At 37.7% G+C, this 72,089-nt stretch overlaps 1 long non-coding RNA gene across 1 annotated transcript; it reads left to right on the top strand.

Annotated features, from left to right (window-relative positions):
• The first annotated feature begins 36,431 nt into the window (after positions 1 to 36,431).
• Positions 36,432 to 45,031, top strand: LOC125689170 (uncharacterized). The gene is made up of 3 exons (XR_007375100.1): positions 36,432 to 36,543; positions 39,441 to 39,500; positions 43,779 to 45,031. It is a non-coding gene; the product is annotated as an uncharacterized LOC125689170 (long non-coding RNA).
• The last annotated feature ends 27,058 nt before the right edge of the window (positions 45,032 to 72,089 follow it).

Raw genomic sequence — 72,089 nt, 5'->3', positions numbered from 1 at the left:
TCACAATTGAAGTTACTTAAGTTACCCTTTGTCCAGTACCCTTTAATATCCTGGAAAACAGGCAATTTTTGGAAATGAATGTCTGTATAGACAAGCCAACTCAGGTTCCTGGACACAAAATCTCTGAGCACTGTTAGATTCTTTTTCTGATCCTGTGCAGCCCTATGGATGCCTATGCATGGTTTGGTGTATGAATCCATTCTGACTGGTATTCCTAGACTGTTCTGTGCTGGGGCCATGTTATGCTGCTCTGCTCCTGACTGGCCCATGTGATTTATGCTGGCACAAAGGAAGAAGAAAGAGGCAGGACTGACAGGGTTAAGTAAAGTTCAAGCTGTATGCTTTCCTCTTTTCCACCTCAGCAAGAACAGCAGTGAGAGGCATGCTATACAGCCATTCAGATTATTCTTATCTGAGTTTTGTTGTTGTTGTTAACACAGGAAATGGAATCAATGTATTTACTTGCTTTTTCAAAAAGCTACTCTATTGGATAGTCACAGGTGAAGTTTGGATAAGTTCACTGTTTAAAATGCTTAATCGCTTCTTGGACTGGAATGAAATGAGCCTGGAGACATCATCACCAGATCTGAGTGGACCACGGAGAAGAGGTGGGTCGCAGACCAAGTGTCTCAGGTCCTAGCTTTGCTGGTTGTGCAGCAAGGAATGACCACATTTTGTGCCAGGACTGAAGCACGTTCCTCAGAGAACACATTAAATCAAATGAAATAGGGATGAGTGGGAAGAGGCTGGGACTTCCTCTGAGTAAAGGGGATATAAACTTTTAATTCAGACTCAAGTCCAATGATTCCAGGAGAATCTCTGGAGCTTTAGTTATAAAAAGCCCAGAGTAGAACAAGGTCCCTTATTCTCCTCAGTGTCAGTTGTCAATTCATAATCCTGTGAACTTGAATGTCTGAAGCACCCTTCTTCATAATAAAGTGAAAGGATATATCAAACTATCATTTCATCTTATATAGAGCTCTATAAGCCTAATTCCCTTTCTGGAAGCTCTTTCACAAAATGCTCTTATTTGAATTGTATTTTTATTTAAATGCCAATGAAAAAGATTTTTCACATTATAACTAGGTTGACTAAAATATTTTAAGAGGTAATATAAAAATAAAGACATTCAAAAGTACTATTAGAACTTTCATCTTTGGTAACTGACATGAAGATCAAATCCCCTGAAGAAAGGACAGGGAAACTGAGGTAAAAATGGGTAATGTTTATGAAAAAAGTATTGTTAAATTTGGTGAGACTGTGTATTTGGGTCAAAATAGGTCAAAAGTCAAGAAGGATTTGAAGAGTAAGGCAAATTTTATGTTATGTCCTTTGTTCCTCAGTACAATTGCAAAATTGAAGTGGTACAGAGTGGAGTAGAGACATGGCTGGGGAATGCTATGGCAAGGAAAGAATAAGATAAGAACAATCATGTTGAGTGAAAACCAGGGTGTCCAAAAAAGGAAGTATTGAAACTTTGGATATTGAAGAAAAAGATAGGAGAATCAGGAGCCCAGACAACAGAAAATGCATTTGTTGTGGGAATATGAGAGCAAAGCATGCGAAAATGTACTGAAACGCTAACTATGATATGCAGAGCACGTGAATGAAAAGAAGGTGAAAGTGGTAAAAGTGAGGAACAGCAGAATAAGTCAAATGAGAAGGAGAGAGAAAACGTTCAGTAACAAAAATGAAATTTTCTTTAGCTAATTTCTCGATGGTCTTTGACAGTAGAGATCTTCCCCAAAACATAAAATCATTAATATAAAAGAGAAGGGAAATAAAGAGGGAAAATACTTACTTATCATGCATAAGGATGAATTCGCTGCTCAGTATTAGGGCTGAGAGGTAAAGCAGAAAATTATCAAGGTAAAAGGGGCTCACACTGACACGATGTTGAACAAACATCTGGTTTTAACTTAAGTCTGATGTAAATGAGAACACAGAGTAATGGGTAATCAAACTGATTTGTTTTCTCGTCGCCCTTGTAAGCAAGACAATGCGCAATACTGTTCTCAGTCTCTCTTTTGATCCACTCTGACGAAATGAAAAGAAGAAAAGTTTGAAATGTGACGGAGACAAAATATTGAAAGCAAATACTCAAAACCTAAACAAAAATCATTATTAAGAGATACAATATCTGTGCATGATGCTGTCTTCTAGAGTCTGGTTAACAAAAACAGATGTTCTTTCACACTTTTGAATTATATTAGAAATGTGAAATAGAAAAGTGAAATACAAAAAATCCCCAAATATGCCTATGAAAAGAGGATCTAAAAAGTGTGCTCAGGCACTTCAATGGAAATTAACATTCCTCATTTGCTCAAGGTAATCCATACAGACCTCTACATGCATTACATTACATGACAGGGGACATATAGTTTGGATAAGGAAGAAGTTTATTACAATAAGGGCAGTGAAGCATTGGCACAGGTTGTCCAGAGATGCAGTGGATGCCCCATCTACAAGAGAGACATTCACAGCTAGGTTGGATAGAGCTCTGAGCAAGCTGATGTAGCTGTAGGTCCCCCTGTTCACTGCAGGGGGATTGGAGCAGATGGCCTCTAAAAGTCCCTTCCAACTCAAACAATTCTATGACTATATGATAATAAACACGTGAATGCTCATATTTGGTGGTTCGCTTACGAGATACCTGGCATGGGGCTACAGGAATTTTTACATATAAAATGGCGTGGCTCCAGCAGAAGAAAAGGCAACAGACTCCAGGTTTGTACTTCCCAGGGCATGATGTGCTGCCTTTCATGAGAAAATGCCCAGACAGTGTACATCAGGCATTCCTCCTTCCCCTGCTGGCACTGAGTTCTGGGCTGCTCCTATCCATAACCATCCTCCCTAGAGATATCCAGCCTGGAAATGGAAATTTCATCATTTTATTCAATTTTATTTTACCAAATTTGCAGATGAAGCCTTTTATTTACTGAAGTGCCAGTATTTCAAGCAAGATAAACTGGCTCATTGACTTCAATAGAGCTTAGCTGATTGATGCAGATTTTGGTATTGTCCCTTTTTGGTCAAATTTCATTCTGGTCATTTCATCAGAATTAATGAATGCTGGAGGAAAGGGCTTAAATGCATGTGTCAAGCAGAATCAGTGAAATAGTCCTGTGTGAGATTCTTTGTGGAACAGCTTCACAAAGGTTAGTGTGGCTCCCAAAATCTGTAGCCTCACAGGGAAATATTTTACTGCAATTTCTATGTAAATTTAGAGGAGGAGTTTCCTGAAAATAGAAAAGCTAGGATCAATCCTATGTTCTTAATTGTATGGCAACTGTTGACACTACCTGAGCCACTGATTGAACATCTGGGGAAAGGACCTGGTCAGCCCTGGGAGCACAGGTGAAGGCAATTCAGCTGTGTGACCAGAAGGGGTGAAGCCTGGCTGCAGCTCTCCTAGACCTCATTTAAGGGCTGACTGCTGCTGGGGAAGGATCTCTGCTTTCTTCTGTGGAGTTTCTACTGTCGGTATAGATCCTCAGACCCCAGTGAGTACTTCTTACTTTTGTAGCCTCTTCCCATGGTGCTGGTCCTTTTGCCACTACGTTTTTTTGTAACATCGTCCCACTGTGCTGGTCCCTCTGCAGTTACACTAATGATAGAATGTACTACATAAATCTCTCTAATGTTGTAGAGATAATTGGGTAGAATAATTCTTGGTATGTCTGATAAAGGCAGGTCTCCCAGGTGTCAGATATGAAATATCACATCCCAGTAAAAATGTAGAAGGGTTGGTTTTTTTTTTTTTTTTTTTTTTTTTTTTTTTTTTTTTTAATTTTCTGCTGATGTTCAGTGTAGAAGGTGATGAAAACTGATAATAAACACCATAGCATCTTGTTTTCTTCAGAAACATCAACTGAAATCTAGTAGATATTAAAATCTGAATTGCATAGGATACTGTATGCTGAGACTAAGTGAGAAGTAGCTCTAGAGCTCTTTTTTTCAGATTACTTTCTGATTTGGGAAGAGGAAAGAGACCTTTTCCACTCAGTTAACCTAGAAATGTTGTTTTAATGGTAAAGGAAAGCAGAACTTGTGTTAAGACTCAGCAATTTAAATATATATAGCTCTGTTGACATTCAATATACTTCAATAATTGAGGAGTGGAAAATCTGTTCCTCACATTTTTCTTTGTAAGTGGAGCCCTAAAACCTAAATAGAAGGAAAAGAACATATTCTGAAGCTTTTGCTGTATTAACCTGGTAAATTCTTTGCCCTGTTACTTATCCAATTAGTAACTTTATGACCAGCTTTAAAATTTAGCAGTATCTGACAGTTTTAAAAACTGCCGGGTCTCTCTCTTGGCATTTAAAATTAAGAAAATCACAAAGTTAAATTTAAAAGTGATACTTAAAAGATGTTATAATCACAATGCTATTGTGATGAACTGATATTCTGTGTTGTCTTAAACATCCCATGGCAGTGATTATCCTATGGCAGTTCAAAATCATTTTGTACGTGTCTGGGTATACCAGTACATCATGATCTGTGGAAAAAGACAGTGTTAGACTACAAAATTCAAGAAAATTAAAGCTATTTTACTTAGTTTCTTAGCTAATTGTTTTTTGTTATTTGTGTTTTTTTTTTCCTGGAGAAAGTCTTGAGTTTTAAAACAAGAGCAGACATATCATTTCTTTAAAATAGAATTAAAATAACAATTCCAGAGTTGAGAGACCTGCATTTTCACTGATATTTCTGATAAAGCATGAATTCTTCTCATTATAATTCTACATATATTTTCCGTTAACTACAAGCTTTTAATCCACCTATGTAAATATTCAATTGTGTATAGTATGTGTAATTATAATGCACCAAGCTTTATTATTTCACATGTGCTTTATGCTCCTTCCTCAGTCCATTCCTCTTAATGTTTTGAGGAAAAAGTTGCATCTGAAAACAAAAAAAAGTATCACTTTTTCCCATCTTCCCTAAATATTGAAAATCAACTGAAAAACACTAAGCCTTCAAGTTTTGGTGAGGAAAATATCCTTTCCTAGTTTATTGATTTGGGTATTTCTTCTACAGTTACAGGGCAGTTATTAGTAGTTTTTTTTAATCTTCATTCTTACATAAACTTGTTAAACATTCTAGAGTTTGTTCAGTTGTAGAAAAGAACTCATATTCCAAAACCAAGAAAGTAGCATGAGTCTCGCCTCCTTTTCATTAGCTTTTCCTAATAGTATTCTTGTATGTGACCTGGAAGGTGGCATAAGTGATTATAAATCTTTTGTAACTCTTACCAACTGGGACAGGATACAACTGCAATGAGGGAGAGAGGTTGTGGAGTCTTCCTCAGCTGGCAGTATGGATAGACGATCTGTGACAAGCTGGATTGCAGGAAACTTACATTCTCTTATTCTTATGTCCTTTCCAATAACATTTCCAGTTACACATTCACATATTTTATTCATAAACATTGAGCAGTGTTGCAGGCATTTTGCACCTTTGCAATGGAAAAAGAACAAATAAAAATTCTTGTTCTCCTAGGATTTGTGTTGGGGTGAGCTGACATAAATAAATACCTTGAACTTGCTTATTTGTCCTCCCTTGGTGCACGAGAACAGGAAAGCAAGGGCAGATCAATACACTAAATAGAGCAGCTGGGTGAGGCAAGAAATATTGATATTTACTGTTTCTTTGGGTCTGCAACAAATAACCATGCCTTTCCTTAAAGCAGGCAAAGACAGAAGGACTCATGGTGTATGTTGTCTCTGCAGATTTCAGCAGAAATGAGGTGGTTTATGCAGTCTTAAAGGCTAGAATCTCCAGAAAATTTTAGCTCATTTTGAGTAATGCTGTCCTCGAGCTGCTCTGGAAATTGTGGTGGATTTATCTAGAGGAAGTCTCTTGAGAGAAATCTCTTTCCTGAAAGTGTTTGTAAGAATCATATGGAGAAGTTTCTTACCTTCTTGCTGTGAGTCAAGAGGCATGTATTACATCGGTGCTTGGCTCCTCTGTGTGAAGTTGCTTGCAGTGCTCTGCCATTGTCTGCTCCAGGGAAGAGTTGGCTGGTGAGAGCTTGGTGCGCAGGTGAAAATTACAACAATCCCGGGGGAGGAGGGAGGGGGAAATAAAAGGCACACGAGATATCACATTTGGAAAATTGTCTTGCTGCTTGTTTTTCTTGTCACAAGAAGGTGGGTGCTTGTTCAAGATATTGGGTAACAGATCTAGGGAGACAAGGATGGAGTTTTGAGTATGTGCACAGGTATCTAAGGTAAAACATGCATGTCCCTCTCTGGACTTCAACAGTTTATCAGCTAACCTTCAAAAGATTGGTTTCCTTGTCTGGAGAAAGGGAAGCAGGTAAACTTCATCTTCTTGTGAATGCAATTGTCCTTAAAATATATATTGACTATTCCAATTGTTTTTACCATATTCACAGAAGTTTGTGTGATTAATAAAAATGTATGAAGCGGAGACTGAAAGTATATGTTATTACACAAAAGTAGCAGTGAATATCAGCAACAGATATGTTTTATACATCTAGGTCTCTGGAAGCTTCTGTAGCCAAACTTTTAGAGGTTAACCCATAATTTCTATGAAAGTTAAGGTAAATCAACCATGATCTAAATCTTGCTCCCATGAAGTCAGTGGGAGTTTTGCCACCAATTTTGAGTGGGAACAAGTCTGAACTGTGTAGTTATTTAATGCCTCTGCCTATAGGAAAACTGAACACATCTATTTTGATTGGAAATGACATTGTATAATAATTTGCCAAAACAGTGAAGTTAGTTGGCAGGTAGGAAATAGAACTCTGGGGGGAAAAATTTGCTCCAACTGCTGTCGCTTGCAATATATTGCAATGTAAATGTTAATTCTACTTAAAGTTAAGGAAAACTGTCTAAAATCATTTAAGATGTAAGGAATTGCATTTAATGGAAGGAAACTTAAGCATAACATTATGATATACCAACGGGCTTATGTTTAAAAAAAATACATGTATGACTTGCCAGGAAATTGTTCATATCAGGTTAAGTCATGCTATGGATAATAACTAAATGAAGACAGTGATGGAAGTACCCAAAACATTGGGGCTTGGCAGGCTTGTCCTCACTGCATGCGGAAGAAGTTTGTGACTCTCTACACAAGCTTTTATTCTTTCCATCAGCATATGACATGGTGGAGAAGAATATATTAGTTTTTCAATTGCTCTCAACCTGGTTGGTCCAGAGAAACCCTCCTGCTATGTTGGAACAGGTTTTGTGGCCTTACTCTGACATCCAGAGCTTGCTTTCTCACACATACATGTAAAATGCGGAAAAATTCATTTTGGAAAAGTTTTCACCTTGATTAAATCCCTAGAGCAAGTACACAATTTCATGGACAAAATGCGTAGCAGGTATTTGCTATAAAGCAATGTGCGTTACATCTTTAGTAGGATGTAAATTATTTATTGAAATCAGTGAAAGCTGTTGTGAAAATACAATTGTGAAAGCAATTGTAAAATATTTTTGTGTTCAGAGGTAAGTGACTGAAAGCCCTCTGTTGGTTTAACTCAGCAGGTAGCTAAACACCACACAGTTGTTTGCTCACTCTTCCACTAAGTAAGAGGGAGAAAACTCATAAGTTGAGCTAAAAACTATTTACTGAGACAGAAAAGGAAAATGAAACAAATATACAATGATAACAATATATTTATATATGCAATGTAATCACTTGCTATGAAGTGTTAGTCTACTGACTTGGAAAACTGGGCAGGTGTAGTACCTCTTGGCTCAGATTGAAGCCACTAGTGTGGAGCACCTTACCCAGCTGGGAGGGTAAGGGAGGATAGGGATGGCAGACCATGCTGTCCCCAGATGACATCTTGTGTCAACAGATAATGAGGAAGGAGGAAACATGTCCCTTGATGACCTCTGCTATCAATCATATAATGTTTCCTCGGTATGAGTATTGTCTTCCTTGTTCACACTTGAGAATAACTGCCATTTATCAACTGATATTTATTGTGTCTGTAAGAGGAATCCTAGATAAATCTATGCTGGGCAAGTTTTGCAGTTCTGCCCTGCCACTGCCATGAAAGCTGTTCAATCAAGGCTATTCTTCCTCAAGGAATAAGACAGTGTCATCTCCAAGGCTTTTCTCTCCTTTCCTTTTAGGCCAGGAATCTTAGCAGGAAAAGTGGATGCTCATGTTCACATATGAATACTTTCATTTGCACACAGATATCAGTACCCCTGGAGGGGAAGGACCTCCTCGGTACCAGTGGGAAACAAATCTCCCTGCATGAATGATGGCAGAAAGATGATCTAGATAGAGAGGTGATCTTGCCAAACTAAAACACAAGGAATAACATACAGAAGTTTGTAATCCTTCCCCTACATAGCCCAGCTGCACAGCATTTTCTGTCATGCTTTTACTTTTTTAAAGGCTATGTAAGGAATTCCACTTTGTGTTATAGTGACTTCTGTAGTCTGACAAATAATTTATAACAGTATAAAAACAGGCCATATTTTAAGAAAGAGGCAAAGGACCAGAGGAAAGGTTGAGTCTTCAGTCTGACTTCTGCATTTCATGACATTTGAGAACTTGATTTATCAACCTTAATGTTACATTAACATAGGAATACAGTTTCCTAGGATCTTCTTGCTGAATTAAAAAAAAAAAAGAAATGCAGAAAGCCTGAGTGTAACAGTGCTTGTTTCTTCTATATTTATATTGTTTCCATGAAGAAGACCAGATTGTGCTTTGCAGCTTTACTATTAAAGGTCAAAAGATCCCATGTTCAGTAAACCAGTTTTTGCCCTTAGACTCAGAGAAGTGTAACTGTTTTCTCCTTAGTGCATTGTGCTTTCTGCAAAGGATGAAAGCAACGTCTGATTGCTATCCCTGCCCCAACTTGTTTCCAGGAGAGGTGGATAGCTATTTAATGCATAAAACTCTGGTTCTACTCTGTGGCAGGTTTAAGATACCAAGGATGACGAACTTTTATCTCAACTGTGCTGATAACCCTGTGCACATTAGTAGCTTCTATACATGCTGCAGTTACTAAAATAATTGAAGTTTACATTTAAAATGTAGATTAATTGTAAGCTTCTCTGATTTTTGTCTTTTTTTACTTCTTCCCTTGGGAATAAAACCAAAAGCACTAAAAATAAACAAATAAAATGAAAAGAACAGAAAAGAAAAAAAATCATAATTCATTCTAAAATTCACTAGATTTTCACTTTTTCATTTAAATTTCTCTTTTGTTTCAAGATTCATTGTGATTGTATTTATAAATTTTAATACTCTAAAGTAAATTAATTATCAAAGTAGCATATTTTCCTTAACCCTAATTAAGTTATTGCAGTTCATAACTAATTTTCATGACAACAAATCTTCCTCTAGAAGCAACTAAACATTTTACTCCCTGAGATCAATGGGATTCACTGAGTTTAAGCAGCTCGCCAGAGACTTCATGTTGAGTTAAAATTTCATTTTGTAAACCTTAAGCAGAAAAACTTTGCTAACTTTTGTGCTGGTACAATTCACTTATCTCCCAGTTACTTCACATCCATCTCCTGCTAGCTTTGTATTGATTCACTGCATGTTTGACTTTTTCTCTTTGCTTTCTTGTAGACATATTCTTAGAGTTTGAATGTTCTGAAAAAGAGAAGTCAGGAATTTCTGATAAGTATTCAGGTACCTGAGTAGACCCTTCCATTTAAATCTGTCTATATTACATTTGCTTTCTGAAATTTGGGTTATGAGTAGCCTACTTCTTTATAGCATGGACTTCTCAATAATTGTAAGGGAACTGTTATGTCATGGCCTGAACTGATGATTGAGCTTCTGCTTAAAGGAGTGAACAGGTGCAAGCAATTCCACCTGACTGGAAAGGTTAGACCCTGGGCTCATTTAAGGGCTAGCCTGCAAAGGCAGAATGTTTTCTAGGTAAAGGCTACTTTCTGAGAAGGAGTGGTCTGTAGCTAGAGTGTCTGTCATCAGTAGGGTGAGTCAACTTTTTCATTTATGTGATCACTGATATTTCCAATGGTGCTTTGTCTGGTATTGTAAAGAACTGATTAGAAGCGATTTTGCTTCCTCTAAAGATCAACAATAATGAGTCAGAGAGAAATGATATTGGATATACAATCCATTTTAACAACCCAGCAAATATAAATACGCAGAGTGTTTCTATATCCTTATCCATGCATTTCATCCCTATATTTTTCTTTTCCAAAATAGTTCCCTTGTGTTTAGGACCACATAATTCATAACAGTTCAAAATGTTGATCATAAATGAGAGAACTTCATGTGCTATCACACACACAAACACAAAGAAAAAAAATCCTCTTCTGTAAATCCCCTTAACTCTTCTGCATTAAGCTGAAGCCAGTTATGCAAGACTACTGTCAAGGTGGCTGTGCATTTCTGTTGGCTTGGAAATGCTGCATTTCTGTTGGCTTGGAAATGGCCGTTTTGCTTGTACACCAACACAGGCCAAGGTAAATATGCTACTGTGAGCACCAAAGTCTGATTAGCTCCCTGTGTTACCTGCTACAGCCAAGGTAGAATATTTGTCTAAGCAGAAGAGGTCTGTTGCTGGCAAGAGGTGCTTTAATTGCAGTGGAAATGTGTTGATTGCCCTACCAAGGCTGATGGGGAATAATTTGCTCCTCAAATTCAAATGTAACTATGAGTATGTGCGCATTTTCACTCTCTTCCAACAGGTTTTATGCCAGTGGTATAATCAGGGGTCTTTAAAATGCTGGAGAACTGCTGTTGTGATTACATGTTCTGGAACGTTTCTAGTCAGTCTTTCTCCATTGTTTAGTAATTGCTTTCTTAAAACCTCCAGTAGACCCCCAAAATATTTCTCACCTAGTCTATACTATTTATACAAAGTTTTCCAAAATGCTGCACTAATTCCTGTGGGGTAAGAGATAATTTCCTTACCATTCATTGGAGAAGGAGCTAGGCACCTTCTCACATGAGGTATATTCTCAATGATATAGGTAAGAAGGGACAATGGCTGCACATGCACCTAAATGAAATGAATATCTATTGTCAATGACACATGCTGAGCTATAATCTGGCCATTGTATTCCTCATGAAAGTTCTGTTGAATCCAATTTTACATAAGACTGGTAAATGCCCATAAATATTTCCACAATCTCTTGCTGTCTGGTTGTTTTAGTACCTTGTATATGAAATGGCAGTGGCAGAAGACAGTACAGTTCTGCAGCACAGTAGAAAGCACAATTAGTGCTAATGAAAATTAACTTCAGAATTAAGGGGCATCTTTGTCTATATTTCACCAGCCACAGAGATTTCTCAAGTTCTTTAGAGCAACACTTTGACTTTGTGTTGCTGAAGTCTCAGTGTGAAGTGCTCTTAACATTTTCTTACTGGGTTAGTAATACTTCTTGGTTATTATTTTTGTGTTGGGGAGATAAATAAGTATTACCATCATCACCCCCATGGTATTATTCTCCCATTTGATATATCACCCTTACAGCTCTTGAAATATAGCTGCTCCCCCATGCATCACCTCTTTGCCTACTGCACTCCACTTTACCAGGGTAAAAAAAAAAAAAAAAAGAAGACTACAACAGCTGCAGATGAAAAGCACAGGCTTGCTGTCATTTTGTTTTCTCTGAGCCTTACTGTAAGGTCTTTGTGGGATGCATGTTGAAGGGTGCAGGAGAAAGGGGTGAGAGGCAGTTCCCACTGCTGCAGTTGCTATGTCTGTAATAATTACAGGGTTAAAAAGTTATGGCTCCCTGATTTCACTGGAGCAGGGTTGGAAAAAATATACAAGTTTCCTGCACTACGAACAAAACGTGAAGTCTGTGTTGTGTTGTTGACACATTTCTTTCAAGAATGGTTCCCAAGGATGCAATGCAAGTGTAAAAGACTGACTTCACAATCAGAAAGTCTACACAATTATTTTTAGCCCTACTTGTTGTCTGCTGTAGCAACTTGCTCCTTTCAAATTTAGCTTGTAAATGCTCTGCTCTATGTTAACGTATATTTTCACATTCATTTTATAAGATAGGTTATAAACTTTTCCTTTCTGGAAAGGAAATCAGGTATTATGAAAATACAAAGGACAGAGTCATTATTGTGGAATTCCTATGAGCTTTTGCACCCCATTTTGGGATGCTCGGCACCTCCAAGCAACTCCTTAATATAGCTAGTAGTAAATTGTGGCCTTCCTAGACTTCCTCTACACTTGCATGTAGAAATACTATTAAGTTATGCAGAAAACAAATATTTATGTCCAAATTGGAGAGTTTTAATATTGGTATGTTTTGCTAGAGGTGAATTGAACTAATTGATTGTTGAAATGAAAGCAGCAGTATTACATAATGCTTATTAATCTTCAAATTTGTGTTGCAAAGAAACATTCATGGGAGCTATCCCACTCTTTCCTGCTCTGACTTATTCTAAGCTTACTGTGTCTAGAATTAGCTGTAAACATGTCCTTGGCAACTACACAGACAAAGGTTGCTGCTGTGATCCAAATTAGAAGAGTCTCTGCTGTTGGAAAGAGACAGAACACCTTCTGCTTCCATTGTCCTCTCTGCAAATCGAGAGCATCGCATCACACATTACATAGCTCATTGGGTGATAGGGTTGGGCTAACAATTAATTCACAGCTTTTTCTTGTGCCTTCATCCACATCACCAGCAAGAAAACTATGCTCAAATGTTAAAGAGTGATAACAACAGCACAGGCTAAATCTTCAGCTTGTGTGAGTCAGCACAGAACAGCTGATTCCAATGATGCTGTATTAGTCTCTTACTGCTGAAGGTCTGCTTTGATTATTTCAGCAACTATCAGTTCAGAAGAAACTTGGATTTATTGCTAAATAATGGTATAGATGCCACAGCAAGAAACACTGTTATGCCATTTATTATTCTATTCAAAAACAATATAGGCCATATGTGAGAAATTAAACCCATCACTCTGGGTAAGAATTCAGGCTGTTAAAATGGTAATAGAAATGAAATGCAATTACCTATTTTCTGTGTTACCAATGGTAATTCCATAGAAAATATTAAAGGAAATTGGAAAGGAGATTATCTTGTAAAGTGTTTTTGTAATATAATTATAGTTTTAATTATTGGAAGAAAAATCTGTATAATTTTGCAGAAAAGCAGCTGAAAGTAATACAAACTGCAGTTGTTTGTCAGATCAAGCTTAGCTGCCACTGACCATGACCACCATCGTTGCTGTGATGACAACCACAAGCTCACTTCTGCAAATTTTCCTGTAGTGATAGTCTGGGAGTTGGAGTGTGGGGTTGGGAGGCTGATGTTTAGATCTCAGTAGCTGTGTAAAAAGGTGGGGAGCCAGTGGGGAAGTTTCTTTAGGTTCTTTTTCTTTCAATAACCTCATTTGGTCAGTCTAACTCTATCAGAAGTATTGAGTCCCATAAACTGGCAAACATTCACTGAGGGTTTAGCAGCCCCAAGATTAGAGCCTTCATTTTCCTATGTGTATTTTCCAGCTGTGTAGATAAAGCCCACAGCCTCTTGGTCTGGTTTCAGAGTACTACAAATAGTGGAGTAAATGAGAGATACATTTTCATACTGCGGCTTCAGAGAACTATAGCTGGCAGATGAATGCTGCAACCAAAGGTCGTGAGGAACTGAACCTCAGTGTCTCTGTTAAGCATTAAGATAATGCATAAGGGTAAAGAGTGGCTCACTATTGGGTGCAGAAGGGATTAAGGGAATATTTCAGATTCATCCCTAGAGTCGTGTATAAATACTCTGTAAGTAAAAGAAAAACTGCATTTATTCTACAGAAAAATTAGTATTCCTCAGAACAGAAATCTTTATAAGTGAATGCTGGTGTCAAGTGTTTGTGTTATGAAAGAAGTTAATTTACTCCAGGTTAAGTTCACAAAAAAGGAAAAAAAAAAAAAGATCCAAGTCATTCAAAAAGAAAAGTATGGTAAAAAGAGACAGTAACATGCTGGTTCTCTCAAAAATGGATTTCTCTTTTTCTAGCAAAACTCAATGTTGTCTTGTAAGGACACACCTGAAAACTAATTATATTCTATGCATTAGGAAAAATATTAAGAAAAAAGAAGGAATGCTCTACTAAGCTTGGGATGAAACAGGCTGCTCTGGCTTTACGGCTACGCATTCAGAGTCTTTTTAATCCACGATGTGACTTTCTGCTCCCTTCCCTGATGCTGAATGGGAACAAAATGGAAGTGGTGGCAGAGATCTTTAAGCAGCACCATGAGTTGCCTGTGGCTTACTTGGAGGACAGTCCGTACTGCTGGCTTTCTGCTGACAGGAGGTAATTTTGAGGGCATTACCTGAAAGGAAGGGTGTAGAGAAGCACAGAGAGTGGCCAAATAGCTCTTGTTCCTCGACCTGATCTGCATTTGAACTGTGGAGCACTACAGCATCTTATCTCTAAGTTAGCCCATGATGAGTGCTTGAAAAGACTCTTTCTGATAGTGGAGCTGAACTGTTTACAACTTTTTTTTGTTAATTTCTCTACTCCACTGAAGGCTGAAGTATGGAAATACTCTGATTAGACTTCTCATCACCATCAAGAGATCTTGGTGGTGCTTAGTATAAATGGATGGTGCTCAGAGAACCAAAGTCCTCATCAAAATGAGCAGTGAATTAGAGGGAGAGTCTATACCATGACATGAAGCCTGATGTACTGTTGATCTAGTAAGAATGGGCTAGCCCTGGTTCCAGGAGCAGCCTAGTCACGGCACAGTGCCCCACCTAACAAGGCTTGCAGACTGATTATGTTAATAAGCTTGAGTATAACTGTAAAGGCTGATTTCAGGTTCACAGCTAGTATCTTTGAGCTCTGCCACACGCTGCTGCATAGATGTATTGTTTGCCTGGGGCTAGCTTGGAGCAACACACTTGAGGCTGCACTGTGCTAGGCAAACATTTCATCTCTCTTTGCACGAGTTGCTGAACTTCGCTGTACCCCATTAGCTTTATGGATGAGATGGAGACTTGGGGAAGAGTCTAGTTTTACTGTCTCCAGGTTCTTTTTCTAAGTGCTGTTTGTATTTGCCTGCTACCTGGTTGTTTGGGAACTTGGACAACCTGATCTGAATGTGTATGTTCGGTGGCCCTGCTAGGCAGGGGGGTTGGAACTACATGATCCTTGAGGTCCCTTCCAACCCGGGTGATTCTGTGATTCTGTGATTGGAGTACAAGAGTCATTTAGGGCTGAGTTTGGGTGGCTAGTCAGGATGAGGAAGCTTATATACTGATAATGCAGCTATAAGGAAATAATTATACAGGGCTAGATCATGCCCTTGAGGCATATACTTGTATTCAGAAGAGTTCTGCTGGCATGATTTGGATGTAGTCTAATACTTGGCATGCATAGTGACAAGGAAAGTGCTACAAAGGCTGCAGCATAATGCCTCTGGCTACAGCCTCCCTCCTTAGGCCACAGTCAGTTCCTAGCAGAGCAATTAGGGAGTAGTGCTTGCATTCTTTCAAGCACCTCAGCTCTGAATCAAACTGACCTGTACAACCGGGGAATTCTCCCTATTTCCTCCCCTTCTACTGTGACCATGTAGGCAAGCTAGAGCAGAACTACCCTGTGTGATCAGCTTAACAGTAGTGTGCTGAGAAGGTCCAGAGAACAGAACAAAGTGTATCAATCTCCTTTCCAAAGGGAATGGCAACCTGAGGATATTACTGCTGTACATCATAATAAGTCAATAAATTCAACTCCTTTGTTGGCTAATCCCTTGTACCGATGAGGAGTTCTGAAATGTTAAACAGGAAGAAAATAAAACAAACCAAAAACCCAACTCAGGTACTACAACCAAGTAAACCTGAGCCAAATCCTTACACCTGTGTTGATGTGGCCCTCCCACTGCAGTAGAAGTGTTTCTGGCTTGGCTATTCAAAAAATATAATTATTTTTGTTGGTTTTTGTTGGTTTTGTTTTGTTTTACACTTCAACAAATAATAGCTGTAACATTCTTTGAAGAGTTCAAGGAAGGTTTTAAGCATAGCTAGGCAATGTGCTCTATGTAATGCTAGACTCAGAAGTACTGCAGACTGTTTCTATCTTATTAATATAAAGCCAGTATGGCTTTAACTTTCCAGCTCCTTAAGAACAAAGCTGAAAGACAGCTACTTAATGGACAAAGACCTATGGGAGAAGGAGTCAGAGAACAGCTTTAGCTATCATAAAGAAAATGAAATGGAGTAATGTATTAATTAGAAGTTAAAGTATGTCTGAGATCATGTTCTGGTTTATACTTCATTATCACATTTTACACAAGATTTTCATTGCTTTCATTTGGGTCTGTTCCTATGGCTTAGGAAGGTCCTTGGAGTTAAACACATTTAAATTGGATTTTTAAAACCTTTTTATTTCACAGACCCTCCAGGATGACGCATTTTAGGTGATATTATGCATTGAACATGCTCTTCATAGTTAGATCTGTGTTATTTGGTTTTGATCATGTTTTATGTGAGGTTTTCTGAATAGAACTGTATTTCTTAAATGCCTATCCCACAGTTACTATTGTTGAAGTGTTATATGGTTTCTCTTTAAGGACATTCTCAAGTAAAGCTTTCACGTGTCTCTTTAAATTTTTATTTTTAAGACATAATTACACTGTGACAGCTGCCAAGCCATTGCAGTATGTTTCATGCAAGCAGAATTCCATGAATTTGGAACAATCACTATGAATTTGGAGAAATCATCTTTACATCTTACACCTGCAAAAGATAAAAACATGCTAATGAAGTGGTATAATGGTCTGCTTTGATAGAACAACAAAAGCAACAAAGTACTTCAGCTTTTTTATATCCTTTGCCACTTTCCTTCTAGCTGATCTCAACTGTCTTCCAATGTTCATGCAAATTGACGAAAAGATCACAAGTACCTGAGAAAACAAGAAAGAAAACATAGCAGTGCAACAAACTCTGTTGCAGGTTGGTGACCTGTAATAGCGCGTCCATTTTCTTTGTTAACAATAGTTCAAGTCATCCTTTCACTAGCACATTTCACTTCTAGAGGAGATTGATACCTTCCAGTCTATAAACTGATTTTATTCTCGGCCATTTCAGTATTCTTGGGTATTCCAACAATCTAAGACCTTTAATAATATGCAACTTCATCAGTCTATATTTTTATTCATCCTGTTAACTGTAACTCTGTAGTTCACAAAAACAAGCATACCCATGAGTTTACAAGAGTAATTCAAGAAGTGAATGTCTTACACTGTGAGGAAATTGTTAAGTCTAATTCCTTAAATTGCAACACATGAGAGGCATATGGACAGAAAAGAGGGAAAATGAAAATTGATAAAAATGAATGGAAGGGAAGAGACCACAATCAAAGATACTAGCAATGTCTTGGGTGGAAAATAGATTTTTGAAGGCAAAGAAAATGGAAAATGCAGCAGAAATAGCAGGCAGGTAAGATCAAAGATGTGATATTTGTAGTGGGAAAAGACAACATTAGTTCCTATGAAATTCTGTCTTGTAATCAAAGAAAAATCTTCTGTTAAAATGCAATATATAGTTTTAGTTGCTTAAATATTCTGATAACCCTGAAGGGTTAGGCTAACACTGAGATTCCAATCAGTTAATAATTTACAGTACATGGGGGGGGGGGGGAGGGAATAAAACAAACCAAAACAATAGAGTAGAATGAGTTAAGTCAGCAAGTAAGATTTGACATCTGCAGTCTAGCCAGACCTTCTACTATCACTTGTCAATCAAACAAAACTGTACAGACAGTTTAAGGAGAACAAAGGCTTCAGTGATATTTATTAAAGCTAAATCTGTGCTTTGTGATTTGTGTTCAACAGAAGTGAGTAGTCAAAACTGAAATTAGAAGATTTTTTTAATTCACATTTAGAGTTGTTAAGTGATATATGCCAAAGTGAGTAATCCGACAGTATTTTTCCTGCTGCCCATGAATTGCCACAAAAACAAGAATTCTTGAAAGCACTTACAATTTGAAACTATTTGTAGATTTAAAGTTTCAACAAATAATTTTTCTCACCATGTCCATAAAAATATAGTGGTAGTACAGGCTGCCATCTGTAAAGAGAACTTCATAGAAATGTATTGGATGATTTTATCTATTTGTTTATTTATTTACACCAGTTTGTTTTTCATAGGGTGTGTTTATAGCTTGATTACTTGTATTGAAAAATACCAAATGCTCTCCATTTAACCTGAAACCAGTTCAGATATTGCTTTGATGGTATGGTTGTCATGGTGCCAATGCTCAAAAAGGCCAACAGCCCAAATGTCTACGGAATGGACAAGGCATGATTGCCAAGCTTCACTACATTGCCCGTGGCAGTGAGGTTAGCTAGGCTAAAGATAGTTCAGACATACAGGGTATATACCCTGTGCTCCAGTTCACATAGCCACTCTGGGCTAGACTGAAGCTCAAGCAAAAATAGAAGAAAAGCCCCAAATTGCACTGCCATAGAAGTAGCTCTGTGTTAAAGCATCAGATCAGCTGAAGACCAGCCTAATCAAGCTTTTAATGTATGCTTGGTTCTTAATCACATTGAAACTGTTACAAAAAATTATAGGCTTCCATGGGGAGGGAGGGGGGAGGGAACAGAAACACAGTTAATATTTTTTGTAGTTAAAATTGTTGCTTACTCTTACACAGAATGGCAAAAGTAGAGTAGCACTGCATCCAGAAGCACCCCTGAGGTAAGTACTCTGAAGTGCCATCTCCTTGAATGCGCTTTCTATACCTCTTGTCTAACTACTTAATATACTCATTTTTAGTCATCAAAGCCACATTGGTTAATAAATTAAAACATTGGCAATATAAAAGACTTATCAACCTTGCACAGGCAGTTATTAGCATATTTAACCTGGCTTAAATTTTTATTGATTTATTTCCAAGTCAAAAACAATTTCAGCAAATAAATCAGCATTCCATCTCAACCAAAAATGTCTTTATTTCCTTCTTAGGCAAAAAGTTTAAATCAAGTTTATAATGTTCTGAATAATACATTAACTATCTATATCCATCCATCCATTCAACCAGAACTCAGTTATCTCTAGGCTGAGCAATGTTTTAGGTTTAAATTTCCCCATTTACATTTCTGAAAAGGTAAGAAAAAGATCTTTACAAAACACCGTGAGTCAAAAGGCTCTATTTTTATTCAGCATTGGGAAGGGAATTCTCATTCCCATAAGTAGGAAAATTTGTATGTTTTAATTTACCACTTAGATCTGGGTCCCTTAAGCTCTTGTTGCATTTACTCCAACATCTATTTCAGTATTAATCACACTATTTGCTTTTTGCCCGCTAGGCTTCCTACCACTTTGATTTTACAGCATTTCCTATTTTTTACATTATCATTAAGAATTTTTACTGCCCCATAGTGCACTCAAGGCTTTGGTTTTTATTTCACTAATGGCCCTTCTTGAAAGGGGAATATTACTCAACCTTCAACTTTCTCTATTGTAGAACGATATGGTACTTTATTTTTCACCAATGTAAAAGAAATTTCGAATTTTTGTTGTTCTTGTTTTTTTTTTTTTTTTTTTTTGGATTATTTATTTATTTATTTATTTTGTACATATATAACTTAGCTAGGCTTTTGGTCAGCCATTACTTCAGAGGCTGCACTTCACCACTGTAAATAAAAAACCTGCGAGAGGGGTTAGGGGCAAAACAGGTGCAAGCTGTACATCCTTGCAAGGAGGGAGTTGCTTTAGCAGCAGCTATGGCTGATCCCTGGATCACTCCAACATTTTCCAACAGAATAAACAGCTCTCACATTAGGAACGCGTTCATCTTGTTCATGTTCAGAGTGGGATCTTTGCTAGTGTTCCCAGAGGCTTTTTTCACATGATTGAATTTAAGTTCATGCTGGCTGTTTTGGGGCTTAAATTCTGCAAGAAGCAGAATTTAAAAATTATTTTTCTTTTCCATTTTGTACACAAGTATGCTTGAAGTTAGGAGAGGGCTGTCTATTATCCATCAGAGCACAGACAGGTGGAGAAATCCAATTTCATCCATGGCAATGAAAGGATGCTACAGTGCAGATAAACACGTATTACAGCTCATATTTTCTGTCTTTTTCCTATCTTTCTCTACCTGGGAGTCTAACTCTTCATACTTCATGTGCTTTTTACTATCCTTCGGGATAAAAAGGAGGTCTGCTGCTAAAGGAGCTTTAAAGTGGTCTCCATCCAGACCATGTTGAAGGATAGCCATGTGAGACTAAAGTGCCTGTGTCTGTAGCTCGGGCAAGAGGTAAGGCTGGGCTTGAGGCTGAACTCTGAGCACTTAGATGGGCAGCACAGGTAAAGACAGAAAGACCAGAGAGCCTGACCAAAGTCACATGGGGATCTGTAGTTAGAAGAGGGGCAGAACTGAGATCTTTCGAGACATACGCAGTTACTTTCTGGGCCATCCTTCCTTACTGCAACAGGAAGTGTGCCGAGGTCTGAGACTCAGGGAAAGTGAGAAAGCAGAATTCAGTACATTCAGAGACTTAAAATATGTGTGTATGTATGCATAGCTATTTCTTTCAAGAATTAAAGTGGTAAGTGGTAAGCATACACATTCCTATGTTCTACTAAGAACTTTTCCTTGCAGGAGAAAGCACATAAATCTGAATCTCCAGATTTTTGTTTGCTGAAGCTAAATGAAAGAAAACTAAAATGTAAGGATGCTGCAACATCAAAGGATTTACATCTCAGGAATGCATTAGTAAGTGAATACTGTTTTCATGTGATTGCAGATATGATGAAGAATAATGCAGTACGATACCATTCTAGCTTATTTCTACAATAGATTATTGTAGCAGGTTTTCAATCTTTCTTCTATTTCCATATTGTTATTTTTTTTTAAATCTTAGGTAACATTGTAGGTAGAGCTGGTAATATGCAATGTATATTGACATTTAGCAATATAACTTTGGAAAGCTTTATTTTTCACCTTTAAAGAATGCTAAATCTGGTCATTTATAGAAATTTAAGAAAATGCACTTCTTGCAGGTTGTATGAGTAGTACTTCTGAGATGCCTGTAAATTATATTGCCATTCTGCCCTAGCTCCACTAAAATTCTTTATTATCTTTCTTCTCTGTGCTGTTCTGCAGATTGTATTCTATATCAAATTTTAAGGGAATAAATTTATATATTTAACACTAGTTTTTACTGTTGTTTATTTTACTGCTGCTCTATATTGAACATTACTGTACTTTTCCAAATATTGCTGAAACTCATTAAAATAATCTAATTCAATTACTTTTCTTATAACAATAGTATTTGATTAAATTAGAGGTCTGACAGTGAGAAGTCAGCCTCCTACCCACATAGTAATTCACACAGTGTTTTCTGCTCTCTGAAGGAAGAGAAAGTATCTATCCAGTGCAGATGGAACAGAAATTTTAGAATTTCAGAACTTCACAAGTTTTAAAGATATATATTTTTTAAAAGTAAAGAAAACAAAAAGGAACCATGATAGACAGGACAAGGGGAAACGGCCGGAAACTGCAGCATAGGAAGTTCCGCACAAACATGCGCAAGAACTTCTTTACAGTGAGAGTGACGGAGCACTGGAACAGGCTGCCCAGGGAGGTGGTGGAGTCTCCTTCTCTGGAGATGTTCAAGACTTGCCTGGATGCCTACCTGTGTGACCTGCTGTAGGGAACCTGCTTTGGCAGGGGGGTTGGACTCGATGATCTCTGGAGGTCCCTTCCAACCCCTGCAATTGTGAATTGTATTAAAATGTGATTCTGTGATAAAATTTCATGTCCTTGTAAGGCTGGTAAACTTACAGTTTAGCCTCTTTAGCTCTGGAGGCAATGTGAAAAATTAGATTTCCAAAGCAAAAGGGAAGTGCCTACATCCTTTCACCTTCTTTAAAAAAAAAAAAAAGTACATGTGATGTATTAAATGAACTCTGCATAGCAAGACTGATGCTGCTTCACTGCAATAATACCCCATAAAATTTGAGGAACTCCTGACTTGTATGGGGCAGTTAAAGCACACATGAGTAGGAAAATAGTTCAAGAGAGGTATTAATCCCAAACAATTTGAAACTATATTCATAATCACAGGTAGGAGCAATTGGTGATTCATCAACTTACCCATTCATTCACTTAAGTTCCTTTGAATATTAAAGCTATGGCTGAATATGTGATATTAAAATGGCAAAATATGACTTTGTAAAAACCTGCAAATTCCTAGTTTGCACCCATCTGTGTGTATAAAGCTAGAAGGTCTTGCACACAAATGTAGGTGCACAATTCTGCAAAACAAGCACCAGCACCCATGATCTGCCATTCATATCAACAAGTACTTCCAGTACTTCTCAGTCCACCCTGAGAAGCCTTTGAAAATTTAGTCTGCCACATTGCTAATAAGTAATAAGGGTGACATTCATTTCTAGGAAAATGCAAAATTGAGCTGTGCTTCATCCTTTTCCAAGAAATGAGAAAAAGACCTTCAGGGCTTTAAAATGTGTATTATGCATGTCAGGGAAACTGGACTGTCGAATATTTTATCCAGTAGAGGTTGTGACTCTTTTAGTCATAAAGAAATAACTGTATGAGTTTGTGTATATTTATAAGGAGAATCTCTTAGAAACTAGCTTTACTAGCTTTTTCATTCTATTCAGATACCTCTTCTGCTTTCTTTATCTTTCTTGTTGATAGCTTTACATCCCAGCTGTCCTTCATCAGGTCTCTCTGCTTACCCAAGAACAATTTATTAACAAAAACTTACTCTTTTATCCTTCACACCTCTGTCTTTGCCCAAGGGCAAATTGCCATTAGCCAAGAGGGGAAAGCACAAAATTCAGCCCAGTGCATTAAATCAGACTGTTGCCTTAAAAATGCTTCCCATTAGTAATCACCATTTTGCTTTTTAAAAATTCAAATAAATAATGTATATTTGTGAAAGATGACATGTATATTTAGTAGGTTTTTTATTTATAATATTTATCTGTTAATTATTTATAATATTTATCTGTTTTATCTCTCCTTGTTAAACATCAATATTGTTTCTTCTCTCTGCTGCCTCATGCATTGAAGAGGCCCTTTGATTTACGACATTTATAAAGCTCTCCACCAGTACAGAAGCCACAAATATTTCAGAAATGAGCTCAGTCTCTCTTCTATGTCTATGGGGAGGAAGGAATGGGTGGTAAGAGGAAGAACAGCTTTAATCATAGCTCTCCATTTTGCTTGATAAAACATCACAGGATATGAGGCTAACAAATGAGTGGCCCTTTTGTTGTATAGTAAGCATACCAGGTTGTGCTAGCAAGATTCATTTGTTGCCCATTTGTCATCCTTTCACCACAGTGTGGGGGCTCTGAATTTTTACACATCTTTAAAGCATGTTTTAGGCATCAAGCTGGGCACATGCACAATGAGAGATCCAAAAACCAGGGTCGTTCCCCTTTCAAGCGCTTTTGCTTGCCCTTTTTTCCTCTTCTTTCAGCAGAAGTCCTGTGTGAGCAAGCAAATCCCCACTACTGCTGTCCCAGAAAACTGCTTGTAGATATGGAGCAGTATTTGCAATGCATCTGCTAGGGAAGCTGCATCTCTTCAGATCTCCTGGCCATTCTGCTGTGATCACCCAGCATGTCTGGGGAGCTGCTTCTGAGTCTCTGTATTCTGACAGCTAGTTCTCACCAATTGCATTACGTCTCGCTGCTAATCTACTGCTTGATCTACTTACTTGTCCATTTGCTGACTCGTCTCTCTTCCCATGGATACCTGACATGCTGAATCACTTAGCTAACTCTTTCGCTGATACCCTCTACTTATCTTCTGAACCACTTTATTGGTGCTTGCATTTTTCTTCCCCTAGGTAGCTGACTTAGATGGTAAATTAATTGATTACCTTCCTTTTAAACAGATGTTGCTTCCTCTGCTTCCTCAGTTGATAATTTCATTGCGTGCACTTCTTCCTTTTGTCAGCTGCTAAACTACCCTTTTGATAACTTGATTTCCAGCCTGCATACTCACTACCAAATAAATTTGTTTTACTGTCATCACCCTTTATCTTTTTATTTCTTTCTCTCCCTTCTGTTTGTTCCTGCCTTTCCCATCCTTTCTTTCATGGCATCTGTCACTCATACTCTCTTTGTTTTCTCCCTTTCACTACCTGTACCAAATCACACCCTTGAATCTACCATTTTGCTAGCAAGATTAAAATAGATTTTTATTTGGTTTTATCACTCCACTGTTAGTCACCATTGTATAGGAAACGCAAGGAAATTATGTAAACCTTGTAATTACGTTTGTATTCTACATAGGACGGAATGTTGGTGGTATGAGCAGCAGTAACTACATAATTATTAAACCTGAATTATGTCGAGCGGGAGAGCTAGAGTACAATAAATCAATAAAAGTATATTAATCCTTAATAAATATACATAGAAAGCAAAACTTAAGAAAATTACCATAGCTGATGAACAGATTATTGTAAACACATCAAAATATCCTTTTACACCCAGGCTGAAAGCAAGAAGATTTTGCTCTTGGACCTCAAATTTAAACAACTTTTTGTCCCTCTTTGTTTTTCTTATTTTCTTTTGTCGTTGATTGTAAATAGCAAAATAATCAAGTTTCTCCCTCCTTTTCCCAGCCTCTGCATAACTTCTTAAAATGCTTGCATGTTTTGAAAATTAACCAAGGGTGTAAGAAAGCTGGCAAAGTTACCACTTTGTGAGTGGTAGAAAACTTTCAAAGATATGAAATCCAAGAGTCTGGGAGATTCTGACAAATACAATATTCTTTGTGAGATTGGATTTGTTTGTTTTAAATGAAAAAAAATGCATTTAAAATGGTAAGGAGTATAAACTAGTTCTAATTAAAGTTTCAACTGTGGAGACTTAAAAAAAAAAAAAAAAAAATTAAAAAAATAGGATTTCCTCTTGTTTAGGGCCAAGCCATTTTAGGAAATTTCAGTAGTCTTTTTGTAATGTATTATTTTCATTGATCTAATGTTCCCTATGCTTTTACGGATCATTTTCTTTGTCTTTCCTTACTCCAATGCAATTTTTTAAAAATCCAAAATAAAAACTATTGCATAAGTAATTCTACTTTTTATTTTTTAGTATTCTATGCAGATCTGAAATTGGTAATTTTCTCTACTTTCTGAAATTTTAATATAGAATAAAAATAGTTGAAAGAAAGTCTTGAGCAAAGATTATGTGCTTTTTGGTTTTATAATGAACATATAAATGTGATAGAACTGCTAAACCTCTGACTGCATTTTAGCATGCTGTCTCTTCTTACTCTCAATCAGTATCCTTTACTTTTGACAACCCATATTTACTACCATAATTATTTTGCTGGGTGTCAGACATTTTGCGAATGGATCCAATTTTTGCTTTCTAATTAGTTTCAATAATGATAAAAGCATCCAAAAACTGAGAAAAGCTGAAGTTCCAAGGGAGTAATACTTTCCTACAGAATCCATATTTCTTTGACAGAGCACTGATATTACTTCTTCACTGATAATACTTAAGCGAAGAATCAGCATTTCTAAATGTCTAGTACTGTCATTCACATATTGTGACTCTGTTGCATTCTTTAAGGAATCTCTTTCTTAAGTAACTAAGAAAATACAGAAACACAGAAAGAAAATACTTTCTTATTTTTCCCCCAGTTTCAGATTCCCTACTGATGGCCTTGGCAAACAAAAAAGAATGTCTGTCTTGGTGTTGATTTTATGTGTGAGAGTAAATTGAAGAAAATCTTATGTAGTGTGAAGACATCCAGCAGAGCAACCATTAATGCAGATAAGAGAATCTATTATTGTGCTAGCGTAAATCAAAGAAATGTGTGATTCAAATATAGATAACAGCATCTGAGTGGTAACTAATGAGATAAAATTCATTCTGACAACAGATATATTGCAACTTGGTCCAAGATGCCTGACTCCAGGATACTAAATCCTGATTCACTTATACTACACCCTCATCAACCAAGTCAGTATCAAAAAAGATTTTCCTGTTTCATTCTCAGGTGGAGAGTCTAAAGACTTCTGCTGTAATCACAGTACACATGAATAACAAGCCAGTATTAAACACATTCCCTACAAGGACAGGCTGAGAAAATTGAGGCTGTCACAGTCTGCCCAGAGAAGCTGTGGATGCCCTGTCCCCTGGAGACAATCAAGGCTGTATTAGATGGGGCCCTGGGCAGTCTGGGCTGGTGGGTGGCAGCCCTGCCTGCGGCAGGGAGGTTGGACCTTCAGGTCCATTCCAACCCAAGCCAGTTTTTGATTCTTTGAAAATGCAAACAAGTGAAGTGAATCCTACCAAGTGCATGCTGGTAATTACAGAGTTTGTTGCAGAGTCTTTGGTTCTTGGAGCCTACTTTGTGATCCTCTTGCTGTTAAATTCATTTCTGCTCCAAGAACCCTGGAATCATACAGCATTCAGTCACTGAGTTTCAAGTTGCTGTGCAGTAATACCTTCCGGTGTCTGTAACAAAAGTACAACTTTTTGTTTTCTTCTATTTTGCCAGGAGGAAGGAGGAAGTCTTACAGGTTGCCAACAATTTTGTCATTTTTTTTCCACTGGGAGCATAGAAAACTAAAGAAAACATTTACACACATGGACACCCCCTCTCTGATGTCATTGATACTCACGCAATGACATATTTATTATGGTTATTTCAAGATAAGTTTATTACTGCAAATAAGATAGGCCTGATTGCTGGCTCATGGAGCAAATAGCCTGGCACAACTCCCACCTACAGCACCTAAACTATTTCTTTTTCTAAAATACTCAAAAAGACTGCATCAGACAGCCCATTGGGTACAGTCCTAATAACTTGTAACTACCTGAACAGTTTCTGGCTGCCATCTGAAAAACAAGCAGAGGCCAGGTTGCAGGGAGCATGTGAGCAACTAAGCAATGTAGACAATAATATTTCAGTATTGAAGCCCAAGTCTTGGGTTATCACAGTAAGGTTGTTATCCTGGAGTCTGTTGAGGTTAGATATGCCTAGAATCTTTCTTGTCTTATGGTCATTTAGAGATAGAAAAAGACTTGCTATGGTCTGACCTGTGCCTTCAAAGCAGGAATGAAATCTGTCCTTTCATCATAAATCTGTGCCAGAAATGCTACAGCAAGCAAATATGAGTTACTTGAGTACAGAATTTGGGCCATGACCACTTCTGAGTTCATTAAAAATTGTCAGTGTTCATTAGACTGCAAATCAGCAGAACTAGCTATCCAGATGTACAGATGAAAAAATCATAATCTGAGGGAAAGAGAATGATACTCTTCTACCTTAATCCTATGGGCTATGTTCACATCAAGAATTCAGCTCACATCGTGTTCAGCTGCTCATTTGTTTCTGTGCTATACAACAGTCACTTGTTTCAGGCTACATAGTCCTACTGCTGGCATTCCAGCTGTCTCTCCTTACTAGCATGGTAACTTACTGCTGAGTGTGCTCCTAAGCAAGGGAACTCCAGTCCTCACAGAATCACAGAACTGTAGGGGTTGGAAGGGACCTCCAGAGATCATCGAGTCCAACCCCCCTGCCAAAGCAGGTTCCCTACAGCAGGTCGCACAGGTAGGCATCCAGGCAAGTCTTGAACATCTCCAGAGAAGGAGACTCCACGAGTGCACCTGATGAGATCTTGATCCCATTTTTTTCACCATGTGCTTTAATTCTTTTGTGTATCTTGGAGGGTTATTTGCCAGAGTAGTGAGTAAAAACTGCTTGGAGGACTGCACAGAGTCTCAGCATTTCTCCCAGGGCAGAATGGCATGGACAGTCAGAGATGTTGTCGCAGCTGCCTTTTCATAAGCTGTAATTTACAATACTTCAAGATCTTCTGAAATACTGTAGAAAAGCTGTAGAAAAGCTTGACATTACTGTTAGTTTTATCTCTGTGAGGAAATGTGCATTGTCAAATTGTGATAGCATGATTGTAACTGCTCTGTATTTTTTAAATACTGGCTCCAGTCAACAAATACCTCCTCTGAATACCTATTTCCTTCTATCTACAGATTTTGTATGCTTGTAAGTAGCTGTGTAACAAAACAGATACCTTATTCTACAAGTACTGTAAATTCTCCCCATTAGAGAAAAAAGAACAAAATTTTTCTTTTTGTTGCTGTCTTTGTATTTTCCTAGAAATGTTGTTATAATCTGAACATTTTTCTTTCTTATCATTACTGGACTATTCATATGCCCATTGTATAAACATGAACATTTTATCTTTTTTACTATTTTGTGGTTTAATTGGGAAAAATCTTCATTTTTTTTTCTCAACTCTTTTCTGCTTTACAGTCCTATATTCAACGTTGTAACTATTTGAAAGATATATTTTCTTAGTCAAAATCTTTGGGATATGATTTTCAAAAACATCAATTTACTTAAGTCTGCAGTCTCTGACATTTACAGAAGAGAAGATGTTGGACACCAGTAAATATTCCTGCCCTTGGACTCTCTTAGACTTCTGGTACCACTGCAGATAAAGCCTTTTTTTCTTTTTCTCTTTCTTCTCCTCCTTTTCCTTTTCCTTTTCCTTTTCCTTTTCCTTTTCCTTTTCCTTTTCCTTTTCCTTTTCCTTTTCCTTTTCCTTTTCCTTTTCCTTTTCCTTTTCCTTTTCCTTTTCCTTTTCCTTTTCCTTTTCCTTTTCCTTTTCCTTTTTTTCAGACTACTTCACCTGAAACAGAAGAGATAACCCAATAATAAAATAATCAAATCCCATGCTCCTATTCACTGTGTCCTCAGTGATAAAGACTATCTGAATGTTTTTGAAGTCCATTGTGTTGGCTGCTTGTAATACAGATCTCGAGATTTTCTTCAGGAGCGGGATAATGTTACTTCAACTCATGTGCCATTCAGGCAAATGTCAACTGCAACTTTACTACACCACCTAGGCTACATGTCTACCTGCACTTACTGTAGAGGGGCATTCAACATTGAAAGCTCATTCTTCTGCCATGTCTTACACTAACAAACAACTACCCCTAGCGCGTCTTTCACAAATGATATATCCAAGGTTACATCTGCAGCATCATTTTTACTAAGCTTCCATGTACAATAGAAGCAGCCTGGTGCCTCCAAAATTGTACATCTAAAATAGATAATAGGATAAAGCACGTGCTAATGCTATGAGATAAATATGAATGCTCAGCACAGGAAGTATGAAGCAAGTATGGTCATTGCTATGAGGATACACATAAGGATACATAGAGGCCATTGGAGTGCAAGTTCCTGTATGTTTTGTAATTTGGATAACCTGAAATAGACCATAAATGGTAGTTTATTGAATGATTGATAACTTTGCAGTTAATCCCATGATCCAGCATAATTTTATAAACCTGCTCAGCAAGGTAGAGGTGGAAGGAAGATGGCAATATTGTATTAGTTCCTAGTAACATAATAAGTCATTCAGTAGAACAGGGAGAAACAATAAAGACACTGACCACAGATTGCAATTGGAAGACTAAGGCTATATAGAAGGAAAAACGTTTTGACAAAATGAAAGGCAGCTTTAGACCAGATCACCAGAGAGGTCATAGACTCTTCGTACATGGGAGTTCTCATACTCAGCTAGGCAAAGCTTACATGACCTGGTCTTTCGCTGGCTTAGAAGTCTTGCTTTAGAAGTCAACAAGCTTCAGAGCTCTCTTTTTATTTTGAAATGGATATGCAAAAGATACCATAAGTCTATCTCATGTAAAATATTATAAGATATTAATTTGCTGCTAATTTGTGTTTCATCTTCATGGACAGCTAATGGAAAACATATATAAGATTAAACAACCCCTAAACTTTTGACTCTGGAGGGAATTCTTTCACTGAAAAAATGTCTAACTGGAATATACAAAACATTTTATTGCAAATGTAGTTGAAGTATAGCTCTTGTTGCTCCATGATCCAGCTTACTGAAAATATTCCATAGCATATGGCTCATCTTTTCTTTCTCTACATCTGTAATTTATTGAAGAATCTGTGGCATTCAGAAAAGAGATAGAAAGCATCATGTCACCTTTCCTTTTGAACAGCTTTGAATTACTTTCCTGTAATCATTACTGCAGATTAATGCCATCAAAGAGCAGTTCTGCAGCAGATAAAATGAACAGCTTCTGATAAATTTATCATTATAGCAAATCACACCGAGCAGGATTTCTCCCCTCAGCTTGCAGAATGTACGAATGAGTTTTTTTTCCTTTAAATTTTAAAGGACTCCCTAGCTGGCAAGGGCAACCTGAATGTCAGTATGAAAGTCCCGAAAGCATGCTATGCCAGCCATGTGGGATTAAAAATAACAAAATACATTTGCTTCAAAGTTGGACATCTGTATTGTATCACTGTGGCGAAATAAAACTCATCATAAGTTTAAAGATCTTCTTTAGAGAAAACCTTAATACTTGAAATATGATAGATCTGGGAGTGAATAACATTAAGAAATTCTGCATCATCTTTTGGTTTTGTTTTATCCTAAGCCATCATCATTTGAATTAAGTAGGATTTTTCAGGTTTCTGGGTTGCATGCTGAAAAAAACAGACACAGTAAGGGTCGTCAAGATCCTCTGCAGTCCAAAATCTGCTGTGTGTGTTCATCTCTCTTTTATCTCTCAGTCATTTCTCTAGCCATTAAACATTAATGACTATTGAGTGACTCAGAAGCAGGGCAGGGGGCACTTCTGGAAGAAGTTCAAGTATTCTGCTGATGAAAACAGTAGTAGCACCTTAACACTGTAGAAGATATGATAAGATACATATTCAGTCATATTTCTCCTTTTATACAGAAATAGGAAATAGAATACTAAATAAAAAAGAAAGAGGGATCATTTAGACCTGAGACAAACAGGTGATGTAATCTATGGTGCATCTATTAAATACTATGAAGCTGGCACATGGCACTGTAAAAACAAAATAAAGGTATTATGGGACTGAAATTTGAATTGAAAGAGAATCCATGAAATAGCTCTCATGTTTGCCTTTGTGCAACCTCAGTTATATGATGTGTTTGTTGATGACTGTGGAGAAGTGGGCCTGAAACTAGAGGGACTTCTTTCAGACCATGCTTCATCTTTCCCATCAGAAACATATAGCAGTTCTCCCCCCCTACCTTCCTGCTGTTCCCCAGTCTCTTAATGACCACTTTTTTTTTTTCCTGATATGATAGACAAGCTCATTACCCACCAAAGTGTTTATTAATCTATGTGGCTGGCAAGAGATAAAGTGATTATTACAATGTGTGCAGAGTTTTACTCTAAGTTGCTGTATGGCAACATTAAAGAGGCAATAATTAAGCAGCATTAAACACTTTGTTATAGTATTATAGTTTTGCATTTTCATTTCAAGCTTCATGTTTCATTCCAATATAAAGAAGAATAATTTTCTCTGAGTTTGTCGTTGTTTTAGTTTTATCCATGTTTATGGCTTAATTGAATTGGACAGTTCAGTCAAAAATATCACAGCCATTTTTGATCTATCCTCAAACATAGTTAATCAAAGCATGCTTCATTGGCTTCAGAGAAATAATCAAATAACTGCAATTTTTGTGATTAGACCACTCAAATTCCTTTCATAGTTGTCAGGTACATTGTCTTCAAAGAGTGTATGTCATCTTTATGTGTTGGAAGACAGCTGATTTTCGAGGAGCTGAAGGAGGAACGTATTTCAAAGGAGTCTTGTAGCATTACTTTGTGTATCTTCAGGAGAGGCTCTGGGAAACAACGGGACAGAAGTATCTTTGTTTTATAAGACTGAGTTTTAAATCCTGGCTGTAGCCAAAATATGTGTACATCCAGGAACAAATTATTTTACCCTTCAGTCTTCATTTTGCCTCTATAAAATGAGGGCAATAGTATTTACAACCCTTTCCTGACTATTTCAGAGGAATCTTGGGGATGCTAATGAAAAAATATATAGCAAGACACTGTACTCTGAACAACTAAGGCATCGTAACTGTGTTATAAAAATCTTTCTGAAAAGAAGCACACCAGTTCCCATAACAATGTATGCTTTTCTAAAGATCCTATTTTGTTATTAACTCAGTTTCTATACATGGACACTCTGAAAACATGGGAGTAAGTAGGTGAAAGCAAACAGGAAATTTTCAGCTACAAGAGTGGTTCCAGCTTTTCTCTCTTTCTCAGATGATCACACAAAATTTTGAAATTTTGCTTCCCAACTTTTTCAATTTGTCCATTGCTCAGCAATACAAGGCAAAAGAAACTTGATGAACAAAAACAGCTTTTGCAATTATTCTGATTCAATCATTTTTATCATTCTCTGCTGCCTTCTACTCCTAGCTAACCCTACACATATGCATGTTTACCTTATTTTCTGTATCAAGTTTCAGTACTGTTGCTGGCTTCTGTTTCACTGCCATGTCCCCCTGCTTTTTATTTTGTTCCCATTTCATTCTGTGCCCTTGAAGATTTCATCTTCCTCTAATTGAGTCCTTGACATTCTGAAAGATAAAGAGATCTTAGGCATGCTGTTAATGTTCTCAAATTTACTTCAGGTAGTTTGGGAAGTTCTGGGATGAGAATTTGAAAATTTGAAAAGGGGTGGCCAGAAGAGACAAGGAGGTGACTGTCCCCCTCTACTCTGCTCTTGTGAGGCCCTATCTAGAGTACTGTGCTCAAGTCTGGAGCCGCCAGTACAGGAAAGACAGGGAGCTGTTGGAGAGGGTCCAGAGGAGAGCCACAAAGATGATCAGGGGACTGGAGCACCTCCCCTACGAAGACAGGCTGAGGGAGCTGGGCTTGTTCAGCCTGGAGAAAGGAAGGTTTCGGAGTGACCTCATTGCAGCATTTCAGTAACTAAGGGAAGCCTACAAACAGGAGTGGAATCAACTGTTGGAAAGGGTTGATAATTGTGGGACAAGGGGTAATGGTTTTAAGTTTTAAGAAGGAGGGAAGATTTCAGTTGGATGTCAGGGGAAAATTATTTACAATGAGAGTGGTGAGGTGCTGGAAGAGGCTACCCAGAGAGGTTGTGGATGCCCTGTCCCTGGAGGTATTCAAGGCCAGGTTGGATGAGGCCCTGGACAGCCTGGTCTAGTATTAAATGAGGAGGTTGGTAGCCGTGCCTGTGGCAGGAGGGTTGGAGATTCATGATCCTTGAGGTCCCTTCCAACCCTGGTCATTCTGTGATTCTGTGAAAACAGAATTTGCAGTTTTGGAGATCTGGAGTGAATGAGGAAAATAATTTTTGTCCAGATGGTGAAATTAATTATTTTTCAAGATTTTGTTTTCCTCTTATGCACTTTTCTCACTCATAGTGTCCCTCATGACATTAAGATAAAGTCACTCTCTGTGACCTGACCTGATCTTCTGTGGAATCTTTTCTTCACTTCCTTTCTTTTTTATTAACATTTTTGTCCATAGTCTTTGTTAAATAGGCAATCAGGGTAAGAAAAACTGAAAACACATCATATTTTTCTGTTAAAGGGAGTGTGAAGTATCTACTAGGATGAATCTAAACTGGCATTTGGAACAGATCGTTGCATAGAAAGATCTTCCTTTGAAAATTTTATCAATATTTTTTCTCTGCCATGAGGCACACCAGGTGAGCCTGGTTCATATGTTTTGGTTCTACCGGTCTTTTTTTAATAACTCATGAAAACTACAGCAGTGTATCTGCAATTAAAAATATAACTTTAGTGATTATACAATGGGCTAAGCATGACATATTTAGTCCATGGCTAATAAGTGCAAATAGAAGGAAGAATGTGAGGGGAAAACTTAAGTGTGTTGCTTCATAAAGTAGGCACTGGTGTGATATAGGGAGAGTATGAAGAATAGGGGTATCAAGTACCTTATAACTCTCTGTGGATAGGAATAAACTAATGATGTTGAATGATCTCTACCATATAAGGCTTCCTGAAGAAACTGAGTCACAGATCTCTGACAGTTTCCCTGTTGTGAGTTGTTTGAGCATCTGCTTCTAAATTTCAGAACAAGACAGATGTCATATTTTATAAATGTCCTCAGAAAATATACATATATATATTAGTCATTTTCAGAAGCTTCAATTTCACGTGTGGGAGTAACTAGTTTTAAGATTGATTTGTGAGAAGTCTTGCTTGTTTTCACACTGTTATTTAGCTACAGACTTAATGGGCTTTGTTCAACAAAGCATAATGTGAGCAGTTTTTGCAGGTTCAATATGAATTGAAACGAAAAAAATAATGCAACTGTCCCTCCTCCATCCACCCACAGGTCACTGACAAGCTATCTCAAAACCAGACTGAGCCTCAGATGAGTTTTGTGGTCGTTTGTCATAGGGTAACAGAATATTTGCTTCATATCTCATTTATAGAAGAGTTTTACTTCTCTCCACATCTGTCTCAGGCAGAAGTTAGAAATACTTCAATTTTCTGTTCTTAAGGGAGACTCTGAAAAGAACATTTAGTTATTTTCCATTGAATTGCTCTCCATAGAACTGAGGCTGAAGGATTTACAGAGAAACACTTGTACAGGGACCATTCCCTGGTGCCTTCTACCCTCACCCTGCCATTCAACGTTTGCCCAACATCATTGGAAGAAAGGAGTATGCTGTTGAAAGCAATTTTATTATTATTATTAATATACCATTATTTTAGAGAACTGCTGTTGGAAACAGCAGTATGAAGCAATGGAATTAGCCCTCTGGTAGCATGCTTCTGGATGGTTTCAGACCACTTATATGATCAGGTTTTGATGCCTGTGGACAAACCACAGGGTGATTTTGATGATGGCAGTCTGAGGGAAGTGAGTGTGAAAGGTGACCCACCAGGTCACCTGAGGAAGTCACTGACTTCCTTAATAGAGGAAAGTCACTGACTTTAGTGGAGTTGTGCTGATTCACTTGGGGATCTAGCCTGTGTTTCCCCGTGCTCACAATACCATCCATATACGTACTATTTTGTTTCTGTGCCTTTGATTCTTATTCTGCTCTCCATTAAGATTTGTCTTTAAGATTGCTGTTTAAATATATGGTTGAATACTAGCAAGAAGTGAGCTCTGTTCTCATTTGGCTTCTTTTCTGTGACCTTACAAACACCTGTAGTTATGCTGTTTATTTCACCATGTTTTACTGTTTCATGCAGGCCAGTGTCAACCAGGAGCTAGACCTGGCAGCCAGCACCTGTCCCACTGGCCCACAGGAGCAGGCAGCTGGGGACACGAGGGCAGCCCCAGACACAGGTGTTGGGAATGTCCCTGGGGATAGGCTGAGTCTGGACCAAGATGTAGTCCTGAACGTAGACCCAGCTCAGCAGGGCCTGTGGCTGGGCAGGGCAGGATTGCAGGTACCTCTATCAAAACTAGAAAGATTGTGGTATCAGATATGCACCAGGGATTATCTGGTGCATTTTTGTTTGGAAGAGAAGTACATTTTTGTTGGACATTGCCAGGACACTGCCACCAAGGCAGAGCAGAGCACTGACTCCAGCCCCATGCACATTCCACATGCAGAACCTGGATGTGTTTTTGGGGTCCTCTGTGGGCTATCCTGGCAAGAGATCTGCTCTTTGCTCCCAGATTCCCAGTATGACTGATGCAGCATTGTTTCCCCAGCAAGAACCAATATTTGGCCAGTCAACCATGAAGTTTCTACTCCTATGTTTATAGATTCTTTTTGCAGAAGCGCTGAAGTCACAGGAATGCTTGCTGTGAACAGTCTGTGTGGATTGATGTGACTAATGCCATGAGCTGTACTTATGGTTAAGTTAGAAAACATTCATTTTATTATTAACACAAAATAGTTGCTGCACTGTTAAGAACGCTTATGTAGAAATTATTTGGACCCAAACAAAGGATTTACCTCCAGCTATTATGAATCAGTCCTCAGAGCTGTAAGCAAAAATAATGCCATGCCATTTAGGTAATTAATTATCAGTCTTTAATTATGAATAACAAATAGCCACTGTGACTGCTTTAAGAACAAATCCCAGCATAAAATTTGTCTTCACAATATATTTGTCAAAAAATAAGAAATAATGAGTATGAAGCAAACTGATTATGCAAGATTGGTAAGTAAAAAGGATGCTTAATGAATGCCATTTGTTTTTATATGATGAAATATGTGAACTGTAATTCACCCTGCTGTGTGTTAGAATTTCCATGGGCCCATGCCACTGAAAAACTGATTCTTCATTCACCATAAAGTTAAGCACAGATGAAAGCTTTGACAGGCTTGGAAAACAACTAAAACCAAGTCACCACATCAAAAAAACTAATAAGTAAACAAGACACAAACTAGCAGTTATTACAATGATGAATTCTAGTGATGTAGTGGAAAAGAAGTAAAAAGGAAATAATTCAAAGAGGACTCATTTGTTAACAATTTCCCCTCTGCAGTTTGGCATCTTGTTTTGTTTCTCTTCCTTCTTTCTTTTCCTCTTTCTTTTTTTTTTTTTTTTTTTCTTGTATGGATGTAAGGAAAAATGTATGTCCCAGCCTGAATTGATGATTGAGCACCAGGTGAAGAGGGTGGCTGGCCCAGGAAGCACAGCGCAAGCAATTCACCTGTGCCTCCCATGTGAACAGAAGCTCATTTAAGGGCTAGCTGAGGGAGAATGTCTTCTGGCTGAAAGCTACTTCTTGAGAAGGTGTGTTCTATAGCTGGAGACTCTACTGCTAGTTGGTGAGTTAATGTTTTTGTATGTATGATTATTGATATTCATATTGATGCTTTACTTGGTGTTGCAAAGGCTTTTTCAGAAGCAGTTTCATTGCTTCTAAGGGCCAACAGTGGATTATAAAGTTTTTCACATCATAGCAAATATACTGAGTAGCTGAATTATTGGTGTGTGTATGATTGGCTTGGTGTGTGTTTGAAGATTCCCAGTGCACAATCCAGTCTGCACAAAGTAAATTTGGGGTTGTAGTGTCTGTTGGACTTCATTCCATCAGGAGGCCACAATAGGCACCAGAATATAGGATTATGCCAGAGGGCTCAGGCTGCTCTGACTCATCACTGGCCATGACCAGATCAGAGATGCCCTAGTCTAGCTTAATATGATCTCTGTGAGGAAGGTACAGCCTACCCATGGAAGAACTAACTTAGAAGACATAATAACTGCTAATGTGAGTTTGACAGTTTAAATTGTCACATTTAACTTAAATTTTTGAAGTACAGATTTTCTTCTATCTCAGAATCCGCATCTGTTTTCTAAAGGTCTAAGAGTCAAGGCATAGGAAGTCTGAACTGTGCTTCAAATTCCTGCTTTTGCAAGTTATCAGATCTTCTTTTGTTCTTATATAATGATTAAGTTTTGCTTCTATTTTTCACTAATATTTTGTATCCTGAGTCTGTTCTTTGTTTGAATTATTTGAATTACTTTTACACTCTTCATTGCTTTTATTATGTCCACAGGTGATGCAAAAAGCTACACCACTGCAGAAGAGAAAAAAAACATAACTATTCAGCAATAATCATATGAATAATTTCTTCTAATCCTAATTATCTTAACCTGGCAGACAAAGGATACTACAGGTCCAACACAACTTTGCTATTAAGTGACTGAACTACTTGGAAGATTCTTATGTGGATATATGTGAAAAATTATGAATTTATTGGCTCTCATGATCAGGAAAATATTGGGAAGGAAATAGACATTTTCTCTTGTTGAAGACTGCAGACATTTTTCTATAACACAGGGACATGGGTAATAGTTTTATAGTTAAGCAGAGCAAGTGTACAATAATAATATTCTATTTGTCCAACCAAAATTAATTATTAGGAAACTATGGTTGCTTTATAATTAGAGAGGTATAGGATAGTTTGGGTTCGAAGGACCCTTAAAGACCACCTAGTTCCAACACCTCTGCCATGGGCGGGGACACCTTCCACTAGGTAAATTTACACCACGGCCCAACCAACCTAGCCTTGAACACTTCCAGGGGTGAGATATCCACAGCTTCTTTGGGCGTCCTATGCCAGTTCCTCATGCCCACTGAAAAAAAAAATTTCTTTACACTACAACTCCACCTAGGGCTCACACAAAAAGGAGCTACAACTAAAAGATTTTGGCAGCTCTAACATTATTTTGGAAGCACCTTTCCAGCCCCACTTGCAAAGCCTCTGCATTTTCTCTTTTTAAATACTAACCCTAGGCAGTGCCCAGGTCCTACAGCCACCCCACTTAGGGCTCCTTGGAAAATGGTGAGGACTGAAAGGTTTTGTCAGCTCTTTTGCAGCCCTACTCACCCTGGAACTCTGCACTTTCATGATTGATATGGGCTGTACAGTGCAATTTGAAATTCCCCTATTTTTTTGTGTTGTGTGGATCTTGAATTTTGGTCTGAAGTACCCAGAACATGAAAACCCCTGAGTAGGATTCATTGTGGTTACAGTTTGTGTTGAAATTTGTGATGCTGAAAAACAGGAGAGAAAAGTAGTATTATGGAAACCGTTATTTCTGTGAGATATGTGCGTGTTCACACAGTCCTACAGTCACTGAAACAAGCCATTCCAGCACCTCCATGAAAGTTTTTATTTCAAGCCCACGTTAGTCTTGGATGTAGTTCTCCATGTTGCTCTGCCAGGAGATTATATTGCTATAAGTTTTGTTTTGTTTTTGAATATATGTTTCTCAAATGAAAACTGAATCTTTTAGAAGGAAACTATAATTATTTGAAGGTGAAGGTAAAGGCCTATATACAAGGCCTTTATTTAAAACAAACAAACAAAACAAATCAAACAAACAAAACAAACAAAAAAACCAAATGTTAGGAATACGAACTTTGGTGCTTTAAATGACATTGTCTTACACTATCCTTTTTCTATAATGCTATTAATGTTAAAACAATCCTTATTCAGTAAAGAAACAGAAAAGTAGCTATTACCATGTACCACAGCTGTTGACCACCTGGCTTCCTGGCCTCTGTATGATGAACAAGATAGCTTAACCAACCACAGTATACTGTCAGCCAAAGTCACAACATTAACTGGCAAAATAATTGATTTCGCCACATAAGGTAAAATTGTATGGTCCTAATTTTTGATCTGGCTCTGCCGGTCAAGATTTTTTTCCCACTCATTTCAATCAGTTTAAACTGTGGGTGATTTGTATATCCCATAAAAACTTGCATGTTGTTTTAACTAGGTAAGCCTAGGTGAAAATGTCATGAAACTATTCTTAAGGGACTGCTAATTTAAAGGGATGAAGTCATCTGTGTTTCTCAAAATGACACCACAAAGCATATAAACCTACAATAAATGTAACTGTCTTTGGTGTGCTTCCTTATTTCTTTTAGTCTGATTCTGCTTGAAAATTTCTTGTTACTTCATGTTTTTGTGGACTTTAGGCCAGATGTAGATTTATAAAAGCAGATTTTTAAATATAAAAAAAAAAAAAAGATTATTTTCTCTGAACCCTAGCTAGACATGCTCAGGATTTCTTTTTATTTTCTCTCAATTATTTATCATTTGTCCTTACTGAATTCTCAGGAGATTCAATGGGAAGGTACTTCAGAGAGAGGATACCATCATACAAAGGCATATTTGCTTCATGCTGGCATCTTTGTTTTTCCTTCCAGAACTCTGTGCTCTAGATAGACTGAGGAAATGGATCAGTGAGGATCAAGCTACTCTACAACGTAAGTCAGTATCCACTTTTTATCCATATAAGGTGGTAGAAAATGACCTTTTCCAATTAGTTTCCATGAGAACTTGCTTGTTTTACTACTCTTTTGAAGAACTATTACAGCTGTTAGTCATGTTAAGAAGAAACTGCCTTTTGGTGTCTTTGCTGAGTCAACAAATGCTATCTGTGGTGCTGTATACTCTTTAATGATTTGTACATTCATGACTCTGTTTGTGATTTTGCTCCTTGTCGTGGCTGTTATTTCTTAAAAAAATTACTGTCCATTCTGTTGCAAAAGCTTAGGCTGCAAGATATTAAACACATACATATGAAATAACTTTGCTACTCCTGCAACACAGGAGTTTCCAAACAAAGCAGCTAAAATACAGATTTGTTGGAATACATACTGTGGTTAGACTTGTGAAGGTGGTGTGTTGTCACTGACTGACAGGGTTGGCAGGGTGCACATAAAGTCCTGAGGCAACAGTTGTGCTGTAGTTGCTGTGAGAGATCAGGGAAAACTGGCTTGTTTAATGCCCTTGTTTGCCATCTTTTAAGTAGAGCTGACTAGGTTAAGTAAAAATGAGTGAAATGTGATATTTGAAAGTTCTTTGACATATAACAGCAAGAAGTTTATTGGAAGCATTTCCCTTTTTTTGTCATCACCTTACTTAAGATGTTATGTTTTTAGCAGTAATTTACATGAAATATGGTTCTTTCTTGAGACCCCTTTTATTTCAATAGGAATTCAAATTTATAGCACTTTTAGCAGAGGCTTTGGGGCAAAATTAGATGTGATTGCTGCTTTGACAGTATATAGTGTATATATATATCAGCATCATAGAATGGCTTGGTTGGAAGGAACCTTGAACTCCACCTAATTCTATTCCCTCTTGTCATATTGTTATCTGTCCACATACGTAGTTGGTCTCCCTCCTGTTCATAAGTTCTGTTTAACTACTTTAAGGCTGCAGTGAGGTTTCTCCTTCTTCCCAATTGCACAAGCTCAGCTCCCTCTGCACTTCTTCATGGGAGGGGTGCTCCAGGCCTCTGATCATCTTTGTGGCCCCTCCTTGGGACCCACTCCAACATCTCCACATCTTTCTTGTGTTGGGGGCCATACTCCAGATGGGGCATCACAAGAGGGGATAATCACCTCCCACACCCTCCTGGCCACCCCTCTTTTGAGGCAGCCCAGGATACTTCTGGCTTTCTGAATTGCAAGCATGCAACATTAGCTTCCATCAAGCTATCCATCCACTAGAATCCCTGTAAGTGTAAACCTGTTTGATAGAGGAAATTCTCACCTACAGAACACTTTTTTTTTTTTTTTTTTTTTTTTTTTTTTTTTTTTTTTACATAATCAACAGCATTAACCATGCATCTCGCTAGCAATGAACAAGAGTCTGCATGCAAAAAAAAAAATCTGCTCCAGTGGAGGTAACTCATTGTTGCTGTCACCACTGCTGAAATGCACCACCCACCATCTCACTGTGCTCACCTCCACCATTTGGCCTCCATAAATGTTCAACAAGCATCGGTGAATGTCATTGGTGCCATTTTTTCCTGCATGGAGGAGTTCAGAGACACTCTGCTTTATCTGCATTTCCATGTCAAATGTAGTTATATCAGATGCCATTTTGTCAAACTGCCTTTCTGCTGGCGTCTGTTACGTGGCAACAAAATGTCATGGAATATTGCTGGGAAGGTTTGGCCTCTGCTGCCACACTGCCAACATCCGACTTCATGGTCCAATATAATAAAATAGTAAGCATTACTTTCAAACCAGCCTTTGTGTGTATAATATATATATATGCACACAGGTTATCTATAGAGAGACAAAAAAAAATACAGTATGTTTTCAAATTTTTCATGTTCTGAGTCTTTCTATAGTTCTTGCCTGATGAGATATTTAGAATATTTTGGAGACTTCTGATTTGCTTGTCAACCCTATAGTTTTCATCCTGCATCGCTTCTGGTTCATAGGATAAAGTGGTTTGTGTACATGTGGGACTGTTTTCATATATAATCTTTTATTGGCTTATTTTCTTCTTTACTTACTATTTCCTTATATTCTACTAAGCAACTTTTACCTGATCTTTTTCTTTTCGTAATGGGATTGTTATTTATATACCCTGCAGCGTAAAATTTGAAATGATGCATGAAGTCAATTGGATTTTGAATACTGCACTGTTCATTATCTATTTCCAACATACAAAAATACTTTGCAATATAATGACTTTTCTGTGAAGCTGTGTAGGATCTCTGGGCATTTGCATAGAACAAAAGCAGAGTCATGGCACTTCATCTAAGTGTTGAATCTTGAAAGACACTTTTCTAGATGTTTGAATTCATACATTTGAATTTGTAATTCAAATGTTTACAAAAAAGGGGGAATAAAAGCACACGAGACTGAATCATTTAATCCCTGCAAAACATCATGTAGAATCTCAATGGGGACTGCCTGAAAGAGAATCAGGAAAGTATTAAAATCTTCCTTTCAAAACTGGTTAAATTTGAGACCATGGTAGAGTCACTCAGCTCCATCCTAATGCATAGATAAACTCAGAAACTTAGAGAACTCTGATCAACTTTAAAAGGTAGTTCAATCTGAACATGATTCTTAAAGCTAGGAAGATTTGGTCTCAATAAGCTTCTTTGTGTAGATCTAGCTATAGCTAGCAGTACTGTGTATTCAAAGACTGCTGAGAGAACCAGACCTCTTATACCATTTGAAGGTCAGGCTTTGTGTTTCTATAAGCATGTCATCCACGTATTAATACATATGGAGATAATATTTTGTCCTATGTAAAATAAGTTAGCTCAGATTAAAAATATGGAAGAACTCAGTTTGGCAGACAAGAATTGCATGGCTACTTCAGAATATATATTTGCACTAACTTTAAGAATACAGTATGCCCTGTCCTGAAAAAAGGCATCATGGATTTATGATTTTTGGTTATTGGTATTCCACATCATAACATCATGTAATACATTAGGAGTTAAAGAGTTACTGCTCCAATTCTGGGTACTTGTCCCAGAAGAGAAGAACAACTACAGTTATCCCAGAGGACTTTGTGTTCGTAGAAGAGACAAAGCCCCTGGCAAGGTCTCCTCCCTGTTGCTCCACCTGACCACACATTTTGCCTCAGCATTAGTGTAAGGCCTTCACTTTTTTGGACACTCTCGCATTATATTTGATTTATTAGCTCCAACTCTAATTATATTGTACTATATTGTATTATGGCGTGTTATCTTGCATTCTGATATCTTATTTAGTATATTAGTTTGTTTCTTCGCAGATCACTGCCACTGTTCTGTTCAGGGCCCATCCCTCTACCCTTTTTCCTTATCCCTTTCCAGGGCGCGGATCTTCAGGTCCCTCCACCCCACTAGTCACAGAACCAGGCCAAATCAGCCCATAAACTGTTGACAAAAGGCGAGGTTGTTAAATATCCAAATGCGTTCTTAAGAAGTTAAATAATGTGTGAATGAAATCATTCTCTACGTTTAGAGTGTTTCACTAAGAAAGATGACTCTCATGTAGACATCTGGGTCCACAAAGGTTTCTACTGATTGCTACAGGCTATTCTAAGCAGAAGAAAACAAGGGAAGTGCTTATAGGCAATGAATCTGGAAACGAATGATTGTCATTTACATGGAGGTAATTTTTCTTCCCATACAGAATACAGGGAAACTGTAGTGTTCTCTTGCACTAGTGATATGAGGAAGCACTATGTGACCACAATAGAGAGGTGCTGCTAAGTGTTTGCTCTGCTTTCATACTCTTCCCCAGGGAGTCACTGCTCCTTTCTGCAGAAGATGAGCTGTTTGGCTGAGAGGACCTTTGATCTAACCAAGCTCAACTTACCTTCTCATTTCTCGTGTTTTTCAAGTCCATAATCCAGGCAAGAGAACTTAGATGCACAAAATATTATTGCTACAGAACTCTTACGCAAAAAGAATCTCAGTTATATACACTGCAACTGAAGCATAAGCCAGAAACTTCAAACTATCGTTAGACCATATCCGAAGGGCCACTGGGACTGCAGGCTTGACAACGCTGCCTGATTGGCCTTGTTTGTTATGTTCATTGTCATTCAGAGCTATTGTCAGTGCAAGATAAATTCTTGCAACAGTGTCTATCATGACAAATTTTGTGGCAGACTCCAGCGCTTTCTTTCCCAGAGTCTTAACACTCTCAGAGGGAATCTTCATTCATCTTTATGGTAAATGATTAATTTAGTAATCTTATGTTGAAACTTTTCTCCTTTTCTTTTTAAACTTTCAGGAATTTTGCATGACTATTTGAAATGTGTCAAAGCAAGGCGAACATAGACTGTTACCCAGTCACATCCTTGCAATTCTGAAGAAAATGCTCTGGCAGCTGGATCTGGTGAATCTTGGGCTGTGCTGTTAACTCAGTCCAGAGGGACAATGTTCTCTAAAGATTTTGCAGGCATTCTCTAGCTGGCATTTTCACCTCTTACTAGTGACTGTGAATTACAATATTAGTAGGCTTTAGAAAAATTTTGATGAAATACGTGTTTTTTTAACTGTAGTTCTGATCTTCTTTATATAACTAGAGAAAGAATAGTTGAGTAGCTGTGGAAAGGGAGATAGCTTCTCTTTAACAGTCCTAGAGAACAAACAACATTATCTGTTTTTTCTTGCCCAGTTGTTACAGCCTGATCAATACAATTTAATATTTTGCTGAATATGTCTAGTTTAAAAAAAAAAAAAAGTAAATAGGTTTCCTTGGGTGAGGATTAGCTGTGTTCCCTTGCTGCATGCATGTTTGCTTCTAGCAGTACACATCTGAACTTGTGGTTAACAAACATGTAGTGCCTGTGCTAGTTCCATTCTGCACTATGTTAAGTGAAAAGTAAATTTTATAGCTGAGAGCTACCAAATACTGCAGTACTAATCCCTAAGACTGTGTGGCTCAATAAAGAAGAGTTTAATGAAAAAGATGCTGCAAGGGACTTATTTTTTGTTCCACATTTGTTATGAGCTGTAAAAATCCAGCAAAACAAAAACCAAGACAGAATAATAAATGTTATAACAACTTTTGCTTTTTATTTTTAAGTGTTCAGTATTTATGACGTTGATTTTTCTATCACCATGGCAATCACTGGACAATATGACAGCATCTGAAAACAATATAAATATTTATTTGCATGTAATGTTTTATCTGGAAGCCACTGCTATCCAGAGGAAAAGATTAAGTACCTATTTATTCCAACTTCTGCAGATGTTCAATTTGTTTGGTTTTATTTATGTATGTATTCTTCTTTTTTGTACTGATAGATGTATTGATATACTACAGGTTCAGATAATTCTTCACTTTTGCCCAGGTAATTGTGCATTATATGATTTATTGTATTGTTAACACCATTTTCCTCTGTCCTAGTTTATTAGGCCATATTTAAGTAATATATGTGCACATCTGATATCAATCCAAGTGAAGTCTGAATCCAGATTTAGATGTGACCTTCTCCCTAGGATATAACTTTTTCTAATAAAAACTGACTGAATTAGAAGCATGAAGAAATGGCTCTCTTGTTTTTTCCTTAACGATTTTTGCCCAGGAGTTTAGGAAAATACTTCAGAAATCAGAACAGTTTTCTAGCTTTCTCATTTTATATCTTGCTGACAAATTCTGTCTTAGAGTTTCTGTATCTCATTGTCCATTCTTCTTTGCTTCAGGGCATCTCATGTGCCGTATCTGTTGAATGATTCCATGAATGAACTGGAAGATGAAATATAGTGCCTGTCAATCATATTTTTAGATGACACAATTCAGGGAGGCACTGTAAATTCATGGGAGAATGAGAATAAAATACAGTGTAATCATCATGCACTGGAAAAGTGGTCTGAAATCAATCAAACGGATTCACTAAGGATACTGGCAAAGTGGCTAACATAGGAAATAACAAAAAGAACAAAATTGACAAGATTAAGTTCAACATGGAAAACTTTAAGTTTAAAAATAAGGAGAAAATAATTCTGAATAATATGTGATGGTTACTTTGGATTTCATTCAGTTGCTGCAAGAAAAATCTCCCCAACATTCTTAGTAGTATTTAAAGTATGAGAGGACTTGCAGTTTTCACATGGACTTTACTCTAGTAAGATTCCAAAACGCTTTATATTGAAAAACTCTAGAAAAAAAGTTGAAAATACGTGAGATTCCATTCCTTCTCATTTTGAATCTTTTTGATATAGCCTTTTACACTGGAAGCCATGTAATTAATAGAATTTAACAAACCTAAAATGTCTGCCTTTAATCCCATAAGACATATTATGGATGGGTAGCACAAAGCATAATTCTGTGCATATTATGAATAACATTTTTCTTTCATTGTTTACAGCTGCACAGGATTCCTTGTCAGTTCTGTAGTATAGCTGTTCTCTCTGTACTTGTATCTGTGAATTAATTACAACAGAGGTCCCAATTAAGGTTTCTTGTACAACAAGTACTAACTAAAGTGGTGTAAACAGAGAATGCTTTAATATGCATCAAGAAAAAATGGCAATTCAAACAGTGAAGTGTCTTCATTTCAAGCTATGGTTGATTCCATCACTCCAACTCTTCCAAGGTTTTGATCACTATACAGTATAAAAGACAGGAAATTGGAAAAAGACAACCATCTATAATCTGAAAACATGCCTTTCTCTCAAAAATTGCCTGGAAAACTAAGCAAGAAATTCTCAATGATAAAATACTAAATTTAAAGTCCTAAAAAATTAATTGAGATAGGTAATTTCTTTAATTACTTATTAGGTTGCCTCAATTATACAGCCAGTTTTTTTCCTATGGCAGAAGACCTCTTGCCAAATCTAGCTGGCAATGTTTGAAAAGTGTGATATAGTGCTATTGAACAGCACCCATTCATTTTTTGGAAGTTTCTGTGTAGCATGTTTACATTTACTACTCATGTGGAAGTATAGCATTCTGCTACTGTAAGGCCTTTGCCACTAACTGTGTCATTTGGGTATAGAAAAGCCAAAGCATCCTTAGGTGGTCTGCTATAAATTTTTTTAAGGGACCCCAAAAGCATGTTGTATAACATGCACAGGAATTAAATATGATTTCTCAACAGCAGTGATTCCAAACTGAACTTTCTACAGTTTCTGCATGAAGATTCCTCAGGGGAGACCTGTAGGGAAGTGGTGATGGTGTCTGAAATTAAAGAGAGCTTAGCATTTAGAAGGTATTGCTGCAAATGTACCAAAACACGTGGTTAACTAAAAGCATTATGCCACTGAGATTAGAACTACACCCAGTTATCTTGACAAGGAAACAAGAGACAGAGGAAAAGCATTATTTCTGTAGGAAATGTCTGCAGGTGAATGTTCTGTATAATGAAACATTTGGCTCATAGCTGGAATTGGTCGCAATCAGGTCTCACTTGTGAAAAATATGGTACTTGCTATGTTTGGTAGGATTCCTCTGTAAGCTACTCTTCAGTTGGCTTTTATACCCTGTTGAAACTGGTCTATCACCTTGTTAGCGGGCATTACTGTTCCCTTAACAGCTGGCAGTGTGCATAGGCATGCTGCAGAACCAGACTATGGATCTATTTTAATTATAATCACAGGACCCCTTCTGTGCAGGGCAGCCATGCATAAGGTTATGAGGATAATATCTCATTATCATTCTATCAAGCTAGATTAATTTGGAAAAAAATCAAAACATTTCTAGAGGTAGGAAAGAAATGGATCAGGTTTCTTCAAAGTAAATTACAATCAACGGCAAAAAGAACAAATTATTTCTTTCAATATGTCACAGTCCAGATAAATGGCTTAGATGGGTGCAGAGAGAAGCTGTGTTGACTAATGTAATTGGCCATGCAATATCAACAAACAGATTTCCCTTGAGGAGAAACTGAGTTTCATGGAGCTGTTTCTTCAGTAAGGTGCTTCTCAGGGTGGCTGATGTTGGTCCTTCATTGTGTTCTCAAGCAGAAGAGGGGAAAAAAGAGAGAAGAGAAAATATTTTAGAAGTGAAGGTATTTAGGGTACTGCGTGTAGTGGATTTACTTTATTTCCTTTGATTTTGTTTAGGAATGAATTTGCTTTGCATGTCCTATTTCCTGGGGTTTTGTTTGCTTTTGTTTGTTTGAAGTATCCCTTAATATGATTTTCTTTTTTGTCTTCTCATTCAGTTTTCAGGTTGTCCTGGTGACACCTTTCTACATGGCCTTTCCTTGGAAGTGTATGTTTCTCTCATTTTTTAGAACATGTGTTACTAAAGTGAAAAAACAGCCTGAAGGCTGAGAGGGTAGATGGGAGGAAGGTTAGTCATTCCTTTAGAAATTTTGTTGAAGATGAAGTCAGGAAAAAAAAAAAGACAACAATTGGCTTGTGAGAGGATTTATGAATGGACCAATCAGAAGTTGAAAATTAAACTTTAAAGCCAGCTTCAAAAGTTACTACCTTTTTTCCTCCTTTGGAATTTTGTATTAGAAAAGAAAATATCTTTCATCTTTACATTTCCTTAAGGGAAGTTTAATTTGTTTAGGGAAAAACCTACAATTTTAGAACAAAATTGCAATTCTCAGCAGAATACTTAGCCAACCTCTGTATGAAATCTACCCTGAGAAGGACAAACGTGATTCAGAATCCTTTTGTGCATATTTCCTTTCTCAAATGCAAGAGGTAATCCAGCTCGAACTGGTGCACAGTACCAGATCAGATCTCTCCATTGCCATCTGCTACCTCTGGAGACACCAAAAAGTACGTGGAAGAGGTGAAGGTCTTTGGGTATGAGAGGCCAGCTAATCAGGTGGAGGGTTTGGGCCCCAGGGTATGTGTAAGCATGCAGCTCTGCCAACTTCTGCCCACCACAATGGCAGCATAGGGCTATGCTCAGTGCTTGGCAGTGACAGAGGTCCTTCTCCAGCCATATCTTTGGTTTCAGACCTGCTTTCCTAAGAGGGAGGGGGAAGACAAGTTCTAAAAGGAAAGCAAAAAGGAGGAGGCTCAGGGAAGACCTCATTGCTCTCTATAAACTTCCTGAAGGGAGGTTGTAGTGAGCTGGGGGTCGGCCTCTTCTCTCGTGTCATTAGTGATAGGACCAGAGGGAATGGCTTCAAGCTACGGCAGGGGAGATTCAGGCTGGACATGAGGAAGTATTACTTTTCAGAAAGGGTGGTCAGGCACTGGAATGGACTGCCCAGAGAGGTGGTGGAGTCACCGAGCCTGGGGGTGTTCAAGGAAAGGCTGGATGTTGTGTTGAGGGACATGGTTTAGTGGGAGCTATTGGGAATAGGTGAATGGTTGGACTGGATGATCTTTTAGGTCTTTTCCAACCTTGGTGATTCTATGATTCAAAGATGAACAAACTGGTGTAAACACAGCTTTAGCAACTAAGTCTAATAAAAAGTACAGCTAAACACCAGAAGGAAAGCAAAAGCATCTTTAAGTGTGCTGCAGTTACAAGACATAAAGGCAATTTAGTGGAACAAATCAAACCCTGGCAACTACTTACCCAACTGTAAAGGCAGTAACAGAATCAGCAACACCTGAAGGATTGCCTTTATTGTTTGAAGAACAGAACATTTCTTGTTAAGAAACATACAGAGCAAGAATACATTAGAGGGAAATGAGTTAGGACAGCCACTGGAGAAAAAGAAATATCCAGTTACTTACAAAAATATTTCACAGTCATTTCCAGACAGGTTACTATTAAAAATTTCTCAGTGGAAGTGAATTTTATGACAGTTATACACAAAATAACTGAATTCTTCAGTATGTGATGGCTTTATGAATATGATATCTGAATTTGAAGGTATGTTCATAACACTATGCAATTACTGAAAGTAGTAAATAGCTTTTAGAAGGCTTATTCTCTACTGAAATGATAAATGCAATGCAAAGTAGAACACTGAAATAAAGAGAAAAGAGCAGACAGGGCTAAAAGATATGCCATTGCAGTCTTAAATCCGTAATTAAAATGGAATAGCTTCTGCAGAATTAACCTTACTTTTAAATTCATATATATTTTCCATTACAGTTCTGTAGTACGTAATGCTTTTAATGCCAAGTTACAGAGCAAAGGTGAATGTTACTGGGAAAGTTTCTTGAAAATCAGGCAATCTGCTTGAGCTATGAAGCAGCAATCTATTTCTGTGCTGTTGAAAGTACTGTGGTCTGGGTTTGCTTTCCCCAGACACAAACGCTGCTTTTATTTTATTTTAAACACTTCAAAGTTTTTGTGCAGTTAATCTTCAGTGAGGATGAGTACATGTGACACATTTGGAAATATCCACAATAGAAATGAGAATGCTAGGCATGTATAATTTTTTTAACCTTTTAAGCTGCATCAGCTCACAGCAATGGATATTATAAATGTGCCAAGTGCTTTTGAAGGTTATAGTACTTGCCAGGTACAGTTGTGTTCTTTGTGCTTATCAGTCCATCTGCTGATTTCTACATCAGTTTTTAGCTATAGACTGAAAGGGTATCATGCAATTTGTCATGTGGTTTAGATATCTTCTACAGGAAATCCCAAGCTGGATTTTTTAATCATACTGAAGTTTTCTCTTTCTGATATTACAAACGTGTAAATTCATGCTTGGGATAAACATGAATCATGGAAAAGCATAGTTCAGCTATCTGCTTTAGAAAAAGTCTCAGAAAGATGTGATTTGGAGCATCAACTGATGAGGTAGGAATGTTTGGGATATGCATTCTCCTATCCATTCAGGATACATATTTTCCTATGAAGAAAGATTTAGGGAACTGGGCTTGTTTAGCTTGGAGAAGAGAAGGCTCTGGGGAGACCACACTGTGGCCTTCCAGAATGTTTATGAGGGTGGATAGCGATAGGACATGGGGGAATGGTTTTAAACTGAGATAGGGGAGATTTAGATTAGATTTTAGAGGAAGCTTTTCACAGAGGGTGGTGCCACGCTGGAAGAGGTTACCCAAGGAGGTTGTGGATGCTCCATCTCTGGAAGCTTTCAAGGTTAGGCTGGATGTGGCTCTGAGCAGCCTAGTCTGGTGGTTGGCAACCCTGCATGTAGCAGGGTGGTTGAAACTAGATAATGGTTGTGGTCCTTTTCAACCCAGGCCATCCTATGATTCTATGATATACCTTTTTGTCTGAAAATGTTGATTCACTGATATTATGCTAGTTGATGTCCAAGGGCTATCTCACATTATAGTGGCCAAAAAAAAAAAAAAAAAGTATTTTCTAAGTGAAATTTTCACTTTTCCAGCTAGGATGGAACAAGAACAATCAAACCCCCAAAAAATCATTTTTGTCTTTAACTGATTTTCTGAAACTTGGACTTAGCTTAATATTGGATGGAGAAAAGCTTCCAAATCACTCTTGCTCTTCTTTTTCTTTTTACCAGTGGGAAACCTATTTTTCATTCTGCTGTATTTACCATATTTTGTTCCTAATGAGGTGTGACATGACAGAGGATTTATCAGATGTTAGGTTCTTGGACTGTAATGGAAGAATAGTAGATGAAACCATATAGATCTATGTAGCTATTCGTAACTGTCTAACGCAGTTTGGAACTCAGAGCAGGAGGTATTTCAATAATGAACCTCTCATTAATAAACTAAAACAGAAATTAAAGGCTATATTGAAAGAAGGCGGTCCTAAAGGTGAAAGACAAACAGCAAGCGATTAAAATTTTTTTTCTTTGTTTTAGTACTTTTCGATTACTTACGATGTTTCAGAACTTCTTCTGAAAGTATGAAGGACAGCATGGTATTAATCTCTGAATAATCTCTGAATTTTGGTGGCCAACCTAATTACCAGCTATGAATCACTGTGAATTTCTCTCTCCACTGAAGTCTTCCTTATAGTACATTAGGTGCAGCTTGCCTGCTTCTGTCCCAGATTTCCAAAGCTTTGTATACCTCTAGACCTACAGTTTCACACCTGATCTTAATATGCTCATGTTCTCCTCAAAATTCACCGCTATTAGAGATTCTAGACTTCTTTGCTTTGATGGTCTGCCCTCAGGCTAGCATGTGGGGCCTGAGGTCTCCCTTTCGTTCCATCACTTTGGATAAAAATGGTGCAGTATGCCAGTCTTTTGCTCACCTGCAAGGTCTTGCCTAAGTTGTCCAAGTCTTCCATCACCAGGAGAGCAATGGAAAGTGTCTCTGTGATACTCTGGTTAAGTCTTACATCTCTTTGCGTTCAATGGAGAGTGTGTTTCAGATGGTAGGGATGGAGATCTTTCGTTTTCTGATACTTGGAGAGCATGGGCCTCTTAAGCAGAATTCTATGTTTTCCACAGAAATCATGGGTTTCCTGGCATGCTCACATTCTGCCCATTGGTAGGCCACATCAGCACTCACTGCCCCATATGTGCTTCCTATTATTTCACTGTTTCTGGGCAAAATTAGGTTTGGAACATTTGTGCATCACCAGTGAAGCCTATCTTCCTCCCTACTGCACAGGAACGGCCTGTGACCAAGGTGTCTGCACAAGCCCTGTCTTGCATATCTGCCCTGCAGCTTTCCTCTGTCCAGGGCAGAGTTGCACAAGTTTGTGTGGATGCAGCTGTTAGAAAAATCTGAAACTCAAGTCTTAGTCTGCAAAGCCTGGGAGCTGCAGGCATCTCATCACTTTTGATCATCCAGCCAGTGTGGTTTTTCATTCCTTTCTTACAAGGGGTTATTTCTACATGCTATTTTTCAAGTAAATGTGAGCCACCTCTGCTCACTGTTCAGTCTGGCTTGCAGTGTTCAGGTTTGGCTGGTGGCGTGCCTGGCTAAAATGAGAAGTAGGGTAATGGTCACCATGAACATGGTCACTACTCCTCATTAGGACATCACTCTCAGACCCTTTCTCTCAGTCTCTCAATTCACCATGTGGCCAGAGGCTCTCTGTTGTCCCTCACCTCAGCTGACTTTCTGCAAAGCAGGCTGGTGGTATCACACACCTCAGGCACACAGCTTGGCTGGAGCACGGCTCCTGCCAGCGGCAGGGTCTCAGTTTGGAATGTTGGTTTCAATCATCCCACTAGGCTCCCTGTGCACCTGGGCTCTGCCTCCATGGCAAAGCCTTCAAAAAGCACAGTGCATTACCCACATCTGGCAGCAATTAATACCACAGTGGATTGGGCATTTCACAGTGGCTTTTAGGAGCCTGAAGTCCCTGTTTTAGCTTTATAAACACAGTCTGGTTCTCTCAGGCTCCTGCAAGCCTAGATTTTGGGCCCTAGCCATCTTCAGATCCAAGCTTCCTCCAAGTTTGGCCAGTTTCTCTTTGCGTTCTTCACATTCATGTGACTGTGGACATGGATAATTTCTGCAGGCATCACAGTTTTCCTTTAGTAAGTAACAAATCTGCAAATATTTTATGCTGAATAATGCCTTCTTTTATGCTATGTTGCTATGATGTTTAAAATTCATTTGAAATTGTTTAAACTTCTGACACATTGTGTTACTCTAGAAAAAGAAGGAAACTGGCAGTTATTCATAATGTAGCCTAATCCTTTTACCTATGTTTTTTTCCCCATTTTACAATTGGATAGCACAGCTGAAAAAAAAAAAAACCAAAGCAAAAAAAAAACACTTTACTAAAATGTTCACTCCTTATAAACCACTTTGCTGTTCCAAGTCATAAAACTCCTGCAAACTGTAATAAATTTCACTTCCTTATGGTAAGAGGCACTGTATGTAGTGTTAAAAAATGCAAAATAAGCAAGTATTCACCCAGCCACTAGTGCAGAAGCTTCAGCTTTAAAAGTGACAGTAGGAGAAGAGCAGTAATCCAGGCACAAGTGATTCATTATTCTTTATTTCTTTTTTTCACCACTCCACTAACCAGCAGCAATTTTCTGATATCCTAAAAGCTCAAAATGTGCTTTCCCTCTTTAATATTATGTAAAGAATATATTTTAAAGGTCAGAATTTATTGTTTTATGGGTAAGAATTCATCCTCTATTTGTCTTGGTAACTACCTGATTTCATAGTTCTGGTATATCAGCATCAGAAAATGACTTCACCTGAGATTTTTAGTTATTTTTTAGTGACATTTTTTAATGAAATCTCAGAACAGATATCTGCTTTCTTTGAAGAGCTCTCCCCATCCCATAAGAAGTCTTCTTGCCACCAAATACCATATAGCAATTGTCTGAACCTACCTTTGTATGTCATGTCAGAATAGTTTAGAGGAGTTTTCTTTCAGAATCTTCTTCTTGTTTTTCTTATTATTAGCTCATTTGTGAGCTGCAGGCCTTGATTGTGTTTAAATGGAGGGCAGCTGCTTTGCATGGCATGCAGTGCAGTCCTGGTGCCCAGCTCCTCTGAGCAGGCAAGCTGCAGCTTCATCCATCCCTACCTGCTGTTTCGGCTTCCTTCTTCCCAGCTACCATAGAGGCAGAGGACTGCAGTGCTGCTGGACATGAAATTTCAGATCACTCCTTTACTGACCATTCAGATACAGTCCTTGAAACTATCTACAACTCTCATCTCATTGTCATATATTTAAAGCAATACCAAAGCCATACACATTAAGATCTCAAATTTAGTTGGTCTATCTCATAAAATCCAGGCAGGCTATTGTAGTTCTTGTATCAGAAGCACTGCTTCTGATTTCTACTGATGTGCCCAGAGAAAACTTAAAATTTACTTTCAAATAAAAGTGTAGATTGGAAAGAAAGCATATGTTAGTATTTGGTTAAAACTAAGTATAGTATATGATCCATATACTATCAGAAATAAATGGTTTTAAAATTTGCTTTCTGTAGAAATTCCAGAAGCACGTTCAACTAAGACAAGCATGAGACTCTTCTCTAATTATCAGAGTAATTAGGGATATGGGACTTATGAAAGTCATATGAACAATAAACAAACAAGAACATTAATTAATACTGAATTAATTGAAATATTGAAAGATTTTTGAATGATACCAATGAAGGGTATTGGGATAACCAGCAGAGATCAACCTCTCTAATCAAAAAAACATAAAAACTGCCAAATGACTTCAGAAGAACCACCCTGCCTTTTCAGATGGTCCAGTTTCAATGACTTTTGTCTCCAGATACCATAATTCTCCAGTAAAACATTTTACATAATGAGTAGGAAGAGGCAAGAAGTGCTCTGTATAGTCTGAAATCCTGCATGGTAGGAGATACATGAATAAAATTGTTAGAACCTTTGCAGACCAGTTCTTTAGTCTGAACATCCAGCTCTGTGTACTCCTTCATCACAATATTATTTGGCATTTAATGAAAATGCACTTATTAATAGGCATAATATAATGTGTGATTCTTCATGAGGAAAAACAAAACAAACAGGAACCAGTCTGAAATAGTTTGCGTACAATTTTATAACACTACTTTCATTCCTGAAGTCTGCTATGCATTTGTTTTCTTTAGGCCAAATATTTGTTTTGGCTGCATAAAGTCTAACTGATCAAATAGCTTCATCTTAAAATAAAAGATAATTCTGCATTTTTACACCATGTGTGATACTGAGAGAGTTGATTCAAGTATGTTCTCTTATCTAACCTCCTTTGACTGCCAACCATAACGCCAGTACAACATGCCTCCCTTAGCCATGCTGTTCCTTATGCTGATTAAAAGGGTTCTTCAATATGTGCTCATCAAAATGACCATTGACTTCTGCTGGTACTATCTGTTAGTACAAAGAATTTGAGGCCATGCCACAAAGTTACAGCATTCTGAAGCACTATTAACGGGGTGCTCTAATTGCTGAGAGATCACATGCTGTTAGACTTTTTGTTAAACAGAATTGGACAAAAGTATTCATTTTTTTAATGGGAAGGTGAGGGCAAGAATTTTTAGTTTGATAATTACAGTTATGTAATTAATTAGAATGGCAAAAGCTCCTCTTTTTTTGTGCAGTGTGCCACTTAGATGTGTTTCTTCTGTTTATTTCTTCCTTTTGTGAGAGAGAGAATGTCATTGAATCTCAAGATTTTACAGCTTCTTAGTACTCAAATAAGGAAAGAAAATAAGGATCCTTCACTTTTGTCTAATTTAGTTTAGAAAATTGATGTACTGATGTAAAGCCAAGAAACATCAAGAGACTGCAGTATTTCTACTATTTCTATTTCTATAGTGGCTTTCAAGTGTATAGTTGTGTAAAAATCTTGCACAACTCCCTAGAAAATATTTGGATGCTAGCTCCTATCAGGTAGGAGCTGGAAAAATGTGAAAATTCTTGAAAGCATGGAAAGTTGACTATTTTATTCAGATGCTTGGCATTAGTTAAGCTTCCTGGCAATATCTATAGAACCTGTGAATTTGTAAAATCTTCACAGTGGTCTGCATAGTTTAGTCAAAAACACCTTAAAAAAAAAAAACAAAAAAAAACAAAAAAAAAAACACAACTGTCTGAAATGAAAATCTGAATCTTGCACATAAAGTACACTAGGGACAAAGACTGAGCATAAGTATCAATGTCATGTATTCTGTAAATAATTCTTGGAAACTCATTTGTTCACTTGTGATATACTTCCTATTAATGAGCTTTGTTCTCAATGCAGAATTAAAGGCAGAGAAAAAAAGAACATTGTATATGTTGCATATATTCTAAAACAAACACCATTAAATGAAAAAGCTACATCTGAGTGCAACCCAGAGAAAGCTGTGGGATCTTATGACTCCAGAGATGAAAAGCAGTTGTGGAGCAATCCCATAATATGAGCAGGACACCCAAACTCTCCTTGCATAGCCCTATATGTGATCAAAATGAAATTGAAAGAATAATTACCTTTCCAATGCGTTTATTTTTCTGGGGGATGATGGAAATGGAAATGCTGCCAAGAAAGGCTGGTTCCTGTGTGACAGCCACGTGGAGTGGGAAGATGGCATCCAGCTGGGCTTGTGCAGAGACTGTGAGCTGTTTTCCTGGCATGAAGCGCTGCCATTTTTACCTTGCTTGTAATAACATTACAGCAGTGTAATTCATATGGGAATGTAGCCCTGAATTATTGTCCCACTTCAGAGCTTTAAGGTCTGTCTCATTCAGTGTGCTTGCACTGCAAGAAATTTAGCAGATGTCTTCATTCCAAAACTTTGTATTCAAATGTAGATGAGCTGAATATGTGTGTGCAATCAAGATTATTCACAGGTTATTAAAGGTTGCAATTTCTTCCTTTAAAAATTTTTAACTTCATTTAATTCTAGGGGGCACTCTCACTAGACAGTAGGTGACCAACTACCTTAATAGTCTCTGGATGGAGCTTCAGAGCGTAGCCTAACTGGAGATGTATTTGTTCATACACTGCATGCAAATCTACAAATCAAGAACACATCTGCAAAATTTGAAGTGAGAGTAATTCACTGTCTGAAAAATGGGCTAAATCCCTTAGCTTATTTAGTCATAACTTACAATTAAATCTGATGTAGATGGTATTCATTTAACATGGATAAAATTGTTGATTTAAATATTGGAGGAAAAGATCAAGCCAAATATACCGCAGAATTGCTCTGGAGGAGAGAAAGGTGAAGCTGAATGTTCTGAAAATGGTTTTCATTTGTAGATGCATTATAACCTGTTCCATGTTCTCTCAGAGTTTTGTCAGTGAAATCAGCTTTACAGATGGTACAGCAAACAGAGGGCTACAAAGCAAGGTGTACCTGAGCTGGGAGCAGCCTGCCCCTGTCATAGGATTGTTGGGGCTGAAAGTCACCGAGCAGTCATTGGCAAGGCACATCTTGGAACAGCTCCACAACCTCTGTCTCTTTATCCATCAGCAAGATCTGTAAGGAACACCCATGATTAAAACTTTTCATAGGCCACCCAGAAAGACAGTATTGGTCACCAGTGACCTGTACTGCCTGACTGCAAGGCTGCTGGGTGTACAGGATGTGTTACTTCATCCGTGTTTTACAAAGGAAGCTGTGATTCAGAGGGCTTTTTCTCTTTGAGATGTTCACACTGCAAAATCAAAGCATCGTGAACAAAAGGTGGCACTTGAAAATGATGGTCTTAAAATCATCCAGAAGTAACTCCTTCAAATGTGTTGTGGAAATCCTTAACTCCACCACTGGTTTTCTTCCTAGCACAATTCTTGCTGACCCTAAAGGCAGTACTTCTGATCAGGAATATCATCAGTCTATAGTCCTTTACTTTTCTAAAATGTTCCTTGTTACGAGCTATCTTTTCATTACAGAGAAACATGGCTAAATCGTAAGTAACTGAATTTTAATCAAAATCTTTTTTTACATTTTTCAGATGTTGCCAGGTTGGCAAAACCCATGACTGGTGGGACAGATGCGTGCCTTGAAAAGAATAAACATGTTTTTGGAGAAACAGCCAAGTAAACCAGGCTTGGCTACAGAATATTCTATAGCACAATCACTCACTTCATGCTGTATAATTTGTAGGGTTTTAAAACAAAATTTAATTTTAGATTGGCACCAATGAATTCCGGTCCCAGACATCATGCAAGCAGTGATCGTGCAGAAAACAAATGAAGCTCTGTGGTTAGATGGAGATTGAGTAATAAATGTAAGAGACAGAAATTTGTACAGACTGCTGTACATATATGCTTCCTTGAGTAGGTGCCTGAGATGTATTAATGGTTGACTGCTAAAGTTGTGGGGTCTGGAAACTTCTCTGATCTTCAAAATGAAAATAACAAAATACAGCAGAAATAGGAAAAAAAAAGAAAAAAGGTAATTCATACATTGAGGAAGGGAAAGGGATAAGTAGTACATTGTTTGTGAATTTCCAGTGCAAATAGGTCAGCGTTTCTTTCTCTCACAGCCCTCCCTTCTCCCTTTCACTTCTCAGTGACTTGAAAGGCCTGTTTACGACCACTGCATTGATTTCCTTTCCTCTGACTCATTGCAATCTGGCTCCAGTCCTCCCCATTCAAACTAACTCACCAAGGTCTCAAATGACCTCTTTCTGGCTAACACGGAGATCTCTGTGTCCTCTTTGACCTTCCTGTCTAATCTGATACCCCAGTCACTCTTCTTGCTAGGCTTTTGTGGCAGTACCCCCTTGTGGCTCATTGCTTACCTTCTTCACTGCTCTTTCAGCATCTTCAAAGGTGCTCCTACCTTCACTGCTCTCTCTCAAAGCCACCACAGACATCCTTTTCTCAGCGGACAATTTTTTTTCTCTTGTTTTCTGCTATTATTCCTAGGCTGAACATTTTCACCTCCCTGCCCTGACCATTTCTATTTTATTTTGTGAGTTGAATTGACAGTTTGATGAATTCAGGATGAATCCTTGTCACCTGAAGCTCAAAAAGATCACAGGTAATTCATTCATTTGAACCTGCCACTCTTCCTTCTCTGCCCATTCCTGTTGACATCTTCACCATTCCCCTTCAGATCTCAAAGTTAGGATCAGTTTCACATTCCCTTGCATGTTTCTGTGCACTGAGATAATCATGGCAGGCTTGCTGCAAAACCTCTGGGAATTAGGAAAATCTGGTAAAGTCATAAAAGTTTAAGCAAAGCTTGAAGTAGTATCTTCCCCCCCCCCCCCCCCCCCATACCCCTTGAATTTTAAAAACCCTACTCAACATTTTCTTACCAAGATCCATGCTTTAGGCACCAATGTGATATTTTTACTTTTTTTAACCTTGGACTATGTCTTAAAGTATTTAACGCTCCTCAGAAGTGCCTTGCTGAAACTGCCTTACCACTGCTCTCCATCAGGGTTGCTTGGGGTTTTCCCTTGCTGCCTGCACCAGTTGTTCACTCACCATAGTGCCATGGACTTGGCAGTTCAAATCAGCTAAGCTACATTTCATATTCTCACCATCCTGTGAAACCTGAGATTATACTTTTTCCTACCTTTTACTCTTTTGCGAGTGGTGGGCAGGATGCCCTGGTCACACCTTTCACAACTTTGCATGGTGTCACATTGACAGGTGTTGTACTCCTTTTAAACAGAAACTTCCTAACCCCCACTAACCCATCATTTTTTTCTCTCAAGATGAATAATCATCAGAGAAGTCTCCAAAATAGTATTCCTGTGAGGATTTCAGCGTAAACCTTTTGTGGCAGGCAACTTCACGTAGCAGATAATCACACAAAATATTGAGTGGCTGAGCTCTGCAGCTCAGGTTTTAATCTAGCTGCAGACCTCAACGATCCTTGTAGTCTGGACCTCCCTGAAGTCAGTGGTCATGTATTTAGTATAGTGACTCTGGCCACAAAGTGTTATAAGTTCTTGTTATCCTTTTGATACAAAAGCCAATACTTCTGATTAAAATCAATACTGTATGTGAAAATTTTAGCACATTCCAGAGTTAAAAAGTACATTTTTCAAAAATATGCCTGCTGTGGGTTTTGTGTGTCAGACCAGTTTTTGAGCAGAGACTCCACCCTAGTGTTACTTTGGAGTATGTGAAAAAACCTTCTGAAGAAAATGCTCTTCAGAGACTTTTGGTTTGCACTTAAGAAACTGGAAGGCAAAATGTAAAGCCTTCTTTCTAACAGTTGGAGACAAAATAAATCAAAACAGCAGGCTGTAGGATCTTTATAATTAGTGCCTTTCTGTAACAGAATTTACTCCACTGCCACTGTCCTCTTGTAGGCATACATCCACTTTTCTGCCTGTGGTAATGCACACCTTAGCGATTTTTGCTTCTAGAAGGTGCCCACTGAATTCCCATGGACAAATTCATCAGCTGAACTATGATCTCATTTCCCTTGGCATGCCACAGAACCAGACACATCGTGTTTTCATTGCTGTAACTTAATTCCCCAAAGTACAGCAACTGGAAGTTGCTGCCAGGAAAAAATGTGACAACCATAGCATAATTTACCAAAAGGCAGTAGTAGGTACCTGAGCGTTGAAACACAACACCCAGGTTAACTGATATCATACAGCCATACAACTCTGTTTTTCTAAGGGAAACTTCTTTGCATATGATTTTTTTTTTTTTTTTTTTTTTTTTTTTTTTTTGTGTGTGTGTGTGTGATTTGCTCTTAAATGTGGTAGTGTGACAGTTTTCAGAAATATGTATGAATATGAAAGAGGTAAAATAAAAAAAAAATCAATGGAGGAAATCACTCAGAGATTCCATGATGTATCTTCATAGAGACGTATTTGCATTACAGGCTTCAGTGACAGAGTTGAAAGAACCAATATATCCCATGATATATACCAATATATCCTTTATTCAAATCAGAAATGATTTTTTATTATTATTATTTTTGTATTTGCACTAACAAAAATCAACAGTTAACAAGCAGGAAAAAAAAAAAGAATTCAATCCTGGATAGGAAGAACTGTAACAATTGCATATATTATATATGGAAAAAAAGAAAAAAGAACAGTAATAGATTTCAGAGACCCAACTTTAAAAATGCCTACCAGGACTGTGTATATTTAAGGTTGGACAACTTATCAGTATTTATAGGATTGGAACTTCATTCTCTTAGAAATAAGCTCTCCACTAAAAATCAAAGGGAGACAAATCTGAAAATGCATGCAGATATCCAGATACTTATTGGAGGAAGCAAGATGCAGGTTTGATCCTCATTTTCATTATTCTACATTTTACTTTGTGTTCCTCTTTTATAGCAGATAGAGACAGAAATTCAGGTACACCCTTCTGGGAAACTGGGAATGGTCTGATTTGGCATTGTTGCTCTCAAACATACCCTTCCAGGAGATAAAAGCAGTGCAGGAGCCCTTCCAGGGCTAAGGAAATTCTCCAACACGTGACAGAAGTTGCTGTGGTTGCTGAGACATTGCTTCCCTCCTTTCTATCAGCTTGCAAGCCTAGAATTGCATTGGACAATTTCCTGTCCTCCAACATAGTCACCATAGTCAGTTCGCAGGGGGAAAGTGGGAATGACTGAGAGAGAGCCTCTGTTGAAAACAGGAGTGGCAATTAACTGGCATCTTAGCAGTTGCCTTTTGTGTTCTGGACAAAAGCAGAATGGCTTTCCAGTTAAAATCAGATTAAACAGCTGCAGGTTGCCACTGCTTCAAAAGGCACTGACAGTGCGGGAAAGAAAAAATATATGCCAGAGTTACTCTGTTTAATGGTATGGTCTACTGGATGCATTTCTTTTTGAATGCCTGATGTATTGTCCTGGACTCCTTTAGGCTTTTCTTATACAAGCACCACAGCTTTTTCACTACAGATGAACAAAAATAATTTATGACAGCATCGGAACTTTAGAGTCTGACTACTTTTAACTAATATATTCAGGCAGAAAAATTACTACATTGAAAAGGTCTAATAAGACTAAGGACATTAATCTCTCTCTGATTCACAGCACAGACTCCTCTCTGTGAAGCTTCTGTCTCCATTGGCTGCCTTTGAACACCTTCTTACATGGATAGCTCACGCACCTGTTTTCATAGTCCTCCCTTTGTTGAGTGTCCAGAGACATATCCAGGGCACCGAATGGATGGATTGATTCTGATCAAGTATGACCTTATCTCTGTGGCCATGGTAACTACCAATTAACAAGGGAGACAGGTATGAACTGAATATCTCGTTTTGTTTATCACTCTCTGAATGGGTGATGCAACACAGCAGCAACTCCTGGGTGGGAATCTGTAAAGACAAAGGTTCAGAAATCATATCTCAAAATCTCTCTTCCTTCTCTGTCCTCTTCCTGTGTGTTTCCTTAGCCATTCTACCTGCCAACAGCTTCTAGCAAGGATGAGTAGCCAAGGAGGCCAGGTTCCTTGGAGAGTGTGCTAAATGAAACTATATATATGGCTGCCTAAGATGAGAGATGTCTGCATTTACACCAAGTGGCTGGAAGGAGTAGAGACTGGTAAAATACAGGGAAAGGTGAAAACCCTCAGAGGGAGTTCTCATGCACTGTGATGCCTTGTTACAACTCTGCTTATCCTTTTCCTGATCTTTCATCTCTCACTTAGAAAGAGGATGAGGGATTAAATCTGTATGAGATATTAAACTCAGAGATGTTGTAAATACAGAAATAAACCTGAAAAGTGAGGGAAAAAAGTTTCTCTACTGAACTTGCAACCTTTGATCTTCTCTGTAAGTAGCAACTGAATAATAGTAACTGTGTAACAGCATCGCATAATAATATCCAGCAGGAGCAAAAGCATCATGATAAAATCACCGTTATTGAATAACAGTTCAAAAAGCTGTCACGAGCAGTCTGCTTACTGCACACAATTCACCAAGGAAATACTGGTTTGCCATAGGCTGAACTATGCATTTCAGAATAGTAAAGTGCCATTCATTGCCCTGTCCTTTCAACAATATTATAGAGACGCACATAGCAGGGAACTCAGATTATGCTATTTTGAAAGGCAGTTGAGAGAGAGTAAAAGGAGAGACCAATGGCATTATAATTTTGCAAGACTTTACTTTTTCCCACACTGAAAAACATCACTAGATGTGTTTGTGTCCACTGAGCATGCAATCATTGCTCTGGAATCACTTTTTGATATTCAGCCTCATTAGAAGTAGATAGGAATTTCCTAACAAACCATTTTTTCATTGCAAAAATGCAGATTGATTGAAGCTCTTTGCACGAATGGGCCATGTTGGATTTATCTTTCATTAGAAAAGAGGCAATCAAGGCAGGGTGCATAACAGGTCCCTGCAAAGGGGATACACGAGTCTCACACGGGGAAAATATCAAAGCCCTGCTGAAACCCAGGTGACACCGGTGGACCACTGCTCACAATCTCTCCCAAGCCCAGCTGGTAGGCTTCTCTGTGGAAACTATCCCTGTTCAGTTCCTCTGCAGCTGAAGAGACAGCTGTGTGTGATCATGCCCATTCTTAATTCTCCTGCTGCAAAAGGAGAACTCAGTAGACAGGGAGACTCTATGATATCAAAATGAAGATGGTTTTTGTGTTGCAAATTATTCTGCTGGTCAGAAACCTGGCATATTTGAAGTGGTTGATTATACCATTGTCTTCACTGGAAGCTTGATTGGCTTGAAGTAAATGAATGGAGATTAAGACAGCATAATTTAGGAAATACCAAAGAATGAACGGATAATTTTTACATTGGGGAGCTGGATTTAATATTATTAACAACAGGGATTCAGAACTGTGACTCACAGTTTTTACATAAAATAAGTGGAAATGCAGTCCACAGGTTATTTTCTGTGTTTAAATTTTGGAGAGCCTAAAGACAGCCTCCTATCTACATAGTTAAATCAGCCAGTAGGGACTACAGGCCAGCCAAGCCTGCTAGTGGAAGCTGGTCAGTTCCTAGCTGAAGAAAATATTCCCACCTCCATGGAAAATAAATTCAAAAAGTTCAGTGGAAAACAAATAAGGAAACAAACAAACAAACAAACAAACAACCTTTAGTGCACCAAATCCAAACCAGATCTAAATTGAAGCTCTTTCCCTAGCAGTGTGGTAGAAGGGAAGAACAGCTGCATGAGCTACACCTTTCTGGAGCAAAAAGCTGCTCATTCTTATGTGGAGTACATTCCTCTTCCTGGGCTCCTGCAGGCCCAGGGAGCTCCTTTTGCATACAAACTCTCTGCTTACTCTTCTTCACAGCTAATTAATGTCAGTTGAACACCCAGGCATTCATCCTACCATTGTAGAAATATTTTGTTCTGTGTATTGATGAGTGAAACTACTTCTTTGGCTGTGCTCTTCAATCATAATACCAATTTCTGTATATTACTTACCTATAGCCAAATATATATATATATATATATATATATATATATATATATATATATTTCCTCTCCATTTTGTCACCAATTCAAAATGATTCCATTGAATATAACTATTTCCATGTCCTTAAGGTAGGGTTTCCATTACAGTGATTAATTTACAGGTACAGCATGAAATGAAGAGTTTACAAAAGTAAGAGGGGAAATGTTGTGAGGAAAAAAGAATGGTTACTTCTGTTTCATAGAGGAATGTAGCCACAGAGTATAACTACAAATCATTCGGTAGCTTCATTCTCATTTATTCCAAAGCCCAAATTACCTAGAGCCAGCTGTGTCCATTTTGCCTCTAGGAATCAAGTTGGACTGTAAGCTACCATTTATTATGAATTTGTGTTTTTCACTTTGGAAAATCAGCTGGCTTAGTCCAAGCTAGTCAGAGCACGAGTCATCTGAAGACATATGGGGATCCTGGAGTCATGCGTGTAGCTACAACCATGACAATATGGGTGTAACTGGAGACTAATTAACTTGCAAACATATTCTTCAGCTGAAAAACTCCAGGATGCTTTGAGTCTTTGTTTAAGTTCTTCTTGCATGGACTTGATAGTGAACAGATCAGTTTCAGTCAGCCTTAGTACACATATAAATACACGGAGTCTTTTATTGGTGATGAATTTAAGAACTATGTGGAATATACTAAAAAACTGAAACCTTTCCCACTGAGCCTTCATTAAACACACTTTCTGAATCAAATATATTTCAGAGTAAAAATGTCTTTATTACTCATTCAAGGAAGAATACATAGTAGGAAATGAAAACTACTACACTACTGAAGAACAAACCAAGAAAAACAGCACATGAACAATGGTGACCAGAGGCCAGAGAAGAAAGCAGATGTTAATTACTGATAATTATAACAGTTTACAATTAAAAGTGACTGGGCCTACCTGTTCTGTAGGCAGTTGCAGTACACTTCCTATGTTACTTGCCAGGAAAATATATGCCCTTGAAACACATGAAGGAAGAAATGAAATGTGTGGGTGAGCCAAAGAAGAAGGCAGACAATGTAAAATAGATATGTCTATACCATGCAGTGGGTGTCAACAAAACACTACCCAGATTTCAGTTGTATGATCATGACAAACACCATGGAATACATTATAATTGCCCTGAGATGAACTGAGGGGGAAGACTGCTTGGCAGTGTGCCAGATGCCCAGAGATTGGCCTTGGAGAGCCAGAAGCTGGGGAACGGGCAAAGGGTGCAGCCTGCCCCCTGACACTCCTTGGGCAGCAAAGAAGGAGAGGGGATCTACTGCCTCTGACAGAAGCTAGGGACAGCCAGAGGAAAGAGGAAGGTTCCTCCTGTAATCCCATGCATGAAAAAGGGATGCTGGTTCTTGTTCTTAACTTTCAAATAAGTTGTGGCTAAATCTGCAGAGTGCTTCTCGGTAGCTGTCCTTTCCTTTGCAGCTCATCCAAAGGCAGATATCTTGGAGACTCATTTGAGCGCTGATGCTTCTAGGTGCTTAAGTATGGAACTTAACACCTAACTACTTAGACATCCTTTCTGCCTTCTATTTCTCATCTATAAAATGAAGACAATAATGATTTATTTATTTATTTTTGCATCTTCTAACTATCCTGATCATAAAGATTAGAGAACTTTGAAAAGATCCAGTCTCTTCTCAGGTGTTTAGACAGAAAATAATATGATAGATTTCCAGTCCTGTCTGGAACTACAGAGATTATTGTAACAAAGATAATAATAAAGCTAAAGGAAAGGGAAAAAAACGACATTTAGAGGAGAACAGTTTAATCAGAAATTAGAAAGAGCAGCGGCCTGACTGGAAACAAAACTCACTTATAATTATGCTGAAAAAAAAAAGAGAATGTGATACCATTTCCTATATTCAGTTGTTAAAAAGACAGATAAAAATGTCAACTAAGACAAGTAAAAATGAAGAAAAGTAGAAGGGGCTGCAGCAAATGATTTGCCCACTTAAGAGCTTTAAAAAGAACACAGAATTAACACACAAGAAGTAACTCGTACAGAGATGCATATTCAGCAGATTTTTGTTGTTATTTTATTCATTGTTTGGTCAGTTGAAGGCCTGGAGGCAATAAATTCCACTTGTACAGAATTCAACAGTGATAAATAGTTTTCAAATCACTGAACCTCTAGTTGTGCTTGAGGCATTTGCATTTAGATGTTTCACATTTGCAGCAGTGTCTGTTTGTTATGTGTGGGAAAGTAAATGACGACCCAACCAGGATATGTTTTATGAAAGTAGGTGAAAACTACTTCCCCATGAATTATGTGCACATCAGTACTGTTATTAATCCTTATAGCAATTTCTTCATTATCATATTTTTCAATCTACAATGTCATGTGGAAGAGTATGATAGAAGACAATCTGTTAATAAATTTACAAGTCGTTCATCTTCGTATGATACATATGAAAAAGTGGGGGCCTTTTTTAAAAGTTTATTCTTAATCAGATGGATTGCATAGAGGAATTTCTAAATGAATTTATTTTTGAAATTAATAACTGTCTTAAATGAATACTTGTTTTCAGACTTGGATAGGAGAATTGGAATTTACATGCAAACTATATGCCATAAGGAGTAAATGGTACTGGTAATCACATAACTATAATAATATGAAATAATAATAAACCATGAAAATAAGAAGTGGACAATTTTTCTATTTACTTGGTAAGAGGTAGTATACTGTAGACTGTACTTAAGCATTTTTATTTTAGCTGCCTTGCCACAGCAACTGTTCTAAGAAAGGATATTATAATGGTAACTAGTTGGCTGCTAGCCTTTTTTTCCTCTAACTCCTTATTTTATTGTAGTTAAACTTGAAAAGTATCTGATTTGTGATGTCAGTCTCCTTGTAAAGAACAACCGTTGTACATACATGGGAAACAATACGTGGTTTCTGAGCAAGCAGACTTACAAACTTACTTCTGCATTTCTAATTTACAAGGGAGGAAGTTGAAGTTGCTAAATGTAGATTGCTTACCTATGGTCTTTATCCTTCAAATGCTAGCAGTGTTGAAGAAAAAATTACAACTTGGCAAAGGAATCATCCAGGAGCAGAAGAGATTCCATGCAAATGACCCATAATATAATTTTATTTTCTTAATGCAAAGAACATTCAATTATGTTACAAGTAATTTAAGACTCCCAAGCCAAGAACTTAGAATTTAGGAAATGAAAATGAATGAAATCTTAATTCTTCCTGCTTATGAATTGTGATCTCTCTTTAATATGACTAGAAGGTAGTCTGTTTTTTTTCTGCTCACTAGTATGTGCTAAGCATTCAGATATTACAATAAATGCTATTGATAACATGATCAGGAAATCAGTATGAAATGCAGCTGTCACTTAACAATGCTTGGGAACTGTGGGGAATCACTTTTATTTTTGTTGTTTCATCTTTTATAGATAAATAAAAATAAAAAGTTCAAATATAACATTTAATGTCTCCTGAGGTATTTAAAGAAATAGGATTGTTTGAAATACTTCAACAGGAATTGGATCAGGATGAGCAAAGCTGATCGAGACACTGACTCAGTAAAAAGAAAAAAAAAAAAGGAGTGTTGGGGTTTATCATCCTGCAGTTAAAGCCACGTCATTATAATCTGGAATGCTGTTCTTGAGCCAATCTTATTGCTGGCATTTCTTACTTCTTAACTGCTTGATTTGACAGTCTTTAACAACATTGCTTTTAATGAAATTTACCTGCATTTCTGGATGAGATGGTAGGTAGCAGTTCTATATTGTAGAAAATTACTTTATCCACAAAGCTACTGGCAGAGAACATTGTATTAAAAATGTAATTCACTTACTGAAAAATTTTCTTGTTGTTTTTGCCACGTTCAATTTCAGAATTTGCTTCTCAACTCTGAGGCTCAGGGAAGTCTAAAGTAGCTTAAAAAAAAATTCCCCTTGTGATGGCTCTTACTAAATAACATCTTTGTACTGCTGGGAGGCAGCGCCAGGGCCATATTATCCCAAAGCATGAAAGCAATTTCAAAATTTTTGTTTAAGAGGCCATTTGGAAGTCTCCTACATGTCTAGAAGGAATTATGTCATGTTAAAAATCAGTCATTCCAGTGTAGTACTCTGTCCCATCCCAGCTCAGTACCCAGTTCAGAGACAGAACACTCTCATTTCCATGAACTCCTGAAAGATAGCAGTTTGGAGCTCCTTTAAACCTGAAAGAGTACAAAAAGGGTTGTTTTTTGACTTTATCCTCTGTACACTGGTTACACCCTCAGCAGTCCAAGAATTGAGTTTGATGTCATCATATATAGTACTTTATAACTGTATGAAGGGGTACAAAATCCATATATCGGCTCAAAATCGGCCAGACAAGCAGAAATAGTCAAAAGGAGAAAAACAAAAATTTAGTAAGGATTGTGTTTCCTAACTACCACATATTTTATTTAAAACAATGGGTGGTAGAAATAAAGCATAAAGCTGCAACTTAATGAAAAAATAGCTTAAACTTTCACACATAACAGAAGTTTTCACATTATCGTGAAAGGACAAACAAAAGGAGTGTGACACTATATAAAACATCGTAACCATATACCTCTTTTCTACCTGTTTTTGAGGGTTTCTACAGCGAAGCCAGAGAAATCTAAAATTATCCTGATTTATTTATTTGTGAGTGGTGGTGGTGGGGATTTTCACACAGCTGATTCAGATTGCACACTGCGTTATTTGTAACTTCATGGCCATAAGCACTTGACAATTCAGGCTAGCTATTACAAAATAAACAAACAAATTCAACCCACACAATAGAACATATTTGCTGTATAATGGAGCAAACTGTAATAAAATGTGCTGGAATAATTACTTCTAAGCAAGAGTGCAACATCTTGAAACCTGCAGTAGAAGTTTTAGTTTCAGTATTTCTCTCTCTTTTTTTTTTCTGTATTTTGTTTGCATTTCCTTTAAAGAATCTTTTTCAGACCTTAATAGACTCAAAAGTTCTAGTGCATCTCAGCTGACATCTTTTGTTTCCCATAAAGTTATTATTAAGATCTTTAATACAGTTTAAAGGAATGCCAGACAGACTTGTCTCTTGCTAAAGAGGAAAAAACAAAGGATATCATTAAAATGGAATTTTTGTTAATATTGCCAGTTCAAGTGTTGTTGGTTGTTCTTTTTCATTTGGTTGGGTTTTGTTTTGTTTTGATTTTACTTTGTATGCCTTTACCAAAACACCTGATAGCCTTTCAAGTGGTAAATCTGATTAACACTGAGCAGGGTGACATCTCTCAATAGTCAAAACCTCCCCAATTTTTCAATTCCTCATTCTTTTGGCAGGACACAATAACATTTTTGTCTGTGTGGAGCCATTTATTCCAACAAAATTAAACAACAAAACCAAACCTCTTTTCCACAGAGTTCAATACAAAAGAGAGAGCCTGTAGGATCTTGCAAGGATGCTGTTGGGTTGACCTGAAAATGTTCTGCTTTTGTTTTTCCTAACATGCTCCAAGAAAAAATGCTCACATCAATGTGAAATTATGAAATGGAAGAACTTCACAGCTGACATCTGAAAGCAGTGGGTGTTGGGAAGTGCAGGTGAGAGGGACATGTCATTGCTTCTAATAATATTGCAGTGATGTACACCTGTAAGTGTACTATGTAAGTGTAAATAAACTACTCTAGGCCTACAATTTGATGTTGGATTGATCCAAGAGGACTTAAATCTAGATCATTAAAATAATTGATTGTTTACTTTATTATTATTATTATTATTATTATTATTATTATTTTTTTTTTTAAGTAAAAGATAAGGTTAATAAAGTTTGTGAATATTTCCCTTCTAGCTTTAGCAAAGCTTTGTGGTAAGGGCTGCCTTTTGCTCAAAAATTTGAGCACACCTTCTGGGTAAACAGAAATATATTGCCTCATCTGAGAAGAATGATTTAGAAAACACCTTCTGTAAGAAAAAAATCTGTGCAAAATGATGAGGCTGAAACTCCACCAGAGCAGGAAGCATCTAGTTCCTCTGCAGGTACGCAGAGGTTTAGGATTCAAAAATGTTCTCCATGACTCATGTTCTGCAGGTGATTATAGTCACTGAGGCTGTAAATCATTTATGAAAAAACATGGTGGCAACCTGATTAACACACACTGAGCAGGGAGGGAGACATAAATTATGTAAACATTCTTTTCTGAGTTGTGAATGCTTAAAGCTACAGCTGAAGCAAGGTTGAATGTGATCAAACAAAAGTTCTATTGTAAGGGTTTTGTGAAAACTCTTTTAAGCTGTTTAAATTATTTCTGAGAAAGAATAATAACAATTCTCTGTTTGTCTACATGCAGATGTAAAAATAACTGACTAAATACAGATCCTACTTCACCAATTTTTACCCACCCTACACAGTTACAGTTATGCAAAGAAAAATAGTTGGAGGATATCACATTATTTGCATTAGCATTTGAGTAAGATATTTCAGTTAACCTGAGCCTTTAGTGAGCAACAGAAGAATCGGTTTCAGAGCTGAGTATTTTCCTCTAAAACAGTATGTTCCCAGTTCATTAGACTCAACAGTGCTATCATTAAAGTTGGTGAACAAGTGGTTAGTAGTTAGTTCACTAAAGAAGTGGTTGGTTGACTCTTCTGACCTGATCCTAATTATGCTAGTATATCCCAGTATTTGACTGTGCATCCCAATGAAGTCAGTGGAAAAGTTACTATTGCTTTCAGCTTCAAGAAAGAATAGTTGTTTGTTTGTTTCTGACAATTGTATACTGATTTTGAGATCTGTTGAGTAACCTGTCCAGGAATAAGCTAGTGTGCAAGAAAAAAAAAAGATATCAAAAAGCAAAGTAGTATAAATAAACTGGACACAATGGGAAACAAGATCTCATACTTTTAACAGTGAGCTTGAAAATTTGGAAAGGAACTCTATATACTATTAACTATATACTGTACACTGTACACAGTACTAACTCTAGTGCTCCAAACCATAGTACAGCTTGGTTGTCCAGGAATGTCCTACAAGGCAATTTTTCCTAAATGTTAAAGGAGGTATTTTCGAGGGTTTTATCCAAGTCCCTAATGGAGTCTATGTAAAGAGTCCAGCTGGAAGAAATAATAAGAGAAATGATAGAGAGGGTCACAAATGCTCAAAGATAATTTGCAACTGAATGCTGAAGCTCATGGGCAACATCTTTCCAAGATAACACTCCAGCCTGTTAGTAATTTGAGAGAAAGGTTTATCCCAATCTGCTCTGCTGAGGTGTGCCCTCACCTCGAGCAATGTGTGCAGTTTTTTAGTTACACTGTGGTTTCCAATTTCTTCTGCTTGATTTCCGTACTCTGTGTGTTGGTTTAGAAGCTCTTCAGCTGGGCTGTTGGCCACATCACCTTTTCAGAGGAGCCCTCCCCAATTCCTCTGGGAAAATTTACAGATATTTCCCTGTTGCTTCCTTAAAGTGTCAGTATTCCTTAGCACCTGAATCAATTTTAAAGCTATGCTAATAAGCCCATCCAGCTTGCTGCTTGGCACACTCTTGTCCCACTTGGTGTTCCATCTGGCATCAAAATGCTTGACTTCTTGATGGTGCATCCAAAATTATAGAACCCAAAACACTGAGCATGGCACCATCGACACAGCCAATCACTCACCCGATCCGTTTGCCTTCTTCCTCCTGGATCCCAGCCTCCATCTGGGAGGACAGAAGAGAACACCACTAATGCTTCCAATCTCTTCAACCTTCAATCTTTCCCTTTTGGTATTTCAGAGTTTTCTCATTTGATCCTACTTGAAAGAGCTTTACCAGGTATAGTAGTCTCTTTATGGTATGGTGTCATACATGCAGACCCCCAGCAGACAGCAAAACTCTCCAGAAAAATTATATAGATGGCAAATGGCTGCTTCAGTGCCTCTTGGTGAGGAATCTCTCATTACTAACACCCTTTGCACTTCTTTAATGGCACTGGTTCTAGCATAAGTGGTTGGTTGGATCACATTTTTGTGGTTGTCATTTTATGGCTTTGACCAT

Source organism: Lagopus muta, chromosome 2 (genome assembly GCF_023343835.1).
Source record: "Lagopus muta isolate bLagMut1 chromosome 2, bLagMut1 primary, whole genome shotgun sequence".
Classification (NCBI taxonomy): Eukaryota; Metazoa; Chordata; class Aves; order Galliformes; family Phasianidae; genus Lagopus; species Lagopus muta.
Note: the sequence above shows the minus strand (reverse complement) of the source record. Positions and strands in the feature narration are given on the sequence as shown.